We start from the raw sequence: 66,261 nt of genomic DNA, 5'->3' as shown, positions 1-66,261 counted from the left end.
TTATGGCGCATTTGTACCGATCACCGTTGATGGCACCTCCTACTCGGCGACCCGCGTGTTGGAAACCGGCCGCGCGCATCCCCTCGCTCCCCAACACGCCCTTCAGGGCGGGCCCATGTGCGGGCCGAGACGCCCCCTGGTTTTTTTCCTTTTGTTTTGTCAACAATTCAGGATATAAAAAAGTTCTAAATTTCAAAAAAGAATTTTTTTAAAAATGAAGGAATTCAAAAAATGTTCGAGAATTCGAGAATGTTCACGAATTTGTGAAAAAATGTTCAAGAATTTAAAAAAAGTTAATGAATTTAAAAAATGTTCATGATTTCGAAAATGTTCATGATTTCAAGAAATGTTCACGAATTCAAAAAATTTACAAGATTTAAGAGAATGTTCACGATATTCATAAAAGGTATTCACAAATTTCAAAAATGTTCATGATTTTGAAAAATTGTTAATGAATTCCAAAATGTTCATGATTTCAAAAACATGTTCACTAATTCAGTAAATGTTCACAATTTAAGAGAATTATCACAAATTCATAAAAAATTATGAATTGGAAAAATCTTCGTGATTTCGAAAAATTGTTCGCGAATTAGAAAATGATCATTATTCCAAACAAATCTTCATGATTTCAAAAAAAGTCATGACCTAAGACAATATTCAAAAATTTGTAAAACAATGTTCTAGATTTAAAAAAAACTGTTCATGAATTTTAAAAATGAACGTTCATGATTTAAAAAAATAGGATTTTTAAAAACGTTCACAATTTTTTTTCAAATTTAAAAACAAGAATAAAAATGTAAAACGAAAAAAAGAGAAATAAATAAAAAGTTAAACAGATAAAGAAGCATAAACAAAAGATGAAACAATAAAAAAGAAAAAAGAAAGAAAATATAAGGAAAAACAAAAAAATCCACTTGGGACGAAACCCAAAAATGGACCGGTCCATACATAAACCAGCTCGTAAGAGGGGAGGGGGTTACGGGGGAAAATATATGGTGCACCGGAGCTTGTGGTGCCTCTGGTGCACCGAACTCACCTTTGTGCTTTTAAAATGTTTAAAATTTCTGAAAAAAAATTAGCAGACTCACACAACATTAATGTAAGTTGTCATAAAATTTCAAATTAAAATTCGAAACATAACTCGAAAAACAAAAATGACAAATTCAATGTTGAATAGTACATAACATAACTTGGGCTTTAGATTTGGCCCATTATCACACTCATGTCAAAATTGTCATTTTTGTATCTCACAAAATATTTTAAAATTTTATACGAAATTTTGTGACATCGTACATTGATGTTGTGTTAACATGCTAGAACTATTTCAGATTTTTTAAAATATTTTATGACATCCGGTGCACCGGTAGCACCACAACTACGGGTGCACCAGATACATTCCCAGGGTTACGCGTGCGGTCGTGTCGGCGACCCGTGCGCCAAATAGTATTCCCCATCATCGATCTGCGGAGGGCCGCAACCTTTGATTGCTTCAGTCAGACCTCTGCGTTGGAGGATGGTTGCGTGTGCCATCTTTATACATGGGCCTAACAATAGGGATTCCTTCTTGTTCCTTTATGTATAAGGGTGCTTCTTCTTTAGCGCTTCAGGCACCCGTTAGCATACATTTTGCAAATGGGAGCACACAGCCCCTCCGTGCTGGGCCGGCCCAAATCCCCTTTGTTTATCTATTTTTAAAATGCAAAAAAAAAACGCTCCATAGGAGGGAATCAAACCACCAACTTCCCACATTGAGGGACACACTGACAACCGCACTACACAACAAGATCTGATAAGTTACTCTTTTTTTTATCCTTTCTTCTTCTTGTTCTTTCCCTTTTTTCATTTTTTGTTTTTTCAATTCCTTCTTCCTTACTCGATGGAAAAAGAATTCATGAACTTTTTGAAAGCACAAGTGCTTTCTGGGTGATTTTAATAATTAATGACAACATATCTCTTGTTGGACTAATACTTTTACCTAGTATGTTTCAGACAAGTTCAACAAATTAAGTGGCATGGACTAAAGGATGTGGAACCCCTTCAAGATGCTAAGGACAAAGGATTAGCTCAAGCTTCAAGATCAAGACTCTACATTTTCTATTTTAGTGATCCAAGATCACATTGAGTCTATAGGAAAAGCCAATACTATCAAGGAGGGATGAGGTGTTGCTTGATGAGGTTCTTGCTTCATAGTGCTTAGTGATATGCTCCAAAACCCTCAACTACCTTCCCACATCCACATATGACCTAAACCAAAAAGTCAAACTCGGCCCCACCGATTCTTTCTATCCGGCGCCACCGAGTTCAGATGTCATAGCCACTGTCACAAACCCTAGCCAAATCGGTTTTACCGATAGGGATCTCGGTCTCACCGAGATGGGATTGTAATCTCTCTGTGTATGTCCACTACCAAAATCGGTCCCACCGAGATTGAGCAATCGGTACTACCGAGATTACAATGCAAACTTTCTGGTTAGCTTATTACCAAAATCGGTCCCACCGAGTTTGTGTAATCGGTCTCACCAAGTTTGCGTGACCAACTCTCTGGTTAGCTTATTACCAAAATCGGTCACACCGAGTTTGTGTAATCGGTCTCACCGAGATTACGTTATGCCCTAACCCTAACCATATCGGTCCTATCGAGTTGCATCTCAGTCCCACCGAAAATCCTAACGGTCACTAGGTTTGCTAAATCGGTCCAACCGAGTTTCTCAATTCGGTCTCACCGAGATTGGTAAATTGTGTGTAACGGTTAGATTTTGTGTGGAGGCTATATATACCCCTCCACCCACTCTTCATTCATGGAGAGAGCCATCAGAACATACATACACTTTCAATACACATTTTCTGAGAGAGAACTACCTACTCATGTGTTGAGGCCAAGATATTCCATTCCCACCATACGAATCTTGATCTCTAGCCTTCCCCAAGTTGCTTTCCACTCAAATCTTCTTTCCACCAAATCCATATCCTGTGAGAGAGAGTTGAGTGTTGGGGAGACTATCATTTGAAGCACAAGAGCAAGGAGTTCATCATCAACACACCATTTGTTACTTCTTGGAGAGTGATGTCTCCTAGATTGGCTAGGTGTCACTTGGGAGCCTCCGACAAGATTGTTGAGTTGAACCAAGGAGTTTGTAAGGGCAAGGAGATCGCCTACTTCGTGAAGATCTACCGCTAGTGAGGCAAGTCCTTCGTGGGCGACGGCCATGGTGGGATAGACAAGGTTGCTTCTTCGTGGACCCTTTGTGGGTGGAGCCCTCCGTGGACTCGCGCAACCGTTACCCTTCGTGGGTTGAAATCTCCATCAACGTGGATGTACGATAGCACCACCTATCGGAACCACGACAAAAACATACGTGTCTCCAATTGCGTTTGAATTTTCCAAACCCTTCTTTTTACATTCTTGCAAGTTGCATGCTTTACTTTCCGCTGCTCATATACTCTTTGCATGCTTGCTTGAAATGTATTGTGTTTGTCAAACTTGTGCCAAAACTCTACTTCAACTTAAAGAAATTAAAAATTGCAACTTTTGCTACTTAGTGTCCAATCCCCCCCCCCCTCTAGACACCTCTTCTCGATCCTTTAACTTTTTCATTTTACGATGAACTTTTTTGAAATTGAAGATTTGTTTTCAAATTTTGATGAAAATTTTCATTTTTTGGTGAACTTTTTCAAATTTGATGATTTCTTTTTGAAAACCGATGAACATTTTTCAAATTTGATAAATGTTTATTCAAATTTGATGAACTTTTTTCCAATTCGATGATTTTTTAAAGTTTGTGAACTTCTTTCAAATCCATGAAACTTTTTTAATTCATGATTTTTTTTTCAATTTTTATGCAAAAAATTGGATCAATTTTTTTTTCAATTTTTTGTTTTTCTATTTTTTTAAAGTCAACAGTTGACGGGTCAACGATTGAAATCACAATAGATCTGAGTTGAGAGTTTTTGTACCTATTTAGATATATTAAAACTGAGCACCCTCCCAGCCCTCTCAGGCCATCAACATTCCTAATCGTTAGATCGCCGCTTTTAGTCATTTTGGGCCGTTGGATTTGTTGTTTTATTCCACGTTTTCTCGCTAAGTGGGCTAGGCAGCTACTCCGATGGCAATTTTCTGAGCACTCTGGTTCATTGGGCCTAGCCGCCCACAAAGCCCACGAAGAAATTTACACGAGATAAAAGGATGAGCGACTACTCTTGAGAAACTGGTACGCCGCCGCCGCTACCTTCCACGCTACCCCTCCCGTCACGCGCCCTCACGCCACCTCGCCACCGGCCTCCGCCCCTCCTATCCTCTCTCCCAAAGCCACCGACCTCGTCTCCCACCCTCTCCTCCCACCTCATTTAAGAGAAGAGAAGAGGGAGATCGACCAGGTCAGGCGCCGACCATGGCGGCGGCCAGATCCGCCATGGCCGCAAACACCTCGCCAAGGATCAGGATCTTGGTCACCACGGAGATCACGATCAACGACCAGTCCGTCCTGCGTCACCTTCACTGACGCCGTGGCTCATCGGCGACGCGGCCATGAACCAGGCCGCCACGAACCTCGTCGGCACTGTCTTCGGTGAGAACTGCCAACTAACTATCACCTGCTAATTTTCCCTTTTTTTGTTTAGGGGCAGTCTTTGTTTTGCATGGTAAGGGCAGTCCTTTTGTTAGTTAATCAAGTTTCTCAGGTTGATGGGTTTGTGCCACGGCGTTTTGTGCTTGTGTTGCATATATATATTTATCACAGTAGTATCGACAATGTAGACATGCCCAGAGCCTAATCTGCATCCTTGCCATCTCATTCTTCAGTTGTCAAATGCTCAGTCAGCTATTCAGATTCCTGCATCTTTTTTTCCAGTTTTCCCCATATTGATCTATGTATTATGGTGAATCTTTCAATCCAAGATGTCATAAGACGATATAGAAGTTTGAGATTAATTCTTGGCTGAAACATATAAAAAATACAAATATGTATGAGTTGTTGGATGGAGGGTTGGCCAGAATTCCGCTAGCAGTCAGCACAGGAGAACCAGGATAGTGGCAGTGGAGCCTCCAGCGCCACGGCACCGATGTCGTCGTTCCCACTCCATAGACCACCAACTAGATTCACCGCTGCCTGGATGAAAGCAAGGGAACCCATCCAGATTCGTCTGATGTGTTCAAGAAATCAATAGTGTTGTCATACATGACAGGCTGAACAGGGTTAGTGGATAAACACCCATCTTGTTAAAAGTAAAATAATGTTCTGTTGGTACATATTTGTGTATATGATGAGAGATGAAAAATCTGAGTTGTCATGCTTGTGCATTAGCATGGTTCAGGAGTTTTAGCTGGTGCTTCTCAAGATCAATAAGACGAAGTGTTTGTTCGCTGATCCATTAAGTCCACAATGCATGTGTGTATAAGAATTTTCTGTTTGTAGTGTACAATGAAAATTTCTTTTTTTCATTCTAATGTAATTAATATGGAGTCAGTCCCACTTTTGTTTTTGGCATATTAAGAATTTTCTGTTTGTATTGTACAATGAAAATTTCTTTTTTTCATTCTAATGTAATTAATATGGAGTCAGTCCCACTTTTGTTTTTTGGCATATTACTGGGACCCTGTAGATATAAAACACACTGTTTACCATTCTGTAGGAACCATAAGCAATACTAGACAATTCCTCGCGCGTTGTTGCGGGAATTGGTGGCAATATGTTTAGATAATACTTGGTTGAATGCAACATGGATATTTCGATTAACAATATGACCATGAAAATACAAATATAAGAGATTTATTGTACTTTATTCGTTTATTGTTGCAATGTCGATTAAATAAGTAGCATAATGTTGGTTTATAGTTTGTTGGAGTCGTCCACGTGGTTGTCTTCTTCATCGAGGAGAATTTGGACATGTTTAAATCCGTTCTTCATGTACTCGAAGATGTATTTGGTGGACCTGAATGGATGTTCCTGGAGTAGCTTTGTGATGTTGTCTTCACGTGCGTCCTCTTTCAAAGTGATCCATGTTGCGGATTTAGTGGCATTTTTCATGTCTGCAATAGCCTCCATGCATGTACTTCTTGTGAGTTTTTCTTGATGCATGAGTTGATGAAGAGGGTAGAACATTCTTTGTTGTGTAAGGTTGCATCTTGTAGAAAAGTATGCGGGCCAATTGTGAAATATTAGACATGAAACCGGCGAAATAGCGTTGCATGTAATAGACATACCTTTTGCCTTGTTGCTGCTTGTCCATGTATTTGACAATAGTGAACTTTTCAGTGTGAGAAAAGATTTGCTTGTAGATATAGGTTGTATGGGGGGGGGTACTATATAGGTGGACTGCAATCGTAAGAGTTTTTAACCGAAAGATGTTTTAGAAATGCTCTATACACTATTAACTAAGCAATGAATGAATTAACTGAGCAATGAATGAATTAACTGAGCAATGAATTTTTAGAAACTGGCAATTGTGACTTACACTGTGATAGTAGGAACAACCATTTGAGGTGTTAATGTAGGAATCAATATTTTACATGCATGCACGATTATACAGTTTACAAAAAAAAATATTATGGCCCATTTATAGGAGTGTATCCATTGTTGATAAGCACAAAATTGCAAATATTGTCAGAAAACTCTGAAGTCGCTTGCATAGAACCAAAAGTACACACGAGTAGACATCTCAGTTACAATATAAAGGTACTGGGTATGAGAACATTCTCGGTCACAATAGAAGTTGAGCAAGAAAAAAATTTATTGTTGTCAGCTGGCAGTGTCAAAGCACTGTGGAAGTTGAACATTCTTGATTATTTGTCGTTTGGAGCACTGCGAAAGTTGGCTGTATGGGCATTGTGGAAGCTGCCTGTATGAGCATTGTGGAAGTTTCCTACATGAAGTGTGATACATATTATTTTTAGAAATGCAACATATATTAGAAGTTCTAGATGTTTGAATAAAAAACCAAGGTACATAATATACAATACCTTTGTATGCACTTTCATTTTAGCCTGTCTTTTCTTAGTTGTTTGCTGCATTTTTATTGTCTGCATTGGTGGGTACAGAAAATATTTAGAATTGTAAATATATGAACATAAAAATTCATTGGCGAGATATTTAACTATAGGTAATGGGATGTAATACATACTCTCGCTTTGCTTTTGCCTTTCCGAAAGAGGACTATCTGTGCTTTTTGAGCTGCATTCAAAAATTCGATTGCATTGAGCAGGAAACTAAATAAGAAAGTAATATTATAGGTACATGATTGTTAGGATTGCATTGGTAGGAAACTAAATATAAATAAATCCTTTGTAGTGGTTGTGAGTGTTGTGAAGCATTAGACATGAAACTAAACAGAGTTGTTGGCATCATCCTTGTAAAAATCAATCCTTCTTTTTTACTTCGGAGCTGATTTGGATGTACATTATAAATAAGAAAGTACGTTTATCAGAGGAATTGAATAAGTATGGAGGTTAGTTAAGCATTAGACAGATGAACATACAAAACGGAGCAATTATTAGATTTACCAAAGAAAAATCCTAAAGGTTGAAATGTTTAATCTCAACTTCGCTTGGAGGTTTGTGAAGCATTACACACATGAAATTCTATGTGGCCAAATTTACCTGGATTCACTTTCCTTTGTAGTGATAGGCTGATAGGTGTGCGGTTATCACTTGGAGGTGTACTATTGAAGGGGGCCTCTGGCTGTTGTGCACTTGGACTCAAAAAAATATAGATAATGCTCATCAGAAAATATGTATTTAATGTTTTGTCAATATATTTTCAGAATTTAAATTGATAAATGGCCAGGAACCCCTCATCATTTATGACAAATGAAGTTGGTGCAAGGTTATCTTGTGCTGACTGAAAAAGCTTCACATGTCAAGTTAATAGGATGATATATGAAGGTAATGAGTATCAAAAAGTTGTTACCTTTGAAGCAGTTAACAGAGGAACCGATTTGGTATTGTCCACGGGGAAACTTTTTTTCAGGACATATTTTATAGGGTACTTGGTAGCTAAATCAATATTCATTCCTATATAGAATAACCTTTCTTTACCAATGGCTTTATCTAGGGAAAGCACATGATCCACAACATCTATTTTCATGTTCATAGAAACTTGCTCAGCATGACACTCAACCAAGTCTTCAGCTATTTTATTAAACGCAACTGCATCCAAACTTGCTGAGCTATCTATTAGTGTAAGGGGGAGCTTATACCTGAAGGATTGTAGACTTGTTAGTGACATGAATAAGAGAAAAACAATTTATAATGATTAGATTTAGGAAGATCTATGGTACATTGGGCATGGAACAGGAAATTGGCAGGCGCATGTTGGGGTATCTGACATGTTGTTGTAACCTTTTCCACAACGCTTGCATGCTTTGTAGTATCATTTGTCTGATGGTATAATGGATGTCACTTTTGCAATACTACTGAATGTTGCTCCTCCCTTGTGGCATAAAAGGTTGGAGCATCAATTATATATATATTTTGGATAGAGAGGTTTTAGAAACAAACTATCTCGGAAAGTACTGACCTGAAAAGATGTGGTTGGCAAGGTAGATATTTGTTCAGTGGTATACAGCTTGCCTGCTACTTCAAGTGGAGATAGATGTCCGACTTTAGGGAGATTCTTTTGTAGAGTTGGAAATTTCCATTGGTAGCTTCAAATTTTTTTGATAAGCTATTAGTATGTTGTAGCAGCGAACAAAAAAATTAGGCAAATGGCAATGAGGGAGGTGGAGAACCTGCTGCGATACTGTTGAACTTCAGGTATATTGAGGTCAAGATACACCTGTGTTGCAGAACTTGAAGATCCTTGTATTGTACCTATAAGATAATGTGGTTAATAATATATTTAAATAAATCCTTTCATTTTTCCTTAAAGCAAGCTCGTTTGATAATTCACCTGTAAACTTCTATGAAGTTGCAGTTGTAGCAGCAAAAATAGCTATCACAATTCCTTCTAGAGATTTTTTAAGTACTGCTTCTTCATCAAATGATTCTCCATGTTTGCCCCGTAGAACTACTTCTTGCGTTTGTTCACTGGAAAAGCAAGGTATACTTATAGAATTGCAGGAAAAAGGGTCTTTAAGGAAGAAATTAAGTGGCATCGTTGCAAGAAGACATACTCTAGGTTTCGAATTTTTTTCTTCCGAAGTTTGTTCTGAGATGTTGGGCTAGCATAATCGTATGGACCAACATCACTTATTACTCCAATAATATCTGAACAGACAAATTATGTATAGAAAGCTAATAAGCATTGTAACTGTTAGGAGAGAAAATAAGGAACCACAGATTACCTAGGAGTGGTTTTGAATCAATTGCTTTTCTTAGCAGTTGATCAAATGGACAAAAGTTGAAGGAAACAGTAGGTATATTTGCTCCTCTTGAGTGCAATGCATGGACCTTTGTGTCATGTTTGAATTGCAGCATGTAGTTCTGATGGTGGTAGGCATATGATTTGCTTCTGTTACCAATAGCTACAATATCTGCAATAATGTAGACAGATCCTTCTGATAGCAATCCATGAAACTGTTTTTCAAATTTTCTGGGCACACTCATCTGTGCCATGTTGCCCTGCAAACAAATGAAATAATTAAATGTGATATGTAAATTTAATAGCATTTTGACTACAAATGTGAATGTGCAATTTGGAGCACACAATTACACTTACATCTTCATCTAAGAGAATGCCATCAATGCTTAGCAAGCCATCTCCATATCTGGGATTAATTATTTTAGCATCCCAAAGCCTTATCAGGCATGCGAAGACCCTACAGTTTTGCTGTCCTGAAGTGATGCTTTTAAGTGCTGTACTTGACTCCATATCTCAGATATCTATGAATGAATAATAAGACTGTTAGGAAAAAATATGGTATGCTAAAAATGTTTAGAACATATCTCGAAAATTTGAGGCAAATCATAAATTACTTGTCAGTTCTAGGTTCTATGCCTATTTATTTGACTGAATACCTCAGCATATACTACATTATGTGTGCAATGTTCATAAGAAAATGGGTTGTTTTCAATCAGAACTCGCAAGCCCTCTGGTGATGTAACTCTTGAAAATGCTACATATAATTGACCGTGGGAGAAAACAGGAGATGGCAAGTAGACACCAACTCGGTTCAGTGTTTGGCCTTGACTTTTGTTTATTGTCATAGCATATGAAAGGCGAATAGGAAACTGGCGACATCTCAGTTTGAAAGGCCACTTAGACTGAGCTGACGTAGTGACAATTCTAGGAATATATACTCTTGAGCCTATAGATTTTCCTGTTATGATTTGTCCTTCTATTACACGACCTGTTAGTTGTGTAACAATGAGTCTAGTGCCATTACAAAGCCCTCTTGATGGATCAAGATTACGAAGTAGCATGATATGAACACCAATTTTCAAATGCAGCACATGGTCTTGAAGACCAAGTATCTCAAGCTTGTTTAGAAACTCAGTCGGATATAATGCCTCTAGAGTAGAATGATTAGGGCAGCTGTCGTCAAATGAATCTGCACTATAATATGACATTTCACTTGTTGGTAGCTGAGAAATCATTCTGGTATTTATTTTAGAAACAACAACATTGGTGGGTGCAAGAATTGCACGATCACACAAATATGATGTATTGTTAGCAGATTCACAGCCCGAGTCATAGACAAATGAAATCAATCCATCTATATTTCTAGACTCTGCGGACAAAAGGAGATACTGGGGTATCTCTATAAATATGCTGCTGGGGTCATTTGGAATAGGAATAAAAGGCTCAGTGCCATTTCCATCTCGTAATAGCCACTCAGCAAAATTTCGTAATGCTTCTCTCTTTGAGATGGACAGAGATGCTGAGGAGAGCCTCATATTTTCATTCAATTGAAGAAGTGTGCACTGCTTCCACAAATAAGAGTTAACAATGCAAGATTTTAAAATCTGTTGTCTTGTTGCATTTTTTATTACCGGAAGTGTTTGACGAAAATCCCCACCAAGAACTACAGTGATGCCTCCAAACTGCATGTCTTCAACATTTGGTCTAGTATCTGACATTATATCCCTGAGAGTGCGGTCTAATGCTTCAAAACAATATTTATGATTTATCGGTGCTTCATCCCAAACAATAAGAGATGTATTTTGAATAAGTTCTGCCAGGTGTGTATCTTTCTTTATACTACTCATTGAATTTTGAGAAATTTCCAAAGGGATTTTAAAATGGGAATGTGGTGTTCGACCTCCTGGGAGCAATAGAGAAGCAATTCCTGATGATGCAACTGCCAATGCAATTTTCCCTTGGCTTCGTAACGAATACAGTAAAGTAGTCCATAGAAAAGTTTTTCCAGTCCCTCCGTATCCATAAACAAAGAATGTTTGGCCTTCATTATTTATTGCAGAATTATAGATAGCATGAAATACATCCTTCTGGTTGCTGTTTAGCTTTGGAATATTATCATTCAAAGTGGATGTCATGTCTGGAATATCATAGCTAAGCTCATCGAGCAAAATTCGGTTTTTTGAAGAAGCATTTCCCATATCATCTGGTAGTGGCAAATTAAAATGGGATAATCAATACCCAGAATCCATTAGCAATTTATCAAGCTCAATGAGAAGACAAGATGTCATGTACGAATGTAGTGATGATTTGCTTGTCTGAGAAGGACCAGGATTCAACCGATGTGCTATATCTTCAAACATTGGTGATGCATGTTCTTCAAAAAGTTTGATAGGATTTGTTACATCACAAAAAAGCAGCAGGGTAACAAAAAGCTGACGTAATTGAAATGGTAATGCCCACTGAGCTGCATCTTTTAAAGCATTCGACCACTCTTGGTCATCACCTAGAAGACCTAGAGCTTCACATGCAACACGAAATGTAGGATACACTTGGCCTGATATAGTTTGGATATCAGTGAAGGATGTTGGGCCTTTACGAACGTGGAGCAACATCCGCAAGTAGAATAATTCCCCTTGTGAAGGGTTGACATGTGCAATTCGGGCAATTTTATTATGAGCACCTCGACGAAAACCCCAATATTTCTCTTGTTGGTGCCATGTCCAATATTCAGGAAATTCTATGTAGGTGTATCGTCGAGCCTCCGTGTGTTGCACATTAGCCTCTAACCATGCAGTCAATTTAGTTGCCATATTTTTTTGGGTATTCAATTACTTGTTCTAGATTATCATCTTCAGAGAAAATTACATTATTCTCAAGAGGAAGATGAATTCTGTATGGTGAATATCATACTCGAACAAACGCCAAGCAGCATCATTTGGTGTGACACAACGACACTCTAAATAGTTATCAATTTCATTAATTGTCTCAATCGATGAATCTGATGACGTAGACTTGGAGTAGAGGCCAATTCTAGCACAATCAAATCCTTTTGTAACATACTTGAAAAGATATTTGTGCATACCATCATGATTAACCTTTTCTACATTTATGTGGGCTTGATACTTAACCACCAGATCAACATTATGAGGAACAATGTATCTATTGTCAATGTAAACTTTATTTTTTCTAGCAGTTATTCCGTTGTTTGGTCGGGCATATTCAGTAAAACCGTTCTCCCGTATAGTGGTTTGCTCACAAAAATCCTTCGGGTAAAATTTTGTGCACTTTCCTTCTGACATGCATGGGGAAAACTGGTTGAGAGGGCCACAAGGGCCATGCACCATGAAAGAAGATATAGCTTCATATCCAATTGGGTCTTTCAAAGGATCTGGCAATTGAGCAGAAATAATTGAATTTATCTTCTGTGCATCTAAGGGGGCTTCTTTGGCTAACCATATAATTATATAAGCATGTAGGAGGCCACGTTTCTGAAATTCAACTGTGTAAATAACTACAGGAAAGTACAATTTTTTTAATAACTAACACAAAAGTTATGTTGTGCAAAGGAAATAAGTTTGGGGAAAGTGCTATTACCCGCATTTATGGGACCGAATAATTTTTTCTTTTTAATATCATCCATCAACATATCAAGCTTCATTTTGAATACCTGGTTGATAATATCTGGATGGTCAGATGGCTCTTGTCCTGGAATGGAGGATAAAGCCTCCATAACTTCAGGCCAGGCAGCATTTGATGTGAACGTCACAAATAGGTCTGGGCAACCATATTTTCTACAAAATAGCGTTGGAGTCTTGATAGTTTTGGTATAAATAGCGAGGGCCTCCAGTAAAGGAGGATGGTAATATAATCCTCTGCCCAACAGAAGAACCGGATGTAATACCTCTTGACACAGAATTTGCCAAAGAACTAAATGATGATGATCTGTATTTACTCTGAAAGCTAGGCTTGCGGTAGAATCCAATACGGAATGTTTCAACACAACAATAGCCATCCACAAAGTAAGCCTGTGTTAATCTTTTGCATCGTAATGGAGTATTGAAGTCATTTGGCCTATCATGCAACCTATATGTGTAGTACTGTAGCATTGTGACTTTTTGGTGCTGATTGGCTGAAGTGCTTGATCTTTGCCGGTACATAAGCTCATCATGGTAGCCATCTTCTCCGTATGGAAATAACAGAGGATACTGCATGGACATAAACTTGGGGTGTTTCTCACTTATTCGCTGTAATTGTGATGAATGGTCTTGTATTATAATGTCTCGTCCTACATTAGATGACCCAATATCACCAACCACTAATCCAACAACCTCAGACGCAACTGGAGCACTATAGATGTCTCCATGGGCATCAGGTTTGCCATATATCCTAATTGTTAAATGGCCAGAATCACTCCCAGCTAACCTTTGACTTGCTGTCCTAAACAGCTTGACAATGGGGTTATGTGTGTTCAACATTTGTATGAGCGATTGAACAATGCCTTCATTAGCTTGGAATGAAGAGCGTGAAGACGAAGTAGAGCGTGAAGATGAAGCAGAGCGTGAAGATGAAGCAACATTTATTCGGTTTGAAACCTCATGCTCAGTATCAAACATGCATAACTGTGCATATTCTGGTCGCTCCCCAGTTGGTCTCAAGGAACCAATGCGGTGGCAAATCTGCCTACTAACCTTGAAAACATATGGGCCTCGTCCATCATTTATGGTTTCATTAATTTTAGCTCCCATTTAAGTCATTGCAAACATCGTATTGTACTGCCTAATATGTTTAAAGAAGTGACTGGAGAGTGTTCTGGCTTGGGATGTCAGTAAATCCAAGAGGGGTTGAGGAGGAGGATCATATGGCTGAAGGTAAACTTTTCCTCCCTTGCAACACAAATTATATGTTGGATTTGGAGTATGTATTTCTCTGCGTAGACGCTCTTCATACCAAAACAGAGCACCACAATGCTTGCAAGAATGATGGGGACCTCCAAGGTTTAAGGGTTGAAATATAGTTCCTGAAAGATAAGCTGGGAAGAGTTTTTTTGTAAATGTAGTCATCCCAAAACTCTTAGGCGTGAACTGGAATGTGGGTAGAATCTCACGGTTATGGGCAAAGACCAGATTTTGTTTTTGTGATGTCGATGTGGATGATTCTTCGTTTGCAGGTTGTTGTGATGTTTGTTTTCCTCTAGAGGTTGTTGCTTCATAGATATGAAGAAGTAGATGGTGAAATAAATCGCAAGACATATTGTATGGAAGATACCATATTCGGAGGAATATAATGTGCCTAACAAACCTCTTTTTCCTTTTTGAACCATGAGTTCCAGACGCATACAGCGGTTCTGGGCAGCAACATATGGGTTTACTCAAGGAGGAGGATTAGGTAATGATGGACGACGTTTTCGTCCAACTGAATTATGCGAAGAGCTTTCTGCCCTATCCATGTCGGCAAGTCTACCAAACGCAAGGTGATAGAAACAGATGAACGGCGCGAAAATACTAAAGCAAATTATATAAGGGGGTGAAATGCAAGGTGTATGTCTTCTCATACCATATAAAAAACTAAAACTGAAGAATACAAGTTCAATTGGCAAAAGTAAATTCAGATTTGGACAAATGCAAGGCGATGGCGTGAAGAGACTAAAGAATATCCTCCTAAAAACTCTGTAAAATGCAGGGGATGAATGCAAGGCATATGGATTCCTGTACCATATTGAATTTAAATTGGATAGACAAACAAAAATTCAGAACAGATAAAGAAAAGCAGAGCTAAGTATTCAATGTAGCGAAGCATACAAAAATTCAGAAATAGCAGTTAAATTCATATATGAACGAAGTACACAAAACTTTAGAGTAAGTAATAGATGGCAACAATATTTACCTACAGGAGCCGTCAATCCAAGGCGTCTGGGTATGCAGCAGGGGAAGAACAACCAAGATTGGAGGTCGTGTGTCCAATTTTGTCCAGTACCTGAGGAAGTCCAAAGCTGTGATGAATCAGCAGAAATGTCAGAGGGAATGTGCATGAGGACGGGGGAGAGATTGCTCACCAGGAGTAGCTGTATGACTGCTATGGAGGATGTGTTGGGTTTCGTAGTAATTTCAAAAAATTTCCTACGCTCACGCAAGATCATGGTGATGCATAGCAACGAGAGGGGAGAGTATGATCTATGTACCTTATAGATCGCAACGGAAGCGTTTGGTTGATGTAGTCGTACGTCTTCACGGCCCGACCGATCAAGCACCAAAACTACGGCACCTCCGAGTTCTAGCACACGTTCAGCTCGATGACGATCCCCGGACTCCGATCCAGCAAAGTGTCGGGGAAGAGTTCCGTCAGCACGACGGCGTGGTGACGATCTTGATGTACTACTGCAGCAGGGCTTCGCCTAGACTCCGCTACAATATTATCGAGGACTATGGTGGAAGGGGGCACCGCACACGGCTAAGAATAAGATCACGTGGATCAACTTGTGTGTCTCTGGGTGCCCCTGCCTCCGTATATAAAGGACTAAGGGAGGGGGGTGCGGCCGGCCATGGAGAGGCGCGCCAGGAGAGTCCTACTCCCGGAGGGAGTAGGATTCCCCCCCCCCAATCCTAGTTGGAATAGGATTCGCGGAGGGGGGAAAGGAGAGAGAGGGGCCGACCCCCTCTCCTTGTCCTATTCGGACCAAGGGAGGGGAGGGGCGCGCGGCCCATGTTGGGCTGCCTCTTCTCTTTTCCACCAAGGCCCAATATGGCCCATATAGCTCCCGGGGGGTTCCGGTAACCTCCCGGTACTCCGGTAAAACCCCGATTTCACTCGGAACACTTCCGATATCCAAACATAGGCTTCCAATATATCAATCTTTATGTCTCCACCATTTCGAGACTCCTCATCATGTCCGTGATCACATCCGGGACTCCGAACAAACTTCGGTACATCAAAATGCATAAACTCATAATAAAACTGTCATCATGACCTTAAGCGTGCGGACCCTACGGGTTCGAGAACAATGTAGACATGACCGAGACATGTCTCCGGTCAATAACCAATAGCGGAACCTGGATGCTCATATTGGCTCCTACATATTCTACGAAGATCTTTATCGGTCAGACCGCATAACAACATACGTTGTTCCCTTTGTCATCGGTATGTTACTTGCCCGAGATTCGATCGTCGGTATCTCAATACCTAGTTCAATCTCGTTACCGGCAAGTCTCTTTACTCATTCCGTAATACATCATCTCGCAAATAACTCATTAGTTGCAATGCTTGCAAGGCTTATGTGATGTGCATTACCGAGAGGGCCCAGAGATACCTCTCCGACAATCGGAGTGACAAATCCTAATCTCGAAATACGCCAACCCAACATGTACCTTCGGAGACACCTGTAGAGCACCTTTATAATCACCCAGTTACGTTGTGACGTTTGATAGCACACAAAGTGTTCCTCCGGCAAACGGGAGTTGCATAATCTCATAGTCATAGGAACATGTATAAGTCATGAAGAAAGCAATAGCAACATACTAAACGATCGAGTGCTAAGCTAATGGAATGGGTCATGTCAATCAGATCATTCACCTAATGATGTGGTCCCATTAATCAAATAACAACTCTTTGTCCATGGTTAGGAAACATAACCATCTTTGATTAACGAGCTAGTCAAGTAGAGGCATACTAGTGACACTCTGTTTGTCTATGTATTCACACATGTATTATGTTTCCGGTTAATACAATTCTAGCATGAATAATAAACATTTATCATGATATAAGGAAATAAATAATAACTTTATTATTGCCTCTAGGGCATATTTCCTTCAGTCTCCCACTTGCACTAGAGTCAATAATCTAGATTACATAGTAATGATTCTAACACCCATGGAGCCTTGGTGCTGATCATGTTTTGCTCGTGGAAGAGGCTTAGTCAACGGGTCTGCAACATTCAGATCCGTATGTATCTTGCAAATCTCTATGTCTCCCACCTGGACTAAATCCCAGATGGAATTGAAGCGTCTCTTGATGTGCTTGGTTCTCTTGTGAAATCTGGATTCCTTTGCCAAGGCAATTGCACCAGTATTGTCACAAAAGATTTTCATTGGACCCGATGCACTAGGTATGACACCTAGATCGGATATGAACTCCTTCATCCAGACTCCTTCATTTGCTGCTTCCGAAGCAGCTATGTACTCCGCTTCACATGTAGATCCCACTACAACGCTTTGTTTAGAACTGCACCAACTGACAGCTCCACCGTTTAATGTAAACACGTATCCGGTTTGCGATTTAGAATCGTCCGGATCAGTGCCAAGCTTGCATCAACGTAACCTTTTACGATGAGCTCTTTGTCACCTCCATATATGAGAAACATATCCTTAGTCCTTTTCAGGTATTTCAGGATGTTCTTGACCGCTGTCCAGTGATCCACTCCTGGATTACTTTGGTACCTCCCTGCTAGACTTATAGCAAGGCACACATCAGGTCTGGTACACAACATTGCATACATGATAGATCCTATGGCTGAAGCATAGGGAACGTCTTTCATTTTCTCTCTATCTTCTGTAGTGGTCGGGCATTGAGTCTTACTCAACTTCACACCTTGTAACACAGGCAAGAACCCTTTCTTTGCTTGATCCATTTTGAACTTCTTCAAAACTTTGTCAAGGTATGTGCTTTGTGAAAGTCCAATTAAGCGTCTTGATCTATCTCTATAGATCTTTATGCCTAATATGTAAGCAGCTTCACCGAGGTCTTTCATTGAAAAACTGTTATTCAAGTATCCCTTTATGCTATCCAGAAATTCTATATTATTTCCAATTAGTAATATGTCATCCACATATAATATCAGAAATGCTATAGAGCTCCCACTCACTTTCTTGTAAATACAGACTTCTCCAAAAGTCTGTATAAAACCAAATGCTTTGATCACACTATCAAAGCGTTTATTCCAACTCCGAGAGGCTTGCACCAGTCCATAAATGGATCGCTGGAGCTTGCACACTTTGTTAGCTCCCTTTGGATCGACAAAACCTTCTGGTTGCATCATATACAACTCTTCTTCCAGAAATCCATTCAGGAATGCAGTTTTGACATCCATCTGCCAAATTTCATAATCATAAAATGCGGCAATCGCTAACATGATTCGGACAGACTTAAGCATCGCTACGGGTGAGAAGGTCTCATCGTAGTCAATCCCTTGAACTTGCCGAAAACGTTTTGCGACAAGTCGAGCTTTGTAGACAGTAATATTACCGTCAGCGTCAGTCTTCTTCTTGAAGATCCATTTATTCTCAATTGCTTGCCGATCATCGGGCAAGTCAACCAAAGTCCATACTTTGTTCTCATACATGGATCCCATCTCAGATTTCATGGCTTCAAGCCACTTTGCGGAATCTGGGCTCACCATCGCTTCTTCATAGTTCGTAGGTTCATCATGATCTAGTAGCATGACTTCCAGAACGGGATTACCATACCACTCTGGTGCGGATCTTATTCTGGTTGATCTACGAGGTTCAGTAGTATCATGTTCTGAAGTTTCATGATCATCATCATTAGCTTCCTCGCTAACTGGTGTAGGTGTCACAGAAACAGTTTTCTGTGATGTACTACTTTCCAATAAGGGAGCAGGTACAATTACCTCGTCAAGTTCTACTTTCCTCCCACTCACTTCTTTCGAGAGAAACTCCTTCTCCAGAAAGTTTCCGAATTTAGCAACAAAAGTCTTGCCTTCGGATCTGTGATAGAAGGTATATCCAATAGTCTCCTTTGGATATCCTATGAAGACACATTTCCCCGATTTGGGTTCGAGCTTATTAGGTTGAAGCTTTTTCACATAAGCATCGCAGCCCCAAACTTTCAGAAACGACAACTTTGGTTTCTTGCCAAACCACAGTTCATAAGGCGTCGTCTCAACGGATTTTGATGGTGCCCTATTTAACGTGAATGCGGCCGTCTCTAGAGCGTATCCCCAAAACGATAGCGGTAAATCAGTAAGAGACATCATAGATCGTACCATATCTAGTAAAGTACGATTACGACGTTCGGACACACCATTACGCTGTGGTGTTCCGGGTGGCGTGAGTTGCGAAACTATTCCACAATTTTTCAAATGTAAACCAAACTCGTAACTCAAATATTCTCCTCCACGATCAGATCGTAGAAACTTTATTTTCTTGTTACGATGATTTTCAACTTCACTCTGAAATTCTTTGAACTTTTCAAATGTTTCAGACTTATGTTTCATTAAGTACATATACCCATATCTGCTTAAGTCATCTGTGAAGGTGAGAAAATAACGATATCCGCCACGAGCCTCAATATTCATCGGACCACATACATCTGTATGTATGATTTCCAAAAAATCTGTTGCTCTCTCCATAGTACCGGAGAACGGTGTTTTGGTCATCTTGCCTATGAGGCACGGTTCGCAAGTACCAAGTGATTCATAATCAAGTGGTTCCAAAAGTCCATCAGTATGGAGTTTCTTCATGCGCTTTACACCGATATGATCTAAACGGCAGTGCCACAAATATGTTGCACTATCATTATCAACTCTGCATCTTTTGGCTTCAACATTATGAATATGTGTGTTACTACTATCGAGATTTAATAAGAATAGACCACTCTTCAAGGGTGCATGACCATAAAAGATATTACTCATATAAATAGAACAACCATTATTCTCTGATTTAAATGAATAACCGTCTCGCATCAAACAAGATCCAGATATAATGTTCATGCTTAACGCTGGCACCAAATAACAATTATTTAGGTCTAATATTAATCCCGAAGGTAGATGTAGAGGTAGCGTGCCGACTGCGATCACATCGACTTTGGAACCGTTTCCCACGCGCATCGTCACCTCGTCCTTAGCCAATCTTCGCTTAATCCGTAGTTCCTTTGTTCACCTTGCCATCCTTCTTATCCGCCAAATACTTGGGGCAGTTCCGCTTTCAGTGACCAGTCTGCTTGCAGTAGAAGCACTCAGTTTCAGGCTTAGGTCCAGGTTTGGGTTTCTTCTCTTGAGCAGCAACTTGCTTGCCGTTCTTTTTGAAGTTCCCCTTCTTCTTCCCTTTGCCCTTTTTCCTTAAAACTAGTGGTCTTGTTGACCATCAACACTTGATGCTCCTTTTTGATTTCTACCTCCGCAGCTTTCAGCATTGCGAAGAGCTCGGGAATAGTCTTATTCATCCCTTGCATATTATAGTTCATCACGAAGCTCTTGTAGCTTGGTGGCAGTGATTGGAGAATTCTGTCAATGACGCAATCATCTGGAAGATTAACTCCCAATTGAATCAAGTGATTATTATACCTAGACATTTTTAGTATATGCTCACTGACAGAACTGTTCTCCTCCATCTTGCAGCTATAGAACTTATTGGAGACTTCATATCTCTCTATCCGGGCATTTGCTTGAAATATTAACTTCAACTCCTGGAACATCTCATATGCTCCATGACGTTCAAACCGTCATTGAAGTCCCGATTCTAACACGTAAAGCATGGCACACTGAACTATTGAGTAGTCATCAGCTTTGCTCTGCCAGACGTTCATAACATCCGGCGTTGCTCCTGTAGTAGGCCTAGCACCCAGCGGTGCTTCCAGGACGTAATTCTTCTGTGCAGCAATGAGGATAATCCTCAAGTTACGGACCCAGTCCGTGTAATTGCTACCATCATCTTTCAACTTTGCTTTCTCAAGGAACGCATTAAAATTCAACGGAACAACAGCACGAGCCATCTATCTACAAACAAGCATAAACAAGCAAGATACTTTATCAGGTACTAAGTTTCATGATAAATTTAAGTTCAGTTAATTTACTTAAAGAACTCCCACTTAGATAGACATCCCTCTAATCCTCTAAGTGATCACGTGATCCAAATCAACTAAACCATGTCCGATCATCACGTGAGATGGAGTAGTTTATTGGTGAACACCACTATGTTGATCATATCTACTATATGATTCACGCTCGACCTTTCAGTCTCCGTGTTCCGAGGCCATATCTGTATATGCTTGGCTCGTCAAGTATAACCTGAGTATTCCGCGTGTGCAACTGTTTTGCACCCGTTGTATTTGAACGTAGAGCCTATCACACCCGATCATCACGTGGTGTCTCAGCACGAAGAACTTTCGCAACGGTGCATACTCAGGGAGAACACTTCTTGATAATTAGTGAGAGATCATCTTATAATGCTACCGTCAATCAAAGCAAGATAAGATGCATAAAAGATAAACATCACATGCAATCAATATAAGTGATATGATATGGCCATCATCATCTTGTGCTTGTGATCTCCATCTCCGAAGGACCGTCGTGATCACCATCGTCACCGGCGTGACACCTTGATCTCCATCATAGCATCGTCGTCATCTCGCCAAGTGTGCTTGCACGACTATCGCTACCGTTTAGTGATAAAGTAAAGCATTACAGCGCGATTGCATTGCATACAATAAAGCGACAACCATATGGCTCCTACCAGTTGCCGATAACTCGGTTGCAAAACATGATCATCTCATACAATAAAATTTAGCATCATGTCTTGACCATATCACATCACAACATGCCCTGCAAAAACAAGTTAGACGTCCTCTACTTTGTTGTTGCAAGTTTTACGTGGCTGCTACGGGCTTAAGCAAGAACCAATCTTACCTACGCATCAAAACCACAACGATAGTTTGTCAAGTTTGTGCTGTTTTAACCTTCGCAAGGACCGGGCGTAGCCACACTCAGTTCAACTAAAGTTGGAGAAACTGTCACCCGCAAGCCACCTATGTGCAAAGCACGTCGGGAGAACCGGTCTCGCGTAAGCGTACGCGTAATGTCGGTCTGGGCCGCTTCGTCCAACAATACCGCCGAACCAAAGTATGACATGCTGGTAAGCAGTATGACTTATATCGCCCACAACTCACTTGTGTTCTACTCGTGCATATTACATCAACATATAAAACCTAGGCTCTGATACCACTGTTGGGTTTCGTAGTAATTTCAAAAAATTTCCTACGCACACGCAAGATCATGGTGATGCATAGCAACGAGAGGGGAGAGTATGATCTATGTACCTTATAGATCGCAACGGAAGCGTTTGGTTGATGTAGTCGTACGTCTTCACGGCCCGACCGATCAAGCACCGAAACTACGGCACCTCCGAGTTCTAGCACACGTTCAGCTCGATGACGATCCCCGGACTCCGATCGAGCAAAGTGTCGGGAAAGAGTTCCGTCAGCACGACGGCGTGGTGACGATCTTGATGTACTACTGCAGCAGGGCTTCGCCTAGACTCTGCTACAATATTATCGAGGACTATGGTGGAAGGGGGCACCGCACACGGCTAAGAATAAGATCACATGGATCAACTTGTGTGTCTCTAGGGTACCCCTGCCTCCGTATATAAAGGACTAAGGGAGGGGGGTGCGGCCGGCCATGGAGAGGCGCGCCAGGCGAGTCCTACTCCCTCTGGGAGTAGGATTCCCCCCCCCCCAATCCTAGTTGGAATAGGATTCGCGGAGGGGGGAAATGAGAGAGAGGGGCCGGCCCCCTCTCCTTGTCCTATTCGGACCAAGGGAGGGGAGGGGCGCGCGGCCCATGTTGGGCTGCCTCTTCTCTTTTCCACTAAGGCCCAACATGGCCCATATAGCTCCCGGGGGGTTCCGGTAACCTCCCGCTACTCCGGTAAAACCCCGATTTCACTCGGAACACTTCCGATATCCAAACATAGGCTTCCAATATATCAATCTTTATGTCTCCACCATTTCGAGACTCCTCATCATGTCCGTGATCACATCCGGGACTCCGAACAAACTTCGGTACATCAAAATGCATAAACTCATAATAAAACTGTCATCGTGACCTTAAGCGTGCGGACCCTACGGGTTCGAGAACAATGTAGACATGACCGAGACATGTCTCCGGTCAATAACCAATAGCGGAACCTGGATGCTCATATTGGCTCCTACATATTCTACGAAGATCTTTATCGGTCAGACCGCATAACAACATACGTTGTTCCCTTTGTCATCGGTATGTTACTTGCCCGAGATTCGATCGTCGGTATTCCAATACCTAGTTCAATCTCGTTACCGGCAAGTCTCTTTACTTGTTCTATAATACATCATCCCGCAACTAACTCATTAGTTGCAATGCTTGCAAGGCTTAAGTGATGTGCATTACCGAGAGGGTCCAGAGATACCTCTCCGACAGTCGGAGTGACAAATCCCAATCTCGAAATACGCAAACCCAACATGTACCTTTGGAGACACCTGTAGAGCTCCTTTATAATCACCCAGTTACGTTGTGACGTTTGGTAGCACACAAAGTGTTCCTCCAGCAAACGGGAGTTGCATAATCTCATAGTCATAGGAACATGTATAAGTCATGAAGAAAGCAATAGCAACATACTAAACGATCGGGTGCTAAGCTAATGGAATGGGTCATGTCAATCAAATCATTCACTTAATGATGTGATCCCGTTAATCAAATAACAACTCTTTGTTCATGGTTAGGAAACATAACCATCTTTGATTAATGAGCTAGTCAAGTAGAGGCATACTAGTGACACTTTGTTTGTCTATGTATTCACACATGTATTATGTTTCCGATTAATACAATTCTAGCATGAATAATAAACATTTATCTTGATATAAGGAAATAAATAATAACTTTATTATTGCCTCTAGGGCATATTTCCTTCAGGATGATGGGAATGAAATGGGTTGTGGAGCACCCAATTTAAATGGGAATAAGTCAGTTACTTGTGGAGATCAATAAGTCAGTTACTTGCGGGAGATCGTGGGGAGAGGAAGTGAACAATATCAATCATCAATGACCTGCAGGTAAAGGATTTATTTGCTTTTTAGTTTAACAGTTTAATTGATAAGATAAAAGTGTGGGCCATTTGGTGTCAGCAAGCTAAAAACCACTGAAGAACAACGGGATTACATCACCTCCACGTCAAGAAGCTTAGTCAGAAGTAGTGAACTAAATGCGGCTCTGTTGACCTGGGGAAGACGTAGATAAAACCGGGTTCCTGGCAAACGATGATGGCAGTGGAGCAGAGCAACGGCGCCGGTGGCCAGAGGGCGGAGCAGAGCAACGACACCGGTGGACAAAGGGCGGATGGCTTGCATCCCAACTGCACCTAGAGGCTTGGAGCAGAGGAAGGGGGTTCGCCCAGCTTGACAGTATTGTTCCTTGACGACCTGGGGCAGCAGCAACAGAACCCCGCCTGGTCCGCGTCCCAGCGCCCAGAAGACGTCGTACCGGCGGCCGCCGGTCGGCCGAAACAAACGGCCAACAACGGGCAGCGCACGGTGGTGGACGGGTGGCGTGAGTAAGCGAGGGGGCGGCCATGGCGCTGTGAGCACTGGCGCTGGCCGGCGACAGGATTCGGCCCAACGGAGAAGCAGGCGGTGGAGGCGCGAGGCGGCCATGGCAGGTGGAGGTGGATGGGATCCGATCCTGCGGGAGAGCCAGCGGCCGTGCGGGATGCGACGGAGGAGGAGGCCGCGGAGGTGCGGGACGGCCATGGAGAGGTGACCACCGACTCCGGCGCTGGGCTGGAGATGGGCAGGAGTGTCGGCGGCCGTGCCGTGCCGTGCGGGATGCGGGATGGCCGGATGCGGGTGAGGGAAAAGGAGTGCCTGCGGGTGAGGGAAAATACAGGTTTTTTCCCACCGCCGCGACTGGAGGGGAATAAGTTGGAAACTGAATGATTACGTGGCTGCGGGTGACGGAAAGTGATTGGATGATTATGTAAACTGAATAATGATGTGGCATATTGTTGATGTGGATAGTGTGCATGATGAGAGAATAGGGAGAAGTGGGGAGCAACTTCTTAAGAATGGTAGATATGGCAAAGACATCCTCCTAATTGTAGAATCATGCATGCTTTTTGGGCACACACGTACATATATCGTAATATGTAATACTAACAAACAGATGATTTAACAAGCCAGATCTACTTGAGCAAATGTACCCGCCACTTTCTTGGGACATTTAATTCCCCATAGAATCATGCCGGCTTTGATAGCCGGGACTGGAAGGGACATTATCTGTCATGTTAAAAGTCTTGATCGTATATACTAAGGCCATAGGACTCCACATGCTACCAGTTTCTTATGAAAAACAATCTTCACAAAAACTGATCCCCACCTACGTCGACTCACATCCAAACCATTGGCATCCAGTTACCTCTTATATACAACCTCCACCTGAGCCTAGGACTGATTAGTTGGACCAGTATTATCCTTTTATTAGATATATAAATATGTGTGCATAGGTGAATCATTGATGTGGGAATGATGTTGATACTTGGTACACAATATGATCTCTGTTAATATGATAGTGCATTTCCCTCAACATTTTCCCTGTTCTTACTGGTCTTTGATCTTCTTTACACAAAACAGAATGGAATTCTTGGATTTGAAGAAATTTCCCTTACATCTCCTGGCAAGAAAATTGACTGTACATTCAGAAAATAATCATGGTATTTGCATGGATAGTTTACCTTTAAATATGGCAGTAGATTACAGAAAAAATTCTACTATGAAAATGACACATAATAGAAAAGTCTGCACCATACAGTGGCACTTATACCTTGCATCTCCCATATGATAATTTGTAGTATGAATTTCTGCTTAGAGTGATTAGATGGACCTAGAAGAAATGTACAACCACTGGCACATTTTTGTAGAAGGTTATAAATTTGGAAATAAATTGTAGCGCATGCTTTACTGTTATCTTGCATTTAAATTATAGCTTTTGATCTTGTCATCTTTACATGTTGTTTAACATCCTATGCAGCTTGACATTGATTCAAAGTGCACGAACCTGAATGCAGGCATCATTTTGACCAGAAGGCCTTTCTTTTTTCGTTCTTTGGGATCAGTAAACATCGTTGTGTAATTCAATACCCGGATGGTTTTGGGCAACTTTATAATTTAGTAAACAATACTAACACCACACTTAATTGAAATATTTTGTGTGTTTCTTGTGCTCACCTTGCAAGACCTTAAAAACAGGATGGCAAAGAATTTGGTATACATTTCCTAATTAAATGTCTGTCTTATATTGCAGTTTATATTATTATCAATGATTGTTTGATGTATTAAATTTTTGTCTTATATTATCAATGATTGTTTGATGAAATATATATTACCTTTCCTAACATAGTAAAGCTATGTTTAGAAGTATCCACTAATTAACTTGTGAGGAGATCAAAATCATGCTTACTCAATATCATAAATAATGAATGAACTTGTACAATAATCAGTTGGGTACCTTCTTTTAGTTTGAGTGGTTCATGATTTGGATAGTGTTTATAGATGCTGGTTTAAATCAGTGTCAATTAATTTGGATTGGAGGGAGTATCATATTTTGTTGTGTCATATATATTTTTGAAATCCCTACCACTCTATCGACAAAATGGATGGGCGCGACAACGCGCGCCATCAATGATCTAGTTACTTTTAAGAGTTGCATGCTCTCTAGATGAATAGATGTAGACTTGAGTGTTGAAGAGTAATTTTTTTCACCAAGTCAAAGTTTTCAGCAACCAAAAGTAATTGTGGTCTGCGAAGCAAGTTTGTTTAAGGTTTGGAGAACGCCAGTAATGATCTATCCCAGGTGAATTCAACTGAAGTCTAATCAACATCACGTTGAAGAAGAATAGAACGAAGAGAGTTTATCTTCTGGATTCAATCACAAGTCCCTTCAACTAGTCATAGCTCTTTGGCAGAAAAGTGAACTGGTTTACCAAATCATCTATCATCTTCGAACACCATTGGTTATTTCTACTCTACTGCAGTTCTTCCAGTAGTTTATCTTCTGTGCTCTTTGTCTCGATAGATAATTGTGTCATATATCTTCCTTTGTTTATTATGTGTAGCATGACTATGTTGTTCAGTCTATTTCGATTTGCCGAACTTAAGATAGTTTGTTTGTATGCTGGTCTCTTGATTCTCTTGTGCTACTTTGTTATTCAGCTGAGTTATGCTCTGATGACCATTTCTCAGTAGGGTGTATTTAGTATCGTGATCTGTTTCGTCATATTGTCCTCCATGTTGTTTGTGTTGCTTCCTTTCTGTGTGACCATTGTTGTCGCGAAAGTTCTCTACCACTACACTAGGTAGATTATCATCGCTTCCGTCGAAAGTTTTGCTTAGTCGTATTGGTTTAGCCTGTTTGTCTTCATGTGCTTGTGCTTACTTTGTTTCAGTGTTCCTATTGTAGTATTACTTTTGTTGTTTTGTCTCCAGAGGTTTGAAGTTTTGAAAATAAACAAATTAAATATCCCATTGACCCCCCTCTAGTGGTATACGCTCAATCGCACACAATGTTTGTCTAGAGTCAAAGGGTACAAATTTTGTTCAAGTTCATATGAAAACTATCAACAAACACAATACCAAATTAGTTATCATTAAATATGTCATAAAATGTACTTTCAAAATTATATCAAATTAGCATTGTAATTTTTGGTAGTTTTTCTGCAAACATGGTCTATATTTGTTATATTGCCTCAGTTAGCGGCCTTGACCGAGTGCTCAAAGGTATGCACTCACTCATCATATAATCATTTATCGAAAAAGGCTTTCGCCCCGCTTTATAGATAAAGCAAACCGCCAAGAGCACACATACATGAACTAATCCAGGACAAAAGTACCCACAAAACACAACAAGAGATCCAAAGGGTTCTGCTGAGGGCACAACTCAACAAGCCCTAAAAGACAACAAAGAAAACGCCATGGCGGAGGAGGATCGCCAAGCATCTAATCAGGCTCTGGAGGCGGCGGAGGGGGCGGCAGCGATAGGCGGACTGCCATCGATCGAAAGTCGGCGATGAAGGCGGAGATGGCATCCCGGTCTCGAGGGCGGCTAAGCGGCCGCCAAAGCTGCAAGTAACTAGACAGTTTGAAAATAGCGTCAGTAGCCCGACGAAGCGGAGTGCGCTGAATCACAAGTTTGTTGCGAATCGTCTAGAGGGTCCACGCAAGAACGCCAATCTCAAGCCACCTAATGTGGCGAGTGGGCAGGGGGAGTTCTGGAGTTTGGCGAATAGGTCGGGGAAATTGGTGTGGCACCAATTCCCCCCACCGCCTCTCTAAAACAGCTCCACGACGAACTGGGCAGATACGCAGGTGAAAAAGATGTGATTCGAGTCCTCGGGGATACTACAGAGCGGGCAAAGACCAGAGCCCGGACCATTGCGCTTGCGGACCTCCACTCCAGAAGGGAGCCGGCCGCGGATCCATTGCCACATGAAGATCCATATCTTCAGAGGCAGACGGATGGGCCATACCACCAGGAGGGGGGACGGAGCGGAGGACGGAGCGATGGCCGAGTAGAGGGACTTGGTGGAGAATTGGCCCGAAGGGTCAAGGCGCCACCGAACTTGGTCTGGGCCAGCGTCGACGTCCGGCTCATGGAGGGCGATGCAATCAAGAAGCTCCTCCCAAGCAGCAGTTTTTGGAGGCCCAAATGGCCTTCGGAAAGCAAGGCGCCCTAAGTCAATAAGGGCCCATTCAACTGAGATCATCGGGATGACATCGATGGAGAAGAGCTCAGGAAACCGGGCCGCGAAGGGCGAGTCTCCCGCCCATCGGTCGAACCAGAACATGGTCGCTGAACCTGATCCCACTGAAATGGAGGTCCAATACGGAGAATGGGGAGCAATTGGATCACAGACTGCCAAAATTGGGATCCACCAGACCGTTGATAGAAGGCCAAAGGTTGGCCACGCAGGTACTTGTTCCGGATGATGTCTAGCCACAACCCACCATGCCCTTGCAAGATGCGCCAAAGCCATCGGGAGAGGAGAGCGATATTCATGCGTTCCGAACACATGATACCGAGGCCGCCCTGCTCCCGAGGCTTACAGATGTCGGGCCAACTAACCATATGGTATTCCTGTCTGTTATTGTCCCCGGCCCAATAGAAGCGGGACTGGACCTTCGCAATCTCATGGTGGAGCGTCTCATGGAGGCTGTAGAAGCTCATGAGGAACAAGAGGAGACTAGAGAGCGAGGAGTTGATGAGGATCATCCGGGCCGCCTTTGACAGCCACCGGCCCTGCCATGGCTCAATGCGCGTCTGCAACTTGGACACCGTCGGTCGCAGATCAGCCACCGTAAGCCGAGAGTCACTAATGGGCGTCCCCAGGTAGGTTGTGGGGAAGGTGCCCAGGCGGCAATTCAGGCGGTTGGCGATGTCGCGGGCCTCGGCCGGAGAGTAGCCCATCACCATCACATCACTCTTATTGGAGTTGATCTTGAGGCCAAACATTTGTTGGAAGCAGAGGAGGAGGAACTTAAGGTTAGCGATGTCCGCGTTCGAGCCTTCGACCATGATGATGGTGTCGTCAGCGTACTGAAGTAGGGAGATGCCGGTGCCGCCGGCCAAGTGGGGAGCGAGCCCACGGATATGGCTTGCCGCCTTAGCCTTGTCCAGGATGGCCGCCAGTGCATCCACCATCATGTTGAACAGGAACGGGGAAAAGGGATCGCCTTGCCTCACCCCACAAAGAGTGGGGAAGTAGGGGCCAATTTCCCCATTTATGTTCACGTCAGTGCGACCACAGGAGACCATCTGCATCACCCTGAAGATCCAGCGGTCATCGAAGCCTTTCCGTAGAAGAACTTCCCGAAGGAAGGGCCAGCTAACGGTTCCCGGTAGTAATTTTTTTGGGGGAAAAGTCTATTGCCCATCATGGCGTCTCTGAACCTTGGCAATATTGGAGCTGGGTCTCTCAGCTCTCTCAATTCATTTCCACCCACAAAAATAAATAAATCATTTCACCGGTCACAACACAAGTACACAAAAGAGAACATACGATTTTGCTTTTCTCCTTCGTATTATCTTCTTCTGAGCCAAAAAAAGAGACATGCTTGTAACCTCCCTAAATAGCCATGCAACAAGAGAAAATCAGGCGTGCCCTGATTTTGTGCCACACGCGCACTAAGAAATTCTGCCAACATGCAAACACATCTAGCAAGCAAAATGTAACGTGAGGTTAGAGATCATCCAAAAATTATTTACTACTCTTTCTTTATTGGTTTTCCAAGAACAGCAGCAACAAAATGAATGTTCTTTTCGCAAAAAAGAAAAGAAAATGGATGTACAAAAAAAAGCAACAACAAAATGAGATGAATACATGCATGTGAGAACATGAATGAAGGACTTTGAAATGAAGTACTCCTTTAGGTCCTTTTTACTCCGCGTACTACATTTGTCAACCTCTACAATACCAAATATATATACTGTGAAACTTTATTTCATAATGAATCTAACACTATTGATTTGACATGGTAAATGTTGATACTTTTTTCTATAAGTTTGGTCAAAGGAGAGATATTTTTGATTTCGGACAAAGCTTATATGAGGACATGAGAGAGTACAAGGAAGGAATGCATGCATGCATGCATTATCAAGCGGGCAGAATCTTGACGATGCATACTTTACGGCACTCTTCACCTGTGCTCTTCTGTTCGCAACAGCCCTTGAAGCAATCCAAGTTTTGCTGTATGGCATTCTTGTCGGCAGGGGTGGCCTTGATGTAGCAGAACCTCGAGGCCGTACGGTCGCATTCGATGTGAGCATCGTCGGTGCAGCTCGGATCCTTGCATGCCGCGCCGAGGTCCGCGATGCAGTGCTCGCCGGCAAACTCTCCGACCGTCTTGTTGCCGGGGCAGGCCCCATGCTCGTCGACGGCCGCGCGGAGGGCCGCGTGCCCCCACGGCCATGCCGTAGAAGCGAAATCAAAGTTGTCTTCACCGACCTTGGCGAGCTCGTCGAACATGCCCTTGATGGCCTTGACGCTGTCGGCATCATCGCGGCAGGTCGTCTCGACCATGGTGGTGCACGCGGGGTCCTTGCCGCAGAGCTTGGAGTACTCGCCGACGCAAGCAGACTTGTCATCCCCCCTCACCACCGGCATGGATGATGTGGCCACCACCACGAGGGTGACGGCGAGGAACGACCCGGCGACACTAGCCTCCTTGCGCTCACCGGCCATCGATCTATCTTGTTGTCGATTTCTACCTTTCTAGACTAGACTAGATGATGAGCACTGATACGGTGTTGATCGAGATGCTATATATCTAGAGCTGCATTATCTTCTCTGATATCATATAGGCGTTCGATGGCCCAGAGAGTCCGGTGATGTGATTGTGAGGCCATGAGCCATTAGAGCTCCATACATGCATGCCAAATTTAAATTGGTGCATGCACTTCTACTACTAGACCTTGCAAAACGCTCACCCACACATGTGTTGGGTGCAGATGATACCAACAACAACTTTTGCAGAATCCTTTTCTCTAGCTAAAAGAAGAAAATGGAAGGGGCAAATTTTGTTTACTTCCTTCTTGTCTCTTTTTAGTGGTCAGAAAACAAGTTGTACTGCCGAGTAGATTAGTTTCAGTTTCAAGTATGAGACAGGACTTTTAGGTCCCGGGGGTCGGGACACCCGACTATCCTCACCGTCCATCCACAGTGTCTGACTTGGCGATCCCTGCCCTGTCCTGCAACGGGGAATTGATTTGCAGGCTATGTGAACAGTAAGAGCTAGAGAAGTAAATTACTTGAAAATGGTAATGGAGTGCGTAGGTCACTGTTCAACCTATAGAGATTCTCCCTCGCATGTCACACAACTCGGTCAGTGTTGCTGCTTTTCCGTGAAGCGATCAAAATAACCAATTAAATAATTGTCTTCATGCCAGATATAGCATGGTGCGACGAACATCAGGAGAGAGAAAACATATACTCCCTCCATTCCACATTGCAGTGCTTTCTCTATCCATGTGTTTTAACTTTGACTGTAAATTTAACTACTAAGACCGATTGCGGCGGGAACAAAAATTATATCAGTGAATTCGTATTTGAAAGAAGTTTTCAATTATATAATTTTTTCTCCCAGCGCAGTTGGTCTTGTTGGTTAAATTTATGATTAAAATTGAACCTTGAAAAGCGCGGGCGCACTATATTTTGGAATGAAGGGAGAGTATGGAACGAATGAAGAGGAGAGAGAGTATGGAACGCTGTGCGTTGTTGTTTACAGAAGTTGCATGCAAAAGTTGAGAGAGAGAACTGCTGCATGCAAAGCTTTTTTGGGGAGATTTTTTACGAGGGTATCTACAGAACAGTTGCATGAGGCCAACTCCACCGCACGGTCCTAAATGGACGTCCGGATTGACCGGATTTTGTCCCTTTGGAGCGCTGATGGGTTCGCCCGTGTTCGGTTTTTTTGATGGGTCGTGCGTGCGCGTACCGCGCGGCCGCACCCCAAATCGTGTCCGGGGTGGACATGAATAAAAATTATATAAAAATAACTAAAAAATAAATAAACGCATTTAAAAAAACATAAAACATATATAGGGGTCGGCCACAAAACGGCCCAGTTTCCACGGCCACTTAAAAGGCCCAGTTTCATAATTAACATATAAAACAAAATATAAAAACGCCTCCCGCGCACTCCTGCCGCGCCCGTCGGTGCCGTGGCCGTCGCCGTCTTCACTGGCCGCCGGTGTCGTCGTCGTCGCTGACGAGGTCGACGTAGGGCGGCGGCGTCCAGAGGTGGGCCGGAGGTGCGTGGTGGACGGGGGCGGGCTGGACGGCCGGAGGTGCCTGCACCACCTCCTCCCGTGGCGACGCATCCCGTTCCGGTGACCGCGGCGGAGTGGGGGCACCAGTTCACGCCCACGCCGGCGGCCATTTCCGGAGCAGTGCAGGACCAGCCCCACCCCTGGCCCAGCAGCTGCTGGAACGCGGCCGGCGGGTCCTCCCTCCTCTCCTCCTCCACGACCACCATCTGCAGCTCCGGGAAGGCGACGTCCCCGGCGGCAGAGAGGGCCATGGCCTCCTCCAGGCCGTCCCACTGCCGCTCGTCGTGCGTGTACATGGAGTCATCCATGACACGCTGCAGGAGACGGGCCTCCTCCTCCGCTGTCATGCGAGGAGGTGGAGGGGGCGACGGAGAAGGCGATGGCGACGGTGTGGGCGTGACGCCGGGCACCCGCCTACGCCCGCGCTCCTGTCGTGGCTGCCGCGGCCCCGTCGAGGTGCCGGCGAAGAAGGACGCGCGCCTGGTGTCGTGCTCGTCATGAAACCAGGTGTCCCAAAGCCCAGAGTCGGGGGCATACCTGGGGTCGTAGAAGAGGTCGTCGGAGAGGAGGCGGCGGCAGCGCTCGATCTCCTCGTCGCGCACACGGCCGCTCGTCGGGACCGGCAGGATCGGGACCCGGTCGGCGGAGAGATGCCAGTTATTGGGGAGATGGACGTCGCTCCAGGGGAGCAGCATCCTCGTCTCCCAATAACGACGGCACACCGACACGCGGATGTAATGCCGGTCGCGCTCGCCGGCGGACATGGGCGCGATGGAGAAGGCAGGCGGCGCGGGGGCCCGGCATGGTGGCGATGGCGAGGCGGGCTCCTCTTTCTTCACCGAGCCGCGGCGGTGTCCCGACGAGGAACCAGCCTCGCGGTCGTGCTTGCCTTTGCGGCCGTAGTTCCAGAGGCCCATGGCTGCGGGCGGCCGGCCAGCGAGGTCTTGGCTAGGGTTTTGGGAGCAGCCGCTGTCGGGTTTCGAGAAGGCTGCGGGGTGGCGTGGGGCAGTGTGGACGATGACCCGTCCACGCTTCCCACTTAAAGAAGGACGGCGACCGTTCGACGTGCGGATGACAGGTGGGGCCGCCCGCTCGTGCGCATTGATGTGGGTGGGTGGGAGGTAGGTGGCCGCCTGCCACGCGGCCCCGACGCGGACGAGCGCGCGTCCGTTTGTTGTCCATCGCGACCCAAACCCGGCGCAAGTTTGCGCTCGAAATGGGTCGGCCCGGACACAAAACGGACAAGATGGGTCTGGACCGTCGCGCGCTGGGCCGCCTCCTTTGTCCGTTTACCCTAAACGGACGGGGCGGGATAGGATAGGGTCGCGCGGTGAAGTTGGCCTGACACGCTGCCTGCATAGCTATGACGAGTCTTTTCAGCACTAGGCTGTTCCTGCTGCCCCACGAGACGGCTACTGTCCATCATAGCGACATAGCCTACTACTCCCTAATAGCACCATAATTAAAACTGTCAAATGGACTGGTAAGCATGCAGACACTCGAGCTGCTCTGCGGGTTGACACAAGACCGCACGAATCTCAGCGATGTCAGACGGATAGATAACAGGGTGCCCTGACCCCCCAGGAGCTACCACACCTTTTGGACTTCAAGTATTTTGTGCCGCGGATCCAATCAGAAGGAATTTCATCGCTTTGCTCATGATAGTTGGTCGAGTTCCCTTTTCCTTTTTTGTTGAGTTTTGCCTCTCCATCTTTTCTTGTCTCCATTCCGACTTATTCGCTTCTTTGCGTAAGAACTTGGTTCGCCAGCTTCCTGAATTGGCATCATCATGAGAGAGCCGGTGGAGACTTTCCTCACCTATTTGGTCTTATTCCCTCTGCTCAAACCGTGAGTCATTCATGCAACGTACAAGTACTAATAGCGTGATATGATTGCGGATCTGCCAGGAGATCATTCTTTCGATTCTATCTCCTCGCTTTAGGTCTTCCTTCTTAATAAAGGGGCTATGACACTCTGAGTCCATCAGTGTTGAAGGAATGGACAGAAACAGGCAAAGACAAAGTACTGATTTGACTACCGATAGAGAGCAGAGCTAGAGACAAGATGCCTAGGAACCAATGCATAGGGGGTAAAGCACAACACCTAGTGAAAGGATCGATATGGTTGACTAGAGGGGGGGGGTGAATAGGCAACTACCAATTTTTAGCTTTTCTTTACCAAATTAAACTTTGCATCAAAGTAGGTTGTCTAGATGTGCAACTAGGTGAGCAACCTATATGATGCAATGACAACAAGCATACAAGCAAGCAAGGGAACAAACACTAAAGAGCTTGCACAAGTAAAGGTAAGAGATAACCAATAGTGGATCCGGTGAAGACGAGGATGTGTTACCAAAGTTCCTTCCTTTTGAGGGGAAGTACGTCTCCGTTGGAGCGGTGTGGAGGCACAATGCTCCCCAAGAAGCCACTAGGGCCACCGTATTCTCCTCACGCCCTCACACAATGCGAGATGCCGTGATTCCACTACTGGTGCCCTTGAAGGCGGCGACCGAACCTTTACAAACAAGGTTGGGGCAATCTCCACAACTTAATCGGAGGCTCCCAACAAGACCACGAAGCTTCACCACAATGGAATATGGCTCCGAGGTGACCTCAACCGTCTAGGGTGCTCAAACACCCAAGAGTAACAAGATCCGCTAGGGATGAGTGGGGGAATCGAAAATCCCTTGGTGGAAGTGTAGATCGGAGCCTTCTCAACCACTCCCGAGCAAATCAACAAGTTTGATTGGCTAGAGAGATAGATCGGGCAAAATGAAGCTTGGAGTATTTAATGGAGCTGGAGCAATAAATGGAGCTTGGGGGAAGAAGAGGTAGGTGGAAAGGAAGAAGGGGGCTCCCTTTTATAGTGGGGGCAACAATCCCGTTGCCCCCCACCAACCAGCCCCGCACAGGGCGGTACTACCGCTGACAGGGTGAAGGAAATAGGGTGCTCAAACACCCAAGAGTAACAAGATCCGCTAGGGATGAGTGGGGGAATCGAAAATCCCTTGGTGGAAGTGTAGATCGGAGCCTTCTCAACCACTCCCGAGCAAATCAACAAGTTTGATTGGCTAGAGAGATAGATCGGGCAAAATGAAGCTTGGAGTATTTAATGGAGCTTGAGCAATAAATGGAGCTTGGGGGAAGAAGAGGTAGGTGGAAAGGAAGAAGGGGGCTCCCTTTTATAGTGGGGGCAACAATCCCGTTGCCCCCCACCAACCAGCCCCGCACAGGGCGGTACTATCGCTGAGAGGGGGCGGTACTACCGCAGGGGAGCGGTACTGCCGCGTCATCCAGCGGTACTGCCGCGCTGAGGAGACTAAAAGGGAAAAGCTCCAACTGCGGTACTACCGCGATGGTAGGGCGGTACTACCACTCCAGGAACGGTACTATCGCCACTACAACCGTGACTAGTGCCGCAAAACCCGACACGAGAAAAGGACCTCTCGAATCGAGGCGGTAGGAGCCAGACTGCCCAGCGGTACTACGGCAGTGGGGTCAAGGGCGGTAGTACTGCTGTGGAGCAGTACTACCGCTTGTGACCCTTCAGCCGTAGTACCGCAGGCGGTGCGGTACTACCGCTGGGGTGAGAGAGAGAGGGAGAAGCGATCCCTCAAAGAGGCTGAGGACCAGGCGGAGGTGCCGGGCCCCCAGCGGTACTACTGCTGTGGAGCCACAGCGGTACTACCGCTGTGGAGCGGTACTGCCGCTTGTGGCTTCTCAGCGGTACTACCGCTGGGTGCACGGTACTGCCGCTCAGACCCAGACAGGACAAGGAAGAGAGGAGAGATCTCTTCAATGGACAGGAAAAACTCGGAGGGTGAGAAGCTGATGTGTATGTGAAGACTCCACCCATGCAAAACCCCAGCGGACCCCCTCTTGATAGTACGGTGCCCTCTACGCAACAAGTCCACCGAGAAAGAAACGAAAGAGCTACACCGTCTTGAAATACACTCCGAGGGAAAGAAGGCGTCTCGTGCCAGGGGAGAATCTGAGAATAATTCAAAGCACTAGATTAGTCCGCCAACATGTTGTCATCAATCACCAAAACTACCTTGAGAGAGATATGCCGTAACAATCTCCCCCTTTTTGGTGGATTGATGACAACTAGGGATTTGCGCAAGGAAATGAAATGAGATGAAGTAAACTAAGAACTACAAAATATAGACGGGCTCCCCCAGAATGTGTGCACCTAGAGATGGCACGACACACACATTCGGATCAACACTCCCCCTATATTTTATAGTCCAACAATACTAAGCACATGATCTATGAGAGAAGTGAATAGACATGGCAAGCATGCATCTCATAATAACCTACAGTACTCTGAAAAGACATAAGTAATAAGGTAGCGATAGGGAGCATATGTCTCACACCATATGTCTAGAACTTTGGTCTCACACCAAACCAAACCAAAAGAAACACGCAAGAAACCACAAGCCGACTCAAACAAACCACAAGAAGCAAAGTCCCTACACTCTCCCCCCTTTGGCAGCGAGACACCAAAAAGGGCATAGAGTGACACTACAACTCCAGGTGATGGGAGGTGGAAGAGCTCGAACATCACATCTCTGCATCTTCATCATGGGTCGAAAACTGCTCGGCATCGGAGTCGGTCCAGTGGCAGTTCTGATGAATCCAGTCCTCCTCTTCAGTGATCTGACCCTCAGACCCACTGGCAACTGTAGCTCCCATCTGACGCATGAGCTCCTTGTGGCGCGTCCTGGCATGCTTCTCCGCCACATGAGTCATGTACTGACCATGAGACTCCATGCAGAAAAGCTTCTTCATCTTACGCTTAAGCTTCTGGGCCCACGACGGTTCTGCACTAGAGGGGCCAAAGTTCTCCTCATGATCATCAGTAGCAGCCTCACCCTCGGTCCCCATGGCAGCAGCAGCAGCAACAGCAGGCGGACCCCCCGTGGCAGCAGTAGTAGACGGACCCCCTGTGTGAGGCGCTGTCCAGTTGTCCTTCTTCCTCAGACGCTTGATCTCATGAGACACCAAGTCTCCAGTTTCTAGCAATACTCTGGGATAAGTTTGTGCCCAGGCCCTCTCAATGAGCCTCATGATGAATGGACCATAGATAGGACACTTGCGCTCAGACACGGCAGATAGAAGTTCAGACCACATGACATGAGAGATATCCAGGCTCTCTCCAGTGCTTGCTTCCTTCTCATGCTGACAGAAAAGTAGCATGTCCACGAGGTAAGAGTGGACCATATCCAGATTCCCGATCCGAGGGAAGAGAGTCTCATGGAAAATGCGATGAAGAATGTCCAGATACGGAGACAGCTCATAGGTCTTCTTCTCAGTCACCGGGTGAACCTTCACAGTGCAGTAGGGCCAGAGGGCTTGCTTGTGGGTGGATGTAGCATTGTGGTGAGGACGGAAACCGACAGGAGTCTCAAGCCCGGTATCCACCACATCAAGTAACTCCATGAAAGCCTTCCACTTGACAGAAAGCAGCTTGCCATTGGTCATCCATCTCAGAGTCCTGTCGACATCCGTCCCAAGATGGACGGTGGCATAGAATTGAGCTACCAAATCCGCATCAAAATCCTTGTTGAATTGCATGATCCTGAGAATGTTCAGCTGAGTGCACATCTGAAGAGCTTCGCCAAAGTACTTTGGGTCCTTCTCCATAGCATCGGTATCAATGGAGCGAACATCAACAAAAAGATTTTTCTTGGCCTTGATCACATCGAAGTAGATGGCAAACTGAAAACGGTTCCAGAACGGGCGGTTGACCAAAGTGGGTTCTTGGGCCACCGCATAGGGGTTGCGGCGACGATTCTCCCAAAACTCCTTGTTTGTCATCTCAGTCACAGTCTTCCCTTTGGGTTTCTGGGCGGCCCGCTTCGAATGCTGAGGAGGTGGAGGAACACTTGCAGATGCACTTGCTGGAGGCGGTTGGGTGCTCGAGGAACCACCGGGAGGCTCAGAGGTACGGTAGCGTTTTGATGTGGCACGCCCGGGGTTGATACGGCGACCTTGCTGCTCGAAAGGGTCATCACCTGGAGCCAAACACAAGAAAACACAAAGCAACCAGAAACAAAGAGCATAAGCCAACAAGCACAACAAAAAGATCAAGGTGAGGTAGGAAAATGATGGAAATTGGCATACAACGGTAGTACCGTGACCTGTCCGCGGTAGTACCGCCCCAAGTGGTAGTACCGCCCCAAAGGGAGCGGTAGTACCGCTCTAGGTCAAGCGGTAGTACCGCTCCAAAGGGAGCGGTAGTACTGCTTGAGGCGGATAAACAGCAGTTTCCTAGCGCGAGGTAGTGAAACAGCGGTTTCCTACTTCCGTGGTCAGATCCGGCACTACCGGCCTACCAAATTCAAAAATAATCCTACCAAACTCTAATCTAGATAGTCTAGTTGCCTTCTCCAACCAACTCAAGCCTAGATTTAGCCAAAAATCTAGAGATGCAACCACCATTGCCCCTAAGAAACAAGAACTGAAAGGAGACAAAACGAAAGAAAGAACGGGGGCAATACCGGCATCCATGGCAAGAGGACGTGGTGGGGATCGACTCCACCAAAGGAAATGAAGAGGGACGCCCCGGAGACGGAGATCCGCCGGAGCCCTCCCGCGGCGAGTGGAGGCTGGAGAGAGAGGAAGAGAAAAGAGGGGTGAAGTGAATGGGTATGGGGGAGAAGAAACCTCCCCCTGCCCCCGACTTAACCCCCTGTCCTCGTCCCCCAGTGGTAGTACCATGCTGGGGGGCGGTAGTACCGCTCACGAGCAGTAGTACCGCACACCACCAGCGGTAGTACCGCCCAGCATGCCATGGCAACTAAACAGACACGGCTTAGGCTCAACGAAACGACAAAAACAGCAAACACAACTACAAACGAACAAGACACACCTCTTCACAAGAGGGCGGTGGCCGAGGCCACCTATGTTTGAGTCAAAAGGTATGGCACCGCGAAGATTTTAACCTTGGGCCCATGACCAAAACTCGTCTTTTAAGCACAAGTGCCATCAACAATGGCTAAAGTGAAAGACTTGATCAATTTATGCATAATGGGGGGGAGGGAGAGTTCATTGAGAGAACAACACTCCCCCTATGTCCATGCCTACACCTAAACTAGACAACAAATTGAGCGTGGTAGGGTGTTCACGGGTTCAAGCCACATTGCTCGAGTCAATGATATTTAGCTCATGCCTTAACTCGTGAAATCTTGCTTCATCCAAGGGCTTCGTGAAAATATCTGCAAGGTTGTCATGAGTGTTGACATAGTTGAGCTCGATCTCTCCTCGCCTAATGTGATCCCGGATGAAGTGATACCGAATCTCAATATGCTTCGTCTTGAAGTGTTGCACCGGGTTGAGAGAAATCTTGATGGCACTTTCATTGTCACACCAAAGAGGCACTTCGTCACAAGTGACACCGTAATCCTTTAAAGTTTGCCTCATCCATAAGAGTTGTGCACAACAACTACCGGCCACAACATACTCCGCTTCGGTGGACGAGAGAGACACACAACTTTGCTTTTTGGAAGACCAACTTACCAAAGAGCAACCAAGGAATTGGCACCCTCCGGAAGTGGACTTCCTATCCACTTTGTCTCCCGCCCAATCGGAATCCGAGTACCCTACAAGCTTGAAGTTTGATCCTCTTGGGTACCATAAGCCAAAGTTTTGGGTATGAGCCAAATATCGAAAGATTCGTTTGACCGCCACATAGTGACTTTCCTTAGGTGCGGCTTGAAAATGTGCACAAATACCCACACTCAACATGATGTCCGGTCTAGATGCACAAAGGTAAAGCAAGGATCCAATCATGGAGCGATATACCTTTTGATCCACCACTTTACCATTGGGATCTAAGTCAAGTTGGCACTTGGTTGGCATTGGAGTGGAAGCCGGCTTGACGTCACTTAGCTTGAATCTCTTGAGCATGTCTTGAGTGTATTTGGATTGATTGATGAAGGTTCCTTCTCTTCTTTGCTTCACTTCAAACCCTAGAAAGAACTTCAACTCCTCCATGGAGGACATCTCGAACTTTGAGGTCATGAGAGCGGCAAATTCCTCATTGAAAGCTTTGTTAGGAGAACCAAAGATAATATCATCAACATATAATTGGCACACAAACAACTCCCCTTTGAACTTCTTAGTAAAAAGAGTGGGGTCGATTATCCCAACTTCAAACCCACGGTCTTGTAACAACTCGGTAAGGTGGTCATACCACGCACGTGGGGCTTGTTTAAGGCCATAGAGTGCCTTATCGAGTTGATACACATGATCGGGGAAGTAGGGATCCTCGAACCCGGGGGGTTGCTTGACGTACACCAATTCATTAATGGGACCATTAAGAAAAGCATTCTTCACATCCATTTGATGTAACTTAAAGTTATGATGAGAAGCATATGCAATCAACATGCGAATGGATTCAAGACGAGCAACGGGAGCAAAGGTTTCACCGTAGTCGATACCCTCAACTTGGGAGTGGCCTTGTGCTACCAAACGAGCCTTGTTGCGAATGATAATCCCATGGGCATCTTGCTTGTTCTTGAATATCCACTTGGTTCCAATGACGTTGTGGTTCCCCGTTGGCCTTGGCACCAATCTCCACACTTTGTTGCGCTCGAAGTTGTTGAGTTCTTCGTGCATGGCATTGAGCCAATCCGGATCTTCTAGCGCCTCATAGACCTTGAGGGGTTCCACACAAGAGACAAACGTGTGATGCTCACAATAGTTTGCTAATTGTCTACGAGTGCTTACCCCCTTTCTTAAGCTTCCAAGCACATTCGTCATGAGATGATCCTTGGTGGAGAGCTTGGAAGCAACCTTGGTGGCACAACGCTCTAATTCCTCCTCGGTGGTGAGTTGAGGAGCGGTTACTTGATCATCTTGAGCGCCGTCATGAACTTGTTCTTGATCTTGAACTTGCTCGGGGGAGAGAACTTGACCTTGGGCATCACTTGGTGTGTCCACACCGTCTTGAGTATGATCTAGCCCTTGGTCTTGTTCATGAGGTTGAGGGCCTTCACTTTGTTCTTCAGAAGCGTGTGGGCCTTGGGTTGGTGATGGCTCCACTTGAGTGGAGCATTGTCCTTCTCCTTCGGCCACAAGGGGTTCCTCAATGGGCAGGATAAAACCAACACCCATTCTTCTTATGGCTTGAGGAGGAATTTCATCACCTACATCACAAGCGCCACTTTGCTCCACTTGGGAGCCGTTATTCTCATCAAACTCCACGTTACACGTTTCCTCAATAAGTCCCGTGGATTTATTGAGGACACGGTAAGCATGAGAGTTTGTAGCATAGCCAACAAATATGCCCTCATAAGCTCTAGCCTCAAATTTAGACAACCGAACACCTTTCTTGAGAATGAAACACTTACACCCGAATACCCGGAAGTACTTGAGATTGGGCTTGTTACCAGTGAGTATCTCATATGGAGTCTTGTTCAAGCCCTTGCGGAGGTAGAGCCGATTGGATGCATGACACACGGTGTTGATGGCTTCGGCCCAAAAGTTGTATAGAGACTTGAACTCTGCCATCATGGTCTTTGCCGCATCCATCAACATCCAGTTCTTCCTCTCTGCAACACAGTTTTGTTGAGGGGTGTATGGTGCGGAATATTGATGCTTGATTCCCTCATCACTAAGAAATTCATCCAAGGTGTAGTTCTTGAACTCGGTGCCGTTGTCACTTCTTATTGTCAAGATCTTTGCATTGTATTGACGTTGTGCTTCATTTGCAAAGTCAATGACGGTTTGTTGGGTCTCGCTCTTCCTCTTGAAGAAATACACCCACATGTACCTTGAGTAGTCATCCACAATCACCAAGCAATACTTTCTACCTCCAAGACTATCAAAGGATGGGGGCCCAAAAAGATCCATGTGAAGGAGCTCCAAGGGCCTCTTTGAATAAATGATAGTCGTGGGAGGGTGAGCCTTCTCATGTAGCTTTCCTTCGATACAGGCACTGCAAGCACGATCTTTAACAAAACTAACATTCGTTAGTCCACGGACATGGTCCCCCTTTAGGAGACTTTGCAAAGATCTCATATTGACATGGGCTAAACGGCGATGCCAAAGCCATCCCACATCAACTTTATCCATTAGGCATGTCGCGGTCTTAGTGGGTCGCTCCGAAAAGTTAATCACATATAGACCGTTCTCGACATGCCCAACAAAAGCTACTTTAAGAGTCTTGCTCCACAAGAGGGCCACGGTATCAATGTCAAAGAAAGTGGAAAAGCCCATGATTGCAAGTTGACGAACGGAAAGTAAATTGTATGCAAGGGACTCAACAAGCATGACCTTCTCGATCGTGAGATCATGAGAGATGACCACCTTGCCAAGTCCCAATACCTTAGAGGATGAGGCGTCACCCCACTCGACATTGGTGGGCATAGATGGAACTTTGTGCACGTCCACCACCAAGTCCTTGCTTCCGGTCATATGATTTGTAGCTCCGCTATCGAGCAACCATGATCCACCACCGGAAGCAAACACCTACAAGAGATCAATGCTTGGTTTTAGGTACCCATTTTGTAATGGGTCCTTTGATGTTAGTAACAAGGGTCTTAGGAACCCAAACAGACCATTCAATGTTCTCATGAAGAGAACCAACAAATTTGGCATAAACATGCCCATCACTAGCTCGGCATAACACATAAGAAGGATTAAAATCGCCGGCTTTGTTGGGAGAGGTGACATTGCCCTTCTTGACTTTGTTCTTCTTCTTCTCCTCGGGGACACTCTCTCCCGCCCTCACAAATGTTTGCATGAGGGGAGGAGGTCATTTGGTCTTGTCATTCTTCTTCTTGTTCTTGGAGTCGGGGACGTACCCAACCCCTTCCTTCGCCACACCTCCCTTTTGGTTGATCAAGAGATCGTTGAGGTTCTTCTTGCCTTGTATGCACGTCACAAGACCTCTCTCAAGTTGCGCCTTCAACTTAGCATTTTCCTCAACAAGACGCATATGCTCACAACACGGGTTAGTAGCATTTGCATTATCAATCAAAACCATATGAGGAAAAGTTGCTTTCTCCATAGTTAGCTTCACTTGGAGTTGATCATGAGACTCCTTGAGACTAGCGTGAATACCCTTCAAGGCCTTGTGGGCCTTGTTAAGTATATCAAACTCCTCTTTGAGTCTAGCAAGATCAACCCCAAGTTCGGCCTTCTCGGAATTTAGCACACGAGAAACAACGAGGGCATGATCATAATCTTTCTCTAACTTAGCATGATCAACGTTGTGTGACTCCTCAAGAGCCAAACGAAGACCACGCTCTTCCTCAAGAGCATTGGAAAGATCCGAAATCTCATCGGCATAGTCACGACTATGCCCTTCCATCTTCGAGATGGTGTCTTCGTGAGCCTCGATCATGTCATTGGCCTCACCAAGTTGTTCCAAGAGAGCAACAAAGTGCTTCTTGGATTTTCCCTTGAGTTTGCCCATAAAGGCCTCAAACTCGTTAGCCTCCACATTAGCTCCCTCAACTTCATTAATGCTATATGATGGGGAAGGATGATTAATGATGGTAGTTTTGATGTTGGAGGTTACCTTGTTGGTGGCTTTAGCCATGAGGCACTTGGCGGTAATGCTCTCGTTGGGTGAGTCGAAGAGAGACACTCGTGACGTTGTTGCAATGGCAATGGAGGCCATGGCAACCGACTCATCATCTTCATCATCGTCATCATCCTCATTGTACTCTTCTTGCACAACCAAGGCCTTGGGAGGAGTCTTCTTGGTGAAGTTGTTCTTGTTGGGGAACGACTTGGCCTTGTCCTTTCAGATGAGTTTGCCACCATTGTCTTCCCTCTTCTCATACGGGCATTCCGCAACGAAATGACTCACGTTGCCGCAATTGTAGCAAGTCCTTACACGTTGCTTGCCCCTTGTGCCACTCGAGTTGTTTTTGCTAAAGTTGGGCCTCGAGTTTTTCTTGCTCCAAAATTGCCTTGAAGCAAGTGCCATATGTTCATGATATGCATACTTCGTATCTTTGGGGTTGCTCTCCTCTTCTTCCTCTTCTTCTTCTTCCACGGTGAGCTTGGCCTTCAATGCAAGGTTAGGCTTCTTTGCCCGTTGAGAAGGAGCACCGCATTGTCGGCGGTCTTGTCCAAAATGTTCATGGCCACAAACTCGTCCAACACTTCACTTGAGGTCAAAGTGTGAAAGTCCGGTCTTTGGCGAATGATGGAGGACATGGCCTTGTGGTAGGGCATAATTGCCTTGAGGAATTTGCGCTTGATCCAATTGTCATCCGTGTCCTTGCTCCCGTGATCTCGTAGTGAGACCGCGAGTTTGGTGACTCTCCGATAAAGCTCACGGGGTTCTTCATCTTCCTTCATTGCAAACTCATCGGCCTCATCTTGTACCACTTCATAGTTGGAGCGTTGAATGCTTGCGCTTCCCCGGTAGAGAGACACGACACAATGCCATGCATCTTTAGCCAAGGCGAAGGGACGAAGATGAGGTAGGTCTTCGGGTGGAATTGCATCTTGAATGATGAAGAGAGCATTCTCATTGAATTGATTGTCCGCGGCTTCTCGAGGAGTGAAGTTGCTTGGATCATGTGGATAGAAACCTTCTCAATGATTCTCCAAAGGTTAGTGTTCACATGATTTAAATGACGTTTAAAGCGGTAAACCCAAGAATCAAAATCCTCATTTTTCACAATCTTAGGAGGAGGACCGGCATGATTCAAATGAGTAGAAGGAACCGGTCCACCATAAACAAGTGGTGGTTCCACATGGGCAAAGATGATGGTGCCATTCTTGCCACTAGAAGAAGGAGCCTTTTCACTACTAGCTTCCCCCTTGTCGGGGATAGCATCCGACACCTTATTGGCGGGATCCCCCACTTTCAACGGTGCGGTGGATAGTTTAAGCCCCTCAAGAAATTTAGTAAACATGCTTTCAATTTGTGCTTGATCCAAATGTCTCTAAGGCTACATTGAACTCCTCACGAGAGACCAAAGTTCCCCCATCGCCCGTAGACGAGATAGGATTCACACTGGAGTGTTCCTCCGCTCCGTCTACGATATCAACCATACTCTTCGGACGGTAAAGTCCTTACTAAAGAGACGAGGCTCTGATACCAATTGAAAGGATCGATATGGTTGACTAGAGGGGGGGGGGTGAATAGGCAACTACCAATTTTTAGCTTTTCTTTACCAAATTAAACTTTGCATAAAAGCAGGTTGTCTAGATGTGCAACTGGGTGAGCAACCTATATGATGCAATGACAACAAGCATACAAGCAAGCAAGGGAACAAACACTAAAGAGCTTGCACAAGTAAAGGTAAGAGATAACCAAGAGTGGATCCGGTGAAGACGAGGATGTGTTACCGAAGTTCCTTCCTTTTGAGGGGAAGTACGTCTCCGTTGGAGCGGTGTGGAGGCACAATGCTCCCCAAGAAGCCACTAGGGCCACCGTATTCTCCTCACGCCCTCACACAATGCGAGATGCCGTGATTCCACTACTGGTGCCCTTGAAGGCGGCGACCGAACCTTTACAAACAAGGTTGGGGCAATCTCCACAACTTAATCGGAGGCTCCCAACAAGACCACGAAGCTTCACCACAATGGAATATGGCTCCGAGGTGACCCTCAACCGTCTAGGGTGCTCAAACACCCAAGAGTAACAAGATCCGCTAGGGATGAGTGGGGGAATCGAAAATCCCTTGGTGGAAGTGTAGATCGGAGCCTTCTCAACCACTCCCGAGCAAATCAACAAGTTTGATTGGCTAGAGAGATAGATCGGGCAAAATGAAGCTTGGAGTATTTAATGGAGCTGGAGCAATAAATGGAGCTTGGGGGAAGAAGAGGTAGGTGGAAAGGAAGAAGGGGGCTCCCTTTTATAGTGGGGGCAACAATCCCGTTGCCCCCCACCAACCAGCCCCGCACAGGGCGGTACTACCGCTGACAGGGTGAAGGAAATATGCCCTAGAGGCAATAATAAAGTTATTATTTATTTCCTTATTTCATGATAAATGTTTATTATTCATGCTAGAATTGTATTAACCGGAAACATAATACATGTGTGAATACATAGACAAACAGAGTGTCACTAGTATGCCTCTACTTGACTAGCTCGTTAATCAAAGATGGTTATGTTTCCTAACCATGAACAAAGAGTTGTTATTTGATTAACGAGGTCACATCATTAGTTGAATGATCTGATTGACATGACCCATTCCATTAGCTTAGCACCCGATCGTTTAGTATGTTGCTATTGCTTTCTTCATGACTTATACATGTTCCTATGACTATGAGATTATGCAACTCCCGTTTGCCGGAGGAACACTTTGGGTGCTACCAAACGTCACAACATAAATGGGTGATTATAAAGGTGCTCTACAGGTGTCTCCAAAGATACATGTTGGGTTGGCGTATTTCAAGATTAGGATTTGTCACTCCGATTGTCGGAGAGGTATCTCTGGGCCCTCCTCGGTAATGCACATCACATAAGCCTTGCAAGCATTGCAACTAATGAGTTAGTTGCGAGATGATGTATTACGGAACGAGTAAAGAGACTTGCCGGTAACGAGATTGAACTAGGTATTGAGATACCGACGATCGAATCTCGGGCAAGTAACATACCGATGACAAAGGGAACAACGTATGTTGTTATGCGGTCTGACCGATAAAAGATCTTCGTAGAATATTTAGGAGCCAATATGAGCATCCAGGTTCCGCTATTGGTTATTGACCGGAGACGTGTCTCGGTCATGTCTACATTGTTCTCGAACCCGTAGGGTCCGCACGCTTAAGGTTTCGATGACAGTTATATTATGAGTTTATGATTTTGATGTACCGAAGGTTTCGGAGTCCCGATGAGATCGGGACATGACGAGGAGTCTCGAAATGGTCGAGACGTAAAGATCGATATATTGGACGACTATATTCGGACATCGGAAAGGTTCCGAGTGGTTTCGGGTATTTTTCGGAGTACCGGGGAGTTACGGGAATACGGGAAGAAGTATATGGGCCTATTGGCTTAGGGAAAGGGAGAGGCAGGCGCGCGCCCCTCCCAAGCCCAGTCCGAATTGGACAAGGGGTTTGGGGCGCGGCCCCTCTCTCCCTTCCTTCCCCTCTTCCCCCCTTTCCCCCCTTCTCCTAGTTGGACTAGGAAAGGAGGAAACCTACTCCAACTAGGAGTAGGAATCCTACTCCCTGGCGTGCCCCTCCTAGGGCCGGCCTCCTCCCCTTGATCCTTTATATACGGGGGCAGGGGCACCCCTAGAGACACAAGTTGATCCACGTGATCATATTCTTAGCCATCTGCGGTGCCCCCTTCCACCATAATCCTCGATAATATTGTAGCGGTGCTTAGGCGAAGCCCTGCGACGGTAGTACATCAAGATCGTCACCACGCCGTCGTGCTGACGGAACTCTTCCCCGACACTTTGCTGGATCAGAGTCCGGGGATCGTCATCGAGCTGAACGTGTGCTAGAACTCGGTGGTGCCGTAGTTTCGGTGCTTGATCGGTCAACCCGTGAAGACGTACGACTACATCAACCGCGTTGTGGTAATGCTTCCGCTGTCGGTCTACAAGGGTACGTAGATCACACTCTTCCCTCGTTGCTATGCATCACCATGATCTTGCGTGTGCGTAGGAAATTTTCAAAATTACTACGTTCCCCAACAGTGGTATCAGAGCCTAGGTTTTATGTGTTGATGTTATATGCACGAGTAGAACACAAGTGAGTTGTGGGCGATATAAGTCATACTGCTTACCAGCATGTCATACTTTGGTTCGGCGGTATTGTTGGACGAAGTGGCCCGGACCGACATTATGCTTACGCTTACGCGAGACCGGTTCTCCCGACTTGCTTTGCACAAAGGTGGCTAGCGGGTGACAGTTTCTCCAACTTTAGTTGAACCGAGTGTGGCTACGCCCGGTCCTTGCGAAGGTTAAAACAGCACCAACTTGACAAACTATCGTTGTGGTTTTGATGCGTAGGTAAGATTGGTTCTTGCTTAAGCCCGTAGCAGCCACGTAAAACTTGCAACAACAAAGTAGAGGACGTCTAACTTGTTTTTGCAGGGCATGTTGTGATGTGATATGGTCAAACGTGATGAGATATAAGTTGTTGTATGAGATGATCATGTTTTGTTGAAGTTATCGGCAACTGGCAAAAGCCTTATGGTTGTCTCTTTATTGCATAAGATGCAAGCGCCAAATAATTGCTTTACTTTATCGCTATGCGATAGCAATAGTTGCAAGAGCAATAGTTGGCGAGACGACCATGTGACGACACATTGATATAGATCAAGATGATGGAGATCATGGTGTCATGCCGGTGACGATGGAAGATCATGACGACTTTGGAGATGGAGATCAAAGGCACAAGATGATGATGGCCATATCATGTCACATATTTTGATTGCATGTGATGTTTATCTTTTATGCATCTTATCTTGCTTTGATTGACGGTAGCATTATAAGATGATCTCTCACTAAATTTCAAGATAAAAGTGTTCTCCCTGAGTATGCACCGTTGCCAAAGTTCGTCATGCCCAGACACCACGTGATGATCGGGTGTGATAAGCTCTACGTCCATCTACAACGGGTGCAAGCCAGTTTTGCACACGCAGAATACTCAGGTTAAACTTGACGAGCCTAGCATATGCAGATATGGCCTCGGAACACTGAGACCGAAAGGTCGAGCGTGAATCATATAGTAGATATGATCAACATAGTGATGTTCACCATTGAAACTACTCCATCTCACGTGATGATCGGACATGGTTTAGTTGATTTGGATCACGTGATCACTTAGAGGATTAGAGGGATGTCTATCTAAGTGGGAGTTCTTAAGTAATATAATTAATTGAACTTAAATTTATCATGAACTTAGTCCTGGTAGTATTAGCATATCTATGTTGTAGATCAATAGCTCGCGTTGTTGCTTCCTGTTTTTTTGATATGTTCCTAGAGAAAATTGTGTTGAAAGATGTTAGTAGCAATGATGCGGATTGGATCCGTGATCTGAGGTATATCCTCATTGCTGCACAGAAGAATTATGTCCTTGATGCACCGCTAGGTGACAAACCTATTGCAGGAGCAGATGCAGATGTTATGAACGTTTGGCTAGCTCAATATGATGACTACTTGATAGTTTAGTGCACCATGCTTAAACGGCTTAGAATCGGGACTTCAAAGACGTTTTGAACGTCATGGACCATATGAGATGTTCCAGGAGTTGAAGTTAATATTTCAAGCAATACCCGAGTTGAGAGATATGAAGTCTCCAACAAGTTCTATAGCTAAAAGATGGAGGAGAATAGCTCAAGCAGTGAGCATGTGCTCAGATTGTCTGGGTACTACAATCGCTTGAATCAAGTGGGAGTTAATCTTCCAGATAAGATAGTGATTGACAGAATTCTCTAGTCACCATCACCAAGTTAGTAGAACTTCGTGATGAACTATAGTATGCAAGGGATGACGAAAACGATCCCGAGCTTTTCATGATGATGAAATCGATGAAGGTAGAAATCAAGAAAGAGCATCAAGTGTTGATGGTTGACAAGATCACTAGTTTCAAGAAAAGGGCAAAGGGAAAAAGGGGAACTTCAAGAAGAACAGCAAGCAAGTTGCTCAAGTGAAGAAGCCCAAGTCTGGTCCTAAGCCTAAGACTAAGTGCTTCTACTGCAAAGGGACTGGTCACTGGAAGCGGAACTACCCCAAGTGATTGGCGGATAAGAAGGATGGCAAAGTGAACATAAGTATATTTGATATACATGTTATTGATGTGTACTTTACTAGTGTTTATAGCAACCCCTCAGTATTTGATACTAGTTCAGTTGCTAAGATTAGTAACTCGAAACGGGAGTTGCAGAATAAACAGAGACTAGTTAAGGGTGAAGTGACGATGTGTGTTGGAAGTGGTTCCAAGATTGATATGATCATCATCGCACACTCCCTATACTTTCGGGATTAGTGTTGAACCTAAATAAGTGTTATTTGGTGTTTGCGTTGAGCATGAATATGATTTGATCATGTTTATTGTAATACGGTTATTCATTTAAGTAAGAGAATAAATTATTGTTCTGTTTACATGAATAAAACCTTATATGGTTACACACCCAATGAAAATAGTTTCGTTGGATCTCGATCGTAGTGATACACATAATCATAATATTGAAACCAAAAGATGCAAAGTTAATAATGATAGTGCAACTTATTTGTGGCACTGCCGTTTAGGTCATATTGGTGTAAAGCGCATGAAGAAACTCCATGCTGATGGGATTTTGGAATCACTTGATTATGAATCACTTGATGCTTGCGAACCATGCCTCATGGGCAAGATGACTAAGACTCCGTTCTCCGGAGCGAGCAACTGACTTATTGGAAATAATACATACTGATGTATGCGGTCCGATGAGTGTTAAGGCTCACGGCAAGTATCGTTATTTTCTGAACTTCACAGATGATTTGAGCAGATATGGGTATATCTACTTGATGAAACATAAGTCTGAAACATTTGAAAAGTTCAAAGAATTTCAGAGTGAAGTGGAAAATCATCGTGACAAGAAAATAAAGTTTCTACGATCTGATCGGAGACAAATATTTGAGTTACGAGTTTGGTCTTCAATTAAAACAATGTGGAATAGTTTCACAAACTCATGCCACATGGAACACCACAGCATAATGGTGTGTCCGAACGTCATAACCGTACTTTATTGGATATAGTGCAATCTATGATGTCTCTTACCGATCTACCACTATCGTTTTGGGGTTATGCATTAGAGACAGCTGCATTCACGTTAAAAGGGCACCATCTAAATCTGTTGAGACGACACCGTATGAACTGTGGTTTGGCAAGAAACCAAAGTTGTCGTTTCTTAAAGTTTGGGGTTGCAATGCTTATGTGAAAAAGTTTCATCCTGATAAGCTCAAACCCAAATCGGAAAAGTGTGTCTTCATAGGATACCCAAAAAGTTACTGTTGGGTACACCTTCTATCACAGATCCGAAGGCAAGACTTTTGTTGCTAAATTCGGAATTTCTGGAAGAAGGAGTTTCTCTCGAAAGAAGTGAGTGGGAGGAAAGTAGAACTTGATGAGGTAACTGTACCTGCTCCCTTATTGGAAAGTAGTTCATCACAGAAATCTGTTCCTGTGACTACTACACCAATTAGTGAGGAAGCTAATGATGATGATCATGTAACTTCAGATCAAGTTACTACCGAATCTCGTAGGTAAACCAGAGTGAGATCCGCACCAGAGTGGTACGGTAATCCTGTTCTGGAGGTCATGCTACTTGACCATGACGAACCTACGAACTATGAAGAAGCGATGGTGAGCCCAGATTCCGCAAAATGGCTTGAGGCCATGAAATCTGAGATGGGATCCATGTATGAGAACAAAGTATGGACTTTGGTTGACTTGCCCGATGATCGGCAAGCCATAGAAAATAAATGGATCTTCAAGAGGAAGACGGACGCTGATAGTAGTGTTACTATCTACAAAGCTAGAATTGTCGCAAAAGGTTTTCGACAAGTTCAAGGTGTTGACTACGATGAGAGTTTCTCACTCGTATCTATGCTTAAGTCTGTCCGAATCATGTTAGCAATTGCCACATTTTATGAAATCTGGCAAATGGATAAACAAAACTACATTCCTTAATGGATTTATTAAAGAAGAGTTGTATATGATGCAACAGAAAGTTTTGTCAATCCTAAAGGTGCTAACAAAATATCAAGCTCCAGCGATCCATCTATGGACTGGTGCAAGCATCTCGGAGTTGGAATATACGCTTTGATAAGTTGATCAAAGCATATAGTTTTATACAGACTTGCGGTGAAGCCTGTATTTACAAGAAAGTGAGTGGGAGCACTACAACATTTCTGATAAGTATATGTGAATGACATATTGTTGATCGGAAATAATGTAAAATTATTCTGCAAAGCATAAAGGAGTGTTTGAAAGGAGTTTTTCAAAGAAAGACCTCGGTGAAGCTGCTTACATATTGAGCATCAAGATCTATAGAGATAGATCAAGACGCTTGATAAGTTTTTTCAATGAGTACATACCTTGACAAGATTTTGAAGTAGTTCAAAATGGAACAGTCAAAGAAGGAGTTCTTGCCTGTGTTACAAAGGTGTGAAGTTGAGTAAGACTCAAAACCCGACCACGGCAGAAGATAGAGAGAGAATGAAAGTCATTCCCTATGCCTCAGCATAGGTTCTATAAAGTATGCCATGCTGTGTACCAGATCTATTGTATACCCTACCACTGAGTTTGGCAAGGGAGTACAATAGTGATCTAGGAGTAGATCACTGGACAGCGTCAAAATTATCCTTAGTGGAATAAGGATATGTTTCTCGATTATGGAGAGTGAAAAAAGGTTCGTCGTAAAGGTTACACCGATGCAAGTTTTGACACTAAATCTAGATGACTCTAAGTCTCAATCTAGGAATACATATTGAAAGTGGGAGCAATTAGCTAGAGGATAGCTCTGTGCAGAGCATTGTTGACATAGAAATTTGCAAAATACAGCGGATCTGAATGTGGCAGGACCCGTTGAACTAAACTTCTCTCACAAGCAAAAACATGATCACTCTTTGGGTCTTAATCACATAGCGATGTGAACTAGATTATTGAATCTAGTAAACCCTTTGGGTGTTAGTCACATGGAGATGTGAACCAATCACATAAAGATGTGAACTATTGATGTTAAATCACATGGCGATGTGAACTAGATTATTGACTCTAGTGCAAGTGGGAGACTGAAGGAAATATGCCCTAGAGGCAATAATAAAGTTATTATTTATTTCCTTATATCATGATAAATGTTTATTATTCATGCTAGAATTGTATTAACCGGAAACATAATACATGTGTGAATACATAGACAAACAGAGTGTCACTAGTATGCCTCTACTTGACTAGCTCGTTAATCAAAGATGGTTATGTTTCCTAACCATGGACAAAGAGTTGTTATTTGATTAACGGGATCACATCATTAGTTGAATGATCTGATTGACATGACCCATTCCATTAGCTTAGCACCCGATCGTTTAGTATGTTGCTATTGCTTTCTTCATGACTTATACATGTTCCTATGACTATGAGATTATGCAACTCCCGTTTGCCAGAGGAACACTTTGTGTGCTACCAAACGTCACAACGTAACTGGGTGATTATAAAGGAGCTCTACAGGTGTCTCCAAAGGTACATGTTGGGTTGGCGTATTTCGAGATTAGGATTTGTCACTCCGATTGTCGGAGAGGTATCTCTGGGCCCTCTCGGTAATGCACATCACATAAGCCTTGCAAGCATTGCAACTAATGAGTTAGTTGCGAGATGATGTATTACGAAACGAGTAAAGAGACTTGCCGGTAACGAGATTGAACTAGGTATTGAGATACCGACGATCGAATCTCGGGCAAGTAACATACCGATGACAAAGGGAACAACGTATGTTGTTATGCGGTCTGACCGATAAAGATCTTCGTAGAATATGTAGGAGCCAATATGAGCATCCAGGTTCCCCTATTGGTTATTGACCGGAGACGTGTCTCGGTCATGTCTACATTGTTCTCGAACCCGTAGGGTCCGCACGCTTAGTTCGATGACAGTTATATTATGAGTTGTTGATGTACCGAAGGAGTTCGGAGTCCCGGATGAGATCGGACATGACGAGGAGTCTCGAAATGGTCGAGACGTAAAGATCGATATATTGGACGACTATATTCGGACATCGGAAAGGTTCCGAGTGGTTCGGGTATTTTTCGGAGTACCGGGGAGTTACGGGAATACGGGAGAAGAAGTATATGGGCCTTACTGGGCTTTAGGGGAAAGGGAGAGGCAGGCCGCGCGCCCCTCCAAGGCCTAGTCCGAATTGGACTAGGGGGAGGGGCTGCGCCCCCTCCTTCCTTCTCTTCCCTCTTCCCCTTCCTTGTCTCCTACTCCTAATACTTGGAAGGACTCCTAGTTGGACTAGGAAAGGGGAATCCTACTCCCGGTGGGAGTAGGACTCCCCTAGGGCGCGCCATAGAGAGGGCCGGCCCTCCCCTCCTCCACTCCTTTATATACGGGGGCAGGGGGCACCCCATAGACAGACAAGTTGATCCACGTGATCATATTCTTAGCCGTGTGCGGTGCCCCCTTCCACCATAGTCCTCGATAATATTGTAGCGGTGCTTAGGCGAAGCCCTGCGACGGTAGTACATCAAGATCGTCACCACGCCATCGTGCTGACGGAACTCTTCCCCGACACTTTGCTGGATCGGAGTCCGGGGATCGTCATCGAGCTGAATGTGTGCTAGAACTCGGAGGTGCTGTAGTTTCGGTGCTTGATCGGTCGGGCCGTGAAGACGTACGACTACATCAACCGTGTTGTCATAACGCTTCCGCTATCGGTCTACGAGGGTACGTAGACAACACTCTCCCCTCTCGTTGCTATGCATCACCATGATCTTGCGTGTGCGTAGGAATTTTTTTGAAATTACTACGTTCCCCAACAGAGGGGGCGGTACTACCGCCAGGGGAGTGGTACTGCCGCGCCATCCAGCGGTACTGCCGCGCTGAGGAGACTAAAAGGGAAAAGCTCCAACTGTCGTACTACCGCAGTGGTAGGGCGGTACTACCGTTCCAGGAACGGTACTACCGCCACTACAACTATGACTAGTGCCGCAAAACCCGACACGAGAAAAGGACCTCTCGAATCGAGGCGGTAGGAGCCAGACTGCCCAGCGGTACTACGGCAGTGGGGTCAAGGGCGGTAGTACCGCTGTGGAGCGGTACTACCGCTTATGACCCTTCAGCCGTAGTACCGCAGGCGGTGCGGTACTACCGCTGGGGCGAGAGAGAGAGGGAGAAGCGATCCCTCAAAGAGGATGAGGACCAGGCGGAGGTGCCGGGCCCCCAGCGGTACTACTGCTGTGGAGCCACGGCGGTACTACCGCTGTGGAGCGGTACTGCCGCTTGTGGCTTCTCAGCGGTACTACCGCTGGGTGCACAGTACTGCCGCTCAGACCCAGACAGGACAAGGAAGAGAGGAGAGATCTCTTCAATGGACAGGAAAAACTCAGAGGGTGAGAAGCTGATGTGTACGTGAAGATTCCACCCATGCAAAACCCCAGCGGACCCCCTCTTGATAGTACGGTGCCCTCTACGCAACTAGTCCACCAAGAAAGAAACGAAAGAGCTACACCGTCTTGAAATACACTCCAAGGGAAAGAAGGCGTCTCGTGCCAGGGGAGAATCTGAGAATAATTCAAAACACTAGATTAGTCCGCCAACATGTTGTCATCAATCACCAAAACTACCTTAAAAGAGATATGCCGTAACACCTAGGAATAGGAACCAACAACACAACAAAATTATAAGAAATTACCCAGCAAGAAAACTCTTGTCCCTTTTCCTTTCTCAAAAGAAAATGATGCATGGAATAAAATCCACACTACCAATTCTGAATTTTTGGATGAAAGATTATTATTATTGTTATCACCTTTCATGCTAGCTTCCCCTTCGCTCGAAGCCTGCAATCCTCGACGGTGATGGCATCTTCTTTCTTCTTTGGGAGGAGAGTGATGGATGCCTGGGTTACCCTTCAAACATAAGAGCCATTGCTAGGACAGAACTTTTGACGCCATTTTTCCTATTTTTGAACTCAAATTGATAAATCCACATGGCGAGTAGGAATAGTTTTGAGTTTCTGGTCAGTTTTCTTTTGAGAATCAAACCTCTAATTGGTTTTTTGCTTAAAAAAACTGCAAAAAAAGCTTTCGTGGTTTTGAAAAAAGTTCACAAAAATGTAAGTAGTTCACAAATTTCTTTAAAAAGTGAACAGTTTTGAAAAAAGTTCACTAATTTTTAAAAAGTATGTGCATGTGAAAAATGTTAATCGATATTGAAAAATTCATGAATTGAAAGACTTCCCAGTTTTCAAAAACAAAAGTTCACAAATTTCATAAAAGTTCATGACTTTGAAAAGTTCACAACTAAAAAATTCACAAAAATGAAAAAAGTTCACAAATCTGAAAAAAGAAATTCACAAAGATGAGAAAAATCATAATTCAAAAAAAAAAGTTCTGGAATTTGAGAGAAGTTCACGGAGTTGAAAAAAATGTACAAAAAAATTGGAAAAAAATCACAGCTTAAAAATGAAAAAAGAAAGAATAATAAATCTAAAACCAAAAGATAAAGATAAATAAAAATATAACCAAAAATAAAGGAAAAAATTGAGAAAATAAAATAAAAATGATAAAATCGGCAATAACCGATGCGAGGGAATACCATAAGAAAACCACCCAGAAAACTGCAGTACAAATCATTGGAAAAAAGAGTGAAAAAATTCCTGCATGTGCCGGCCCATTTTCAGACATAGTGCATAGTAGTGCGTGCGCCGGCTAGCAATTTGTGTTGTAACCGGTGCTTAAGGCACATAATAGGAACTGAGTTCCATCCAATGGGGTTCATCTGGCCAATATGATACGAATGGCCACTGTATAGACCGGCCCATCATTGCTAGAAAGAAGAAAAAAGCTGATCCAAGAAGAGATTCTCCCCTATTTCTGTTTATCATTTTCACTGGCAACTTCCCGGCTGAAATGGAATCCATTTTGTCCAGCGGACGACCCATGGCGGGGCCTTGTAAACCCTTTCCTTCGTCGTCTAGTTGGACCACCCTTCGACTCAAAATAATACTGTAGTTGGATCGCCTTGCATATAAGGAATCTGATCCTCGATGATGATGTATCCATAATTGAGAATCACAGAGTGGAACCTGCCATTTGTTGAAACCCTAATGGTTTGTACGTGGGTTTTCCCGTTCTAGCCTACTCGGGAATTTCGGATCCATCCATCTTAGAAGCCCTAGCATCCCTTGAAACTCTTACTCTAGCAGTGGGCTGCAAATCCAAAGGTGTTTGACTGCTTCCGGTTGATTGGAGGTTGTCAATGCAATTGACAATGGAACCCGTTCTAGCTACTACATCGTCCTGATGAAGATCAACCATCGTACGAGAGACTTCATTGAAGCTCGCTTCTACATGAAGGACAACTGTCAAACACTCTTGCTCATGATCTAGCTCGAAATTGCATTAATGTTATTAATCGACGCCATCTCTAGCTCCAAACTCCCTTGCCATTGCTATTGTACCCAATGTGATTGAGCAATAAAGCGTTACACTATCCCTAAAAAGTTGACTTTATGTACAAAAAAATTGACCGCTCGTTGTGTACAGTACAGTATAGTACATGTATGTATGTGTTAACTTGCTCGCGGGGAAAGCCGTCATCCACTATGTATTCAATTCATCTAAAAAAACATTCTTTTTGAAAACTTAAGAAAAGCATTTAAAATACTATTCATTAATTCAGAATTTAACATGCATGCACTTAGAAACCTTTTTGACAACTGTAAAAAAACATTGTTTTGTTTTAATATTTATGCATTTAAAAAAATGAATATATTTTTTCAAAAGTTCAATATTTTGAAAAAGAGGTTCCTAGTTTGAAGATTTCTAATATGCTAAAAAATGACACGAATTTAAAAGATATTCATTAATTCAGAAAAAATACCCAACAATTATTAATATGGTCATGAATTTTACAGAAATATTCTTGAATTTTAAGAATATTCACAAATTAAAAATGGTTGTGTAATTTTTGATGAATTTAGAAAATCAGAAATTAAAAAATGTTTGCTAATTATATGATCATGAAAATTTCAAAAGTTTTCATGACTTTTAAAAATATTTAAATTTTGTAAAAATATTTATTTACAAGACAGTTCGCAGTTCTAGAAAATAATAAAGAATTTATATAAATCCCAAATTATAACAAAATCTTGAATCTGAAAAAAGTACACAAATTTGTAAAATATACGAAATTTAAGAGAGAAAAATCATGAACCCTATATACCTAAGAGAGTCATTTCAACCAACTTATTTATCTTAACATGCAAGCATGTCACCTCATCATACAACCATGAATGGGATAAGGTCCACCTCGACATGCAATCCTGCATAGGAAAGAGTCAGCACAACATTCAACCATGCATGGGAAAATGTTTCTCACTCAATTGTTCTACTTATATTCAATAAATACTTTTACAACCATACATAATCAAATATAATAAGTTATATGTAGTTTTAATATGAGCCCAAATTTTCATCAACCAATTCCCGCAGCATCGAGTGGGGTATCATCTAGTTTAGAAAATGTTAATGAATTTGAATAATAGAAAGGTAAAAAAAAGAAACGAAAATAAAAAGATAGAAAAGTACTCCCTCCGTCCCATAATATAAGAGCGTGTTCTTATATTATGGGACGGGGGGGGGGGGGGGGGGAAAAAAATAAAATTTTTTGGCCAAAAAAGGGTGTGTATTTCATACCAAACGTGAATTGTTCCCCGTAATGGGGTGGGGAATAGGATTTTCCAATTTTCCGTAGGCACCATAGTAACCTTTTTCTTCTTTTATCAATTACAAGTTGGTATTTCAATGGCTCTTTTAGCCCAAATGATATGAATACCTAACAGGTTTCAGTTTGCAAAGAAATATAAGAGTTTTTAGATCACTACTTTAATGTTCTAAACACTCTTATATTTCTTTGGAGAGGGAGTAAACAGATAAGACGAGGAGACGGGAAAATATGCATGGACGCCAGGACGGACACGACTCCGCGTGTGCACCTGCCTTGATGCATACAAATCATGTGTATACAAACCACATACATACACAAATACATGTGTGTGGTTGTACGTACCAAACATCAACCATTCACGGAGCTTCGCATGAAGTCGTCACCAAAGCCACTGCGCAAACAAGCCTAGCTGAGAGCCTGAGATGCTCAGGTTTCTTGTGCTGCTAGTCGTCCAAAGATGATTAAGTTTTAGAGCTGGCGCGAGCTCTCACATTTTTCTGGATTTATTTTAGCCTTTTTTCAGTGATGTCGTTCCTTAAGTGAAATGATGTTTTCATCGACTACAAGGAGCTTGTGATGACTTCATCAATCTTAAATTTTTTAGCCCAATCTCTTAGTGGTGTTCATAGGGGTAAGCTGTGTGTCCATGTGTTTATAATGGCAAGTGTTCATACAAAGAAAGTACAATGGCAGAAACGAAACGACCATTACATCCTTTATAATGACATGACCAAAACAACACCATGACTCTAAAATCGCCCAAGTAGGCGCCATCCACGCAACACCAAGCAACCAACCACGGCCCAAAGTTCTATAAACTCACACCCTATAGCAACCCGAAAGTGGTACATAGCTCGACTTAAAGACACCCGTCCTTTTATCTCCCTGCGATGGTGGCATCCATATTGGTATGTTCGTCATTGGGGGGGGGGGGGGGGGGGGGGGCAGGAGTTTGCACGAGTTGGTGTTCAACATTTTGGCCGCTTCCCACTTATCCCATGTAGATTCCTAGTTCATCATAGGGATAATATGCACATTTACTCTGTGGTTTTATACGTAGGTTCCATGGCCCATTGGGCCCAGAGAGGTTCAGTCATATGGTGTTTTAGGTATTTAACTTACTATTGTGTTCTCGCACACGTCACAGGTCCTCGTGATGGGAATGACTTAAGTGGGCGGCAAAACAAACAATTCATAAACTAGAGACCATCATGATGATCACCATCGTTACCATGGTACAGTTTGACAAATTCATAATTTCCTATTTATTCAATCCAAATTACAATACAACTTTTGATCTCAACCAATACAACCACCTGGTCCACCATAGTTGAACGTATAACCCTTCTTAAATTCGAGAAATAAATCATTTGCATCATAACAATCTTTCCTATCAACTAACTTGACCATCCCAGTGTAACGGGGGTCAAAAGCTTGACCCTTTGAGTTGTATTTCTTAATGTGATTGAAGTAGGCAGATTTCTTCTCATTATAATCAGGGAAGTGTCCACTACCCATTGGTGGACCATGTGCATTCTTTAAGTAATTCACGAATCCAGTCAATGCTTGTATATGTGGTGTTTCAGGGCAAAGCTCCTTTGGAAAATGTCCCAAGAATGATGGTGTTTCTAAATCATGACGGTACACCACCCAATCTCCAGAATTTGGATCCTGTAGTCAATGAGGGACCGATGAAATCGATGAACAATAAATTTCATGCACAAGAAGAGTATAAGCAAGTTTTAATTAGCAAAAATCTTGGGTGACATATAGTTTCCCAGAACCTAAAGTTCCATATTTTTTAATATAATACCATAGCACTAAAATCCTTCTTTGTTAATTTTAATTTTGCATTCTTAAATAGTTGCAAGCCGCCCTATTTTTCCTATTCATGTTGCCACTGCCACATTAGCGAGTCATGTATGGTAGTTCTAAGTTTTTTTTGCGCTACTTTCATTGTATAGGTGCAACCATGCCACATTAGAAAGTCATGTGTGATAGGCAAAAGTTATATTTTTCATAGTATTTATTTTTTGAACCCTTGCATCCCTGCCAAATCAGCAAGTCATGCATGTCCCTCATAGTTTGCCATTTTTTGCATAAATGTTTGGGTTGTCACTAATGTTATATGTGTTGGACACTCGAAGAATACATATGTAATTCATGTTTCACATTTTTTTTGTTAGAAACAAGGCATTCTGTTAACTGTAATGAAAATGTTATATAACATCTATTTATGCATTTCGTTCAACAAGATTCCTGCAGCAACGCGCGAGAAATAGTAGAAAATGTATAAGCTTATGTAGTGATCTTGTTGACTAGGAAGAATGTTGCACCTTGTTGAGGCTAAGCCTGATGTAGTGATCTTGTATGCCATAAATTGATGGAGGAGCAATGGCTTGTCCCGGCACTAGCTTAGCTCCACTCGCAGGAACAAATCCTCCGCATTGTAAGTTGTAGCACCCCTTTGATCTCGAGTCCTTCTATGTAATAAAAAAGGGAACATGCATTATTGTCAATATAAAGAGACTAATACTTGGTCTGATAATGTCTCAAACTATTACAAAATACATCTAGACTATATACGGACAATAATAATATATAAGTTGTTTGAATGACATTGTTTACACTTACGGTCCAATATGTAAAGAAGGGGATATCTCTGTTATGGTACAAAGAGGGCGAAATTTGCACGGAAAACCATATTACAAAATAGTAATTCGTTCAAAAGAATTGGAGGTTACTAGGATAGGTGATATGTTTGTACGTGGAAGCCGGCTTGAATTAAGCTGTAGTGTCCTCGATCTTGAAAATAGATCTGTATGGATGCTCCAGATTCTTGAGAGTTTTCAATATTTGGTGAAGCCCATATACTCATTTCAGCTCGAAGGCCATAGAATTGTCCTGGCATTGTGTGCCACATTGCATACTTGTGACAGAAATTATACCTCAAATTAGTGAATAAATAGAAAAGCTATGGAGCAGGACATAATAAACAAGTGAGGCTTTTCCTTCTTGGCCGTGATACGAGGTTCTCCTACGGTCCTACCGGACATATATAATTGGGATTTTTTTTGCATGCTCCTTTGGAGATAATCTAGATTTTCATTGGCCTTGTGGCGTGTATGTCATAATGGATCTAGATTTCTCCACGGGGTGTGGTGTCATTCCTACGCAATTAGACCTTTTCTGGTCATACATACATTGCTATAAGTCATATGGTTTTGTCGATTGCTCAGGTGCTTGGGTTGAACAAATCTTCTATCCTCCACATAGCAGGGGTAAAACAAAATTTGACTTTCTCTCTATCCATCTCCCTCTCTCTCTATCTATATATACCTCTGTGATAGGTGTGAAGCGTATTGCTAGTAGAGTGTTGGCATGTGAGGATAAGTCTCAAATAGAGTATGGCTTTGTTCCTTTCTTAATCTATTTGTTTTTGGTGTTCTGGTAGCATGTCTTGTTTAGCTCATCACTTTCGTGCCCTATATGTAGGGCTTCAAGCCTAGTTCATTTAGGTGTATGCCTTTTTAGGCTGTCAATTATGTACCACCTTGTCTCTCTGACCACCGACCATAATTAACCTTGATGAACTATGGTTTAGGTGGATCATTAATGAATGTGGATTTCTATTGTTTTGTCTCTATGATTTAAAGATGTGATGCTCATGTTCAAAACTACCTTTGAATTTGCCTTTTATATTTATCGCACACCATCGTGGCATACATTGTGATTTTTATGATGGTCAATGGTCAGAAAGAAATCAACAAACATCTGAAATCTAACACATGAAAAAGTAGATAAAGATATGTCCATAGAGGGGAAAAGAAAGAGTGAGAAAGTGTACATGAGAAATAATATTACTCCCCTCATCCGTGAAATCAGCTCTCCATGGAAACTGAAAACTTTTAGGACTTAAAAGAGTGTTGTTCTGCTTTGCAAATGTTAGTGCATGGTTAGTCAACATATATAATTGACATACAAAGTCTCCGAAAGATATAAGTATTATTTTCTAGTTGTGGTGTCCTAAAATTTTAGTTGGGAACATATGTAATGTAGAGTCGTTACTAATGATTGCAACCAATAGTAATTGCCAAGATTAACTACTCAGATAGATGCAAGAATTGGATGAATGCATAAACCACTCCACAAAGAATTGCATGTAAAAAAATGTAAAGTAAGATGTTTCTTACCTTCTCATTCTTCTGTAGATTTCCATCCATGTCTATTGATTCAACCAAGGTGGGGTAGCAAGGTCTAAACAAAAAACACAGTAAGACTAATATGGGAACATAATCACCACCCATTCGTATATAGGAATTGTGTTCCTTTCGATGAAGCTGTTGGGGAACGTAGCAATAATTCAAAATTTTCCTACGTGTCACCAAGATCAATCTATGGAGTCATCTAGCAACGAGGGAGGAGTGGATCTACATACCCTTGTAGATCGCGCGCGGAAGCGTTCAAGAGAACGGGGTTGATGGAGTCGTACTCGTCGTGATCCAAATCACCGATGATCCTAGCGCCGAACGGACGGCACCTCCGCGTTCAACACACGTACGGAGCAGCGACGTCTCCTCCTTCTTCGATCCAGCAAGGGGGGAAGGAGAGGTTGATGGAGATCCAGCAGCACGACGGCGTGGTGGTGGAAGTAGCGGGATTCCAACAGGGCTTCGCCAAGCGCTGCGGGAGGAGGGAGATGTGTCATGGGAGGGAGAGGGAGGCGCCAGGGCTTGGGGTGGTGCTGCCCTCCCTTTCCCCCACTATATATAGGGCCAAGGGAGAGGGGGGGCGCAGCCTTGGCCCTTCCTCCAAGGAAGGGTGCGGCCAGGGAGGAGTCCCTCCTCGGAGGTGCCTTCCCCCTTTAGGACTCTTCCTTTTCCTCTTCTCTTGGCGCATGGGCCTCTTGGGGCTGGTTCCCTTGGCCCATATAGGCCAAGGCGCACCCCCTACAGCCCATGTGGCCCCCCGGGGCAGGTGGCCCCACCCGGTGGACCCCCGGGACCCTTCCGGTGGTCCCGGTACAATACCGGTGACCCCGAAACTTGTCCCGATGGCCGAAATAGCACTTCCTATATATAATTCTTTACCTCCGGACCATTCGGGAACTCCTCGTGACGTCCGAGATCTCATCCGGGACTCCGAACAACTTTCGGGTTACCGCATACTAATATCTCTATAACCCTAGCGTCACCGAACCTTAAGTGTGTAGACCCTACGGGTTCGGGAGACATGCAGACATGACCGAGATGACTCTCCGGTCAATAACCAACAGCGGGATCTGGATACCCATGTTGGCTCCCACATGCTCCACGATGATCTCATCAGATGAACCACGATGTCAAGGACTTAATCAATCCCGTATACAATTCCCTTTGTCTAGCGGTACGATACTTGCCCGAGATTCGATCGTCGGTATCCCGATACCTTGTTCAATCTCGTTACTGGCAAGTCTCTTTACTCGTTTCGTAACACATCATCCCGTGATCAACTCCTTGATCACATTGTGCACATTATGATGATGTCCTACCGAGTGGGCCCAGAGGTACCTCTCCATTTACACGGAGTGACAAATCCCAGTCTCGATTCGTGCCAACCCAACAGACACTTTCGGAGATACCTGTAGTGTACCTTTATAGCCACCCAGTTACGTTGTGACGTTTGGCACACCCAAAGCACTCCTACGGTATCCGGGAGTTGCACAATCTCATGGTCTAAGGAAATGATACTTGACATTAGAAAAGCTTTAGCATACGAACTACATGATCTTGTGCTAGGCTTAGGATTGGGTCTTTGTCCATCACATCATTCTTCTAATGATGTGATCCCGTTATCAATGACATCCAATGTCCATGGTCAGGAAACCGTAACCATCTATTGATCAACGAGCTAGTCAACTAGAGGCTTACTAGGGACATGGTGTTGTCTATGTATCCACACATGTATCTGAGTTTCCTATCAATACAATTCTAGCATGGATAATAAACGATTATCATGAACAAGGAAATATAATAATAACTAATTTATTATTGCCTCTAGGGCATATTTCCAACAGAAGCATGTAACTATGTGTTTCCTTACTTACTTGTATATCTTTTGGAGAACACAACTCATATAGAGTTGAGCCCCGTTCTTATTTTGGAAAACTTTAAATGGCATCGTATTAATGATTCACTCAACATTTAACGAGTAGTCATCTAGTGCAATATTCTTTCTGAATATGGATATAAATCAATTATTCAATCAATGTTCATTTACTATGGACTTGTTTTACATCCAATTAATGATTGCTTGGTACCTATCTATTCATGTGGATATACCTCCATTTATACATCAATATTTATCAATAATGGACTGGAGTTACATCCAAAGAATGTATACATGGCTATCTATATTTTTTATATGGAAATACAAGCTATTTAGGCTTCCTATACCTTTCAACCACGGGGCATCCCCAAATGGATTCCTTTCTCCATTACCAAAAAAAGCTGCATCATCTGCATAGTGCAAGCTCTAGAAGATGGTTCTGCGGCCCCTAATATTTGAAGAAGGCCAAGCCGAGTATTTGCTGAAGGTCTGAAGCTGGTCAATGGCAATGACAAAGAGTAGCAGAGAGAGCGGTTCACGCTACCTCAGTCCTCAGCCGTGAGCGATGGGGGACCCGGAACCCCATTGAGGAGGACACTCAAAGAGGAGATGCAGAGAAGGGTTGTGATCCAATCATGAAATGTCCTAGGGAAGCCTTTCCTTTGAAGAATGCCAAGAATGTAGCCCCAACGCACCGAAGCAAACACTTTCGGAGTGTCAAGCTTGAAGAGAAGTTTTGGGGTCCTATTTTTGTGAAGCCAGCGGGCAAGGTTCCTAACATACATTATCATGGATCTTCTCCTCTTAATGAAGGAACTTTGGGTGTTGGAGACGAGGTCGTTCATAAGGGGGAAACGCCAAGTGGCAAGCATCACGGCGATGGTATGGATGAGACTAGTGGGTCTAAACTTGGTGATGTCTTTCGCCCCATCCTTCTTTGGTAAGAGCA

General features: G+C 43.8%; 2 protein-coding genes and 1 long non-coding RNA gene across 5 annotated transcripts; all 3 read right to left on the bottom strand.

Annotated features, from left to right (window-relative positions):
* Positions 1-6,498: 6,498 nt before the first annotated feature.
* Positions 6,499-15,380, bottom strand: LOC125534609. Of its 3 annotated transcripts, XR_007294521.1 has the most exons (12): positions 15,349-15,380; positions 15,180-15,285; positions 9,654-9,817; positions 9,280-9,556; positions 9,109-9,202; positions 8,886-9,022; positions 8,725-8,806; positions 8,514-8,640; positions 8,275-8,426; positions 7,595-8,193; positions 6,959-7,169; positions 6,499-6,861 (listed from the first exon to the last, which is right to left on the bottom strand). It is a non-coding gene; the product is annotated as an uncharacterized LOC125534609 (long non-coding RNA). The 3 variants fall into 3 exon arrangements; XR_007294519.1 differs by having other exon boundaries at positions 7,595-8,426; XR_007294520.1 differs by having other exon boundaries at positions 7,595-8,426; positions 15,180-15,269.
* Positions 15,381-23,984: 8,604 nt separating this feature from the next.
* On the bottom strand, positions 23,985-24,927 carry LOC125534608. Its single transcript, XM_048697785.1, has 2 exons — positions 24,222-24,927; positions 23,985-24,104 (listed from the first exon to the last, which is right to left on the bottom strand). Exons 1-2 carry the CDS (start codon positions 24,801-24,803, stop codon positions 24,090-24,092), a joined length of 597 nt encoding a protein of 198 aa, XP_048553742.1. The 5' UTR covers positions 24,804-24,927; the 3' UTR covers positions 23,985-24,089.
* Positions 24,928-60,524: 35,597 nt separating this feature from the next.
* Positions 60,525-63,532, bottom strand: LOC125534606. Its single transcript, XM_048697784.1, has 6 exons — positions 63,419-63,532; positions 63,073-63,156; positions 61,993-62,154; positions 61,860-61,913; positions 61,562-61,708; positions 60,525-60,896 (listed from the first exon to the last, which is right to left on the bottom strand). The coding sequence occupies exons 1-6, from the start codon at positions 63,530-63,532 to the stop codon at positions 60,525-60,527; spliced, it is 933 nt and encodes a 310-aa protein (XP_048553741.1).
* Between the last annotated feature and the right edge of the window lie 2,729 nt (positions 63,533-66,261).

This window comes from Triticum urartu, chromosome 2, assembly GCF_003073215.2.
Source record: "Triticum urartu cultivar G1812 chromosome 2, Tu2.1, whole genome shotgun sequence".
Classification (NCBI taxonomy): domain Eukaryota; kingdom Viridiplantae; phylum Streptophyta; class Magnoliopsida; order Poales; family Poaceae; genus Triticum; species Triticum urartu.
The sequence above is the reverse complement of the archived record's forward strand: the minus strand, read 5'-3'. Positions and strand labels throughout refer to the sequence as shown.

Coding starts and splice junctions, on each gene's coding strand:
- LOC125534606 (XM_048697784.1), bottom strand. CDS start 63,532: ATGGGTGGTGATTATGTTCCCATATTAGTCTTACTGTGTTTTTTGTTT. Junction 62,155..63,072: donor GGAGTAATATTATTTCTCAT/GTACACTTTCTC, acceptor TTCTGTCACAAG/TATGCAATGTGGCACACAAT. Junction 60,897..61,561: donor TCAGGCTTAGCCTCAACAAG/GTGCAACATTCT, acceptor CATTGACTACAG/GATCCAAATTCTGGAGATTG.
- LOC125534608 (XM_048697785.1), bottom strand. CDS start 24,803: ATGGCCGTCCCGCACCTCCGCGGCCTCCTCCTCCGTCGCATCCCGCAC.